General features: G+C 40.2%; 1 long non-coding RNA gene across 3 annotated transcripts; it reads left to right on the forward strand.

Moving 5' to 3' along the window:
• Window positions 1-1,250: 1,250 nt before the first annotated feature.
• On the forward strand, window positions 1,251-58,615 carry LOC107129766 (uncharacterized). Of its 3 annotated transcripts, XR_010586659.1 has the most exons (4): window positions 1,251-1,607; window positions 14,667-14,786; window positions 57,911-58,034; window positions 58,161-58,615. It is a non-coding gene; the product is annotated as an uncharacterized lncRNA (long non-coding RNA). The 3 variants fall into 3 exon arrangements; XR_001490860.3 differs by lacking the exon at window positions 14,667-14,786; XR_012435024.1 differs by lacking the exons at window positions 1,251-1,607; window positions 14,667-14,786 and adding an exon at window positions 45,973-46,087.
• The last annotated feature ends 13,474 nt before the right edge of the window (window positions 58,616-72,089 follow it).

Below are 72,089 nucleotides of genomic sequence, written 5' to 3' on the forward strand. Positions count from 1 at the left end.
CCCACCTGGCTAACATTTTATTTAAGAGTTTACTAGGTCAGGTGCAGTGACTCATGCCTGTAATCCCAGCACTTGGGAGGCTGAGATGGGAGGATTCTTTGAGGCCAGGAGTTCGAGACCAGCCTGGTCAACATAGTGAGACCTCATCTCTAAGAAAAAAAAAGTTTGCTAACTTGATTTCCAACAATTAAATATTTGGGCATATAGTAGGCATTCATCTATAACCTTGCCACAGGACCTGCAAAAGCTGGACTTGGGCCTGGCTTGGAACTCTGCTTTCAAATGTTGGCATGACTCATTCCCTCACTCCTTTGAGAAAGAGCTCAAATTTCTTTTTGTCAGTGAGAACCGAAACTGTATACACTCACATAGCTTACTGTGTATGTTTACAGGCCTTTGTTATTCTAGATTTCATTAACATAGCTTTACTATTCTAGGAAACTCTTGCTGAAGAAGATAAAAGTTGTGAATAATATTATCATTCATTTCAGCAATGTCCTAAAAGGCCATCAACTCTTCAAGAAAAGCATCAATTTGTTCCTCCAGTCTTGGGAGCCGTATCAAAACTACAGTTGAAACCCCAAGACTGCTTGAACCCAAGACTCTTTGAAAACCTTGTCTTTACATCTTCACTTTGCTGTGACCACAAATCTTAAACTATTAAGTCATAATCCTTACAGAGTCTTCATTAAGCACTGCTTTGGATAAGATCTGCCTTAAACTGACTCAGAGTCCCAATAAATAGCCCAACTTCGTTCTCCCTCTTCTGAGATGCTCTAAGATTCTGTGGAGGGAGTACTCCCTTACCAAGATCAGTATAAGCTCAGTGTCCTGCGCGTCCGTGTGAGGAGACCACCAAACAGGCTTTGTGTGAGCAACAAAACTTTTTAATCACCTTAAAGGAGGAGACCACCCCTCATATTGTCTTATGCCCAGTTTCTGCCTCCAAAGAAAGAAGAAGTAAAAACTAAAAGGCAGAAGTGAAATCCACAGGCAGACAGCCCGGCGCCGCACCCTGGGCCTGGTAGTTAAGCATTGACCTCTGACCTAATTGGTTCTGTTATCTATAGATTACAGACATTGTACAGAAATGCACTGTGAAAATTCCTATCTTGTTTTGTTCCGATCTAATTACCGGTGCCTGCAGCCCCCAGTCACGTACCCCCTGCTTGCTCAATCAGTCACAACCCTATCACATGCACCCCCTTAGAGCTGTGAGCCCTTAAAAGGGACAGGAATTGCTCACTCGGGGAGCTCGACTCTTGAGACAGAAATCTTGCTGATCCTCCCAGCCGAATAAACCCCTTCCTTCTTTAACTCCGTGTCCGAGGAGTTTTGTCTGCTGCTCGTCCTGCTACATTTCTTGGTTCCCTGACCGGGAAGCGAGGTGAATGGTGGATGGTGGAGGCAACTCCTTAGGCGGCTTAAGCCTGCCCTGTGGAACATCCCTGCTGGGGACTCCGACCAGCCCGACCGTTCCCGGGTAGGCATTTCCCCCGGTGGGACGCTTCACCAGAGCAGTGCGTGGCAGGCCCCCGTGGAGGATCAGCATGGTGGCTGAACACCGGGAAGGAACAGGCACTTGGAGTCTGGACATCTAAAACTTGGTAAGACTAGTCTTTGAAACTTGCCCACTCTGTTTGAGTGGAAGCCTGGCCTGATCACCCATGGTGTGCCTTTACCGGCACTTTGGTTTTGGTTTTGATTTGGTTTGAACTGCTTGACAGGACCAGTCTTGGGAACTTGTCCACTCCATTTGAGTGGAAGCGTGGCCTGATCACCCAGAGTGTGCCTGTACTGGCACTTTGGTTTTTGTTTTTGACTTGACTTGGATTGCTTGATACTTTGGTTTTGGTTTTGACCTGGCTTGGATTTCTGGATACTCTGATTTTGGTTTTGATTTTTGTTTGGTGTAAACTACAAAAGTGTGCATGTGCCCTTTTTACCCGTTCTTTGTTTTGTGGTGTGCATGTGGTGTGAGCGTGGTGTTTTGTCTAGAGGAAACATGGCTGAGGCACAAAGTCAGCCCACCCTACTAGGAACTATGTTGAAAATTTTCAAAAAAAGGATTTAAGGGAGACTATGGAGTACTGTGACACCAGGAAAACTTAAAACTTTGTGTAAGATAGACTGGCCAGCATTAGAGGTAGGTTGGCCATTAGAATGAAGCCTGGACAGGTCCCTTGTTTCAAAGATATGGCACAAGGTAACCTGTAAGCCAGGGAACCCAGACCAGCTTGTTTTAGATCCCCCGACCCCAACACACGGCGGTTGAGAGAACAGTAGCATAAGCAGCTGGCAGAGGCAAGGAAAGACCAGCAGAGAGAGAGAAAGGAAAGAGACAGAGAGGAAAAGAGGCAAAGAGAGAGAGAGGAAGAGACGGAGAGGAAGAGAAAGACAAAGAGGGAGTCAAGCAGAGAGAGAAAGACAGAGGCAGAGAGAGGAAGAGACAGAGGCAAAAGGAAAGTCAGAGAGAGACAAAGTCAAAGAGAGGAAGAAAGAAAGAGAGATATACAAGTAGTTAAGAAAAAAAAAAAAGGTTATAAAAAAAGTGTGTTAAAAAAAGAATTTATGCAAAAAATATTTTATAATTTAAAAGTAACTAGGTCTCCTGAATGTAAAACTATTGAAACAAAACAAAACAAAACAAAAAAAACCAGTTTATGCTGCACAAGGTGTATAAGGAAAGCAAAATATACCTTTGGTAAAAGGATTATAAGGAGGCGTAAGAATGTACATTTTTACCTACATTGAAAAGTTAAAAATTGCTGTTTTGAAGGTTTAAGCAAGGTTTAAAACATTAATTGTAAAGAACATTCTGTGTGTAAACATATTAGCTAAAGTTAAAGAAGTATCATCCAGTTTTTCTGTGAACTGGACATTAAAGTAAAAGCATAACAGGTTTTTCTTAAAGCACCAACCTGCTCTTTAGCAAAAATTATAAAAGATTAAAAAGAGTCTATAAAATCTTACCTTATGGTCAAGCATTGAAAATTAAATAAATATGTCCGCAAGGTTTTATTAAAATTAGGTTTAACATTAATAACACACTAATATGAAGATACAATTTAGCTTATCTGGTATAAAAATCATACAAGAAGCATTGTTAAATGTAAAATGGTATTTGACTTTCTTTGGTTTAAAAACTAGTAAAAATAGGTGCTAAAGGAAATTTCTCAATAAAAAGACACTAAGGACTATAAAGTCCACTGCCAAGGTCCCCACATTTAAAACAAAAGGTCAATTTCTTAAAAATTATGTACTTGGTTTATCTTCCACTTTCCTTTCTCGCAAAAGAAAAAAACAAAAAAACAAAAAACAAACTGAAAGTCTTTTAGCACATGTACCACCCTTAGAATTTCCGGTAAACCAACACCAGCCTGAAGACCACATTCTCATCGAAAGGTGGAAAGAAGAAAAACTCAAGCCAGCCTGGGAAGGACCCTACCCTGTGCTGCTAACCACCAAGACTGCTGTTTGTACAGCAAAAAAAAAAAAAAAAAAAAAAAAGACAAAAAACCCCCCCCCGCCCAAAAAAAAAAACAGGCTGGACTCATCACACCCGAGTCAAGAGAGTGCCACCCCCTCCAGAGTCGTGGGCCATAGTCCCAGGGGAAAACCCTACCAAACTAAAGCTAAGAAAAATTTAACTCTTTTAATCTATTCTATTACTCTTTCTTCTTTCCTCATTCTATTGCTGACCATCTAGTTATTAATATAACCAAGTCAATTTCACCTCAAATTATTGCATTTAATGCTTACTTTGTTACACCCTGTGAGGACTTGCCAAGTCAAAGACAGCTTTCTACTTCAGAAAAGTACTTCTGTCCCTCCTGACTCTCCTCAGACTAGGCATTAGTAAACTAGTACCATTTAATCCGGGGAGATTTTGATAAAGACCCCAGTGCCAACAAGGAGTGTTGTCCCCCGATGTACGGCTTTCATGCCATAGTTGGTCCAACGTTCTGTGGACCACTAAAGAGCAAGGATGGACTGCCCCAACTGGTTTTTGTAATTTCCCTAAAACCATACGTTCATTTTACTAGAGGATCATAGAAGTTAAAGACTTAAAACAAACTTTAGCAATTAAGACAGGATACCAAGATGCAAATGCCTGGTTAAAATGGATCAAATATTCCATCTGCACATTAAGCAAAAGCAATTGTTATGCTTGTGCACATGGCAGGCCAGAGGCCCAGATTGTCCCCCTTCCACTACGGTGGTCCCCCAGTCGACCAGGCGTAGGCTGCATGATAGCTCTTTTCCAGGATTCTACAGCCTGGAGTAATAAGTCATGCCAAGCTCTCTCTGCTACATCCCAAAGTCCCTGTGGGTCAGCCCCCGAGGGCCATCCAGCTTCTGTCTCCCAACACTAAGTTCACTTCGTGTCTCTCACAACAGAGAGGAAACTTAGCATTCCTTGGAGACTTGAAAGGATGCAGTGAGCTTAAGAATTTTCAAGAGTTTATCAATCAGTCAGCCCTTGTTCATCCCTGAGCAGATGTGTGGTGGTATTGTGATGGACCTTTACTAGGCACTCTGCTGAATAACTGGAGTGGCACCTGTACTTTAGTCCAATTGGCTATCCCTTTCACCCTGGCATTTCATCAACCAGAAGGAAAAATAATAATAATAATAAGACATCATAAAGCGAGAGAAGCCCCTTATGGGTCTTTCGACTCTCATGTCTATTTAGACGCAATTGGAGTCCCACGAGGAATATCAGATCAATTTAAAGCTTGAAATCAAATAGCTGCAGGATTTGAGTCAATATTTTGGTAGGTGACAGTTAATAAAAATGTAGATTAGATAAACTACATCTATTACAACCAACAGCAATGAACTTTTCATGAGTTAAAAGAAAAACTCATGTCGGCCCCAGCCCTGAGGCTACCTGACCCGACAAAACTCTTTACACTCTATGTGTCAGAAAGAGAAAAAATGGCAATTGGAGTTTTAACCCAGACTGGCGTCTGGCCAAGGCCAGTGGCCTATCTCTCAAAACAGCTAGACAGAGTTTCCAAAGGCTGGCCCCCAGGTCTAACGGCCCTGGCAGCAATGGCCCTATTAGCACAAGAAGCAGATAAACTAACCCTTAGGCAAAACCTGAATATAAAGGCCCCTCATGCTGTGGTAACTTTAATAAATACCAAAGGACATCACTGGTTAAAAAATGCTAGATTAACCAAGTACCAAAGCTTGCTATGTGAAACTCCCCACATAACCGTTGAAGTTTGCAACACCCTAAATCCCACCACCTTGTTTCCGGTATCAGAGAGCCCAGTTGAATATAACTGTGTAGAGGTGTTGGACTCAGTTTATTCTAGCAGGCCCAACCTCCGAGACCATCCTTAAACATCAGTAGACTGTAAGCAGTACATGGACGGGAGCAGCTTCGCCAACCCCTGCAAAGTGACTCTGAAAAAGACGACAAGCCCTGCTCCAGTCACACCCGGAAGCTGACTGGTCCACGCACGGCTGAAGCGTGAGGAAACTCATCACAGGACTCATTTTCCTTAAAATTTGGACTTGTATAGTAAGGACCTCAACTGACCTTCCTCAGACTGAGGGCTGTTCCCAGTGTATACAGCAAGTCACTGAGGTAGGACAAAAGGTTCCTATGGTCCTATTATTTTACGGTTATTATAAGTGTACTGGAACTCTTAAAAGAACTTGTTTGTATAATATTATTCTATACAAGGTATGTAGCCCAGGAAAAGACCAACCTGATGTGTGTTATGACCCATCTGAGCCTCCCATGACCACAGTTCTTAAAATAAGATTAAGAACTAAGGACTGGTGGGAGCTCATAAATGATATGAGTAAAGTGTTAGCCAAAAATAAAAAAATAAAAAAAAGGGTGCCCAAACAAGTCACCTTAAAATTTGACGTCTGTGCTGTCATTAATAGTAATAAGTTAGGAATAAGGTGTGGTTCTCTTAATTAGAAAAGAGGCTATATGGCAGAAAATAAATACATCGGTCATAAATTAGGACTGTGTGGAAATAAATGTAAATACTGGTCTTGTGTCATTTAGGCCACTTGGATAAAAGAAAAAAAAATGATGAAAAGGATCCAGTCCACCTTTAGAAAGGAAAAAATGGCCCTTTCTGTACTAAGGGACAATGTAACCCCTTAGAGCTAGTAATAACCAATCCCCTTGATCCTCGCTGGAAACAAAAGGGGAACGTGTAACCCTAAAAATTGATGGAGCTAGACTGGATCTTCAAGTAAATATCGTGGTTTGAAAAAAAGTTTATAAACGCTGTCCTGAGCCAGTATTTCAAACATTCTATGATAAACTAAATGTGCCAGTACCAGAAATCCTAGGAAAAACAAGAAATATGTTTTTGCAATTAGCTGAGCATGTAGCACAGGCTCTCAATGTCACTTCATGTTATATGTATGTGGAGGAACTGTAATAAGAGATCAATGGCCATCGGAAGCCCGAGAATTAGTCCTACAAACCCAGTTCCTCATGAATTCCCAGCTCAAAAGAATCACCCTGATAATTTCTGGGTCCTAAAAGCCTCAATTATTGGACAATATTGCGTAGCTAAAAAAGGAAAAGAATTCACTCACCCCATAGGATGACTTAGTTGTCTGAGACAGAAATTGTATAATGGTACCACAGAAACAGTAACTTGGTGGAGTTCAAATCACACAGAGAAATCCATTTAGCAAATTCCCAAAGTTGCAAACTGTGTGAACCCACCCGGAGTCCCACCGGCGCTGGACAGTCCCCACTGGATTATACTGGATATGTGGGCATAGAGCTTGTGCCAAATTACCTGACCAGTGGGCAGGTAGTTGTGTTATTGGCACTATTAAACCACCTTTCTTCCTACTGCCCATAAAAACAGGCGAACTCCTGGGCTTTCCTGTCTATGCTTCCCGCAAAAAGAGAAGCATAGCTATAAGAAATTGAAAAAATGATAAATGGCCCCCTGAGAGAATCATACAATATTATAGGCCTGCTACTTGGGCACAAGATGGCTCATGGGGATACCAGACCCCCATTTACATGATCAACTGAATCATACGGTTACAAGCTGTCTTAGAAATAATCACTAATAAAACTGGCAGAGCCTTGACTATTCTTGCCAGGCAAGAAACTCTGATGAGAAATGCTATCTATCAAAATAGATTAGTTCTCGACTACTTGCTAGCAGCTGAAGGAGAGATCTGCAGGAAATTTAACCTTGCTAATTGCTGCCTACACATAGATAATCAAGGGCAAGTCATTTAAGACATAGTTAGAGATATGACAAAACTGGCACATGTGCCCATGCAAGTGTGGCATGGATTTGATCCTGGGGCCATGTTTGGAAAATGGTTCCCAGTGCTAGGAGGATTTAAAACTCTTATAATAGAAGTTATAATAATAATAGGAACCTGCCTACTGCTCCCTTGTTTGCTACTTGTACTTCTTCAAATGATAAAAAGCTTCATTGCTACCTTAGTTCACCAAAATGCCTCAGCACAAATGTACTATATAAATCACTATCTATCTGTCTTGCAAGAAGACATGGATAGTAAAAATAAAAGTGAGAACTCCCACTAATAAAATGAATGAGAGTCTTAAAAGGGGAGAATAAGGGAGGAGACCACCCCTCATATTGTCTTATGCCCAATTTCTGCCTCCAAAGAAAGAAGTAAAAAATAAAAGGCAGAAATGAAATCCACAGGCAGACAGCCCAGTGCCGCACCCTGGGCCTGGTAGTTAAGCATCGACCTCTGACCTAATTGGTTCTGTTATCTATAGATTATAGACATTATATAGAAATGCACTGTGAAAATTCCTATCTTGTTTTGTTCCGATCTAATTACCGGTGCATGCAGCCCCCAGTCACGTACCCCCTGCTTGCTCAATCAGTCACGACCCTATCACATGTGCCCCCTTAGAGTTGTGAGACCTTAAAAGGGACAGGAATTGCTCACCTGGGGAGCTCGGCTCTTGAGACAGAAATCTTGCTGATGCTCCTGGCCGAATAAACCCCTTCCTTCTTTAACTCGATGTCTGAGGAGTTTTGTCTGCTGCTAGTCCTGCTACAACCTGGGGGCAGGCGGGCTGAGTCCGAAAGGAGAGTCAGTGAAGGGAGATAAGGGTGGGGCCGTTTTATAGGATTTGAGTAGGTAAAGGAAAATTACAGGTTGTTCTCTGGCGGGCAGGAGTAGGGGTCACAAGGTGCTCAGTAGGGGAGCTTTTTGAGCCAGGATGAGCCAGGAAAAGGACTTTCACAAGGTAATGTCATCACTTAAAGCAAGGACCGGCCATTTTCACTTCTTTTGTGGTGAATGTCCTCAGTTAAGGCGGGACAGGGCATTTTCACTTCTTTTGTGATTCTTCGGTTACTTTAGGCCATCTGGCTATATACGTGCAAGTCACAGGGGATGCGATGGCTTCGCTTGGGCTCAGAGACCTGACACTCAGCTTTGTCTTTTGATAGGTTGTCTTAGTGATGTTTTGGGAAGTCAGCATTCAGGATTGGTAAGTCTTTCTCTGAACATTCTTTTTTTTTTTTTTTTTTTGAGAGGGAAGTCTTGCTCTCTCACCTAGGCTGGAGTGCAGTGGTGCGATTTTGACTCACTGCAACCTCCCAGGTTCAAGAGTTCAAGCAATTCTCCTGCCTCAGTCTCCCAAGTAGCTGGGATTACAGGTGCCTGCTACCACGCCCAGCTAATTTTTGCATTTCGAGTAGAGATGGAGTTTCACCATGTTGGCCAGGCTGGTCTGGAACTCCTGACCTCAGGTAATCTACCCACCTTGGCCTCTCAAAGTGCTAGGATTACAGGCACGAGCCACCATGCCAGGCCTGGTCTTGAACTCCTGACCTCAAGTGATCCACCTGCCTTGGCCTCCCAAAGTGCTAGGATTACAGGCGTGAGCCACTGCGCCCAGCCTAGTCAAATTGTTTTATATAAGAGGATGTTAATCAAATTTTCTGATCAGGTGATTGTTCAAAAGCTAAAGCATTATATCAGAGCTTATATCAGTAAGAGTAGCCGGGGATATAGAGGATATTCTAAGTATAAATCTTTCTGATGATCTGGCTTGATCCTAGAGAAGTGAAATTAATAACACATCAGTGTATAAAGAGAATATTCTTTCCATACGAATATCATTTCTCATAAAGGAGTTTTTGCAGAAAGTTAACAACTTCTGGAACTAAAGAAACATCACTCTGTTACCCAGGCTGGAGTATAGTGGTGAGATCATAGCTCACTACAGCCTTGACCTCTCAGTCTTAAGCAATCCTCCTGTTTCAGCCTCCTGAGTAGCTGGTACTACAGATGTGCACCACCACACCCAACTAATTTTTAAATTTTTAATTTTTTTGTAGAGATGGGGTCCAACTATGTTGCCCAGGCTGGTCTCAAACTCCTGGGTTCAAGCAATTGTCCACAGGCTGCAGCTTTAATTCATACAGAATTGTCCTCAAAGAATGTCATAGTCTGGGCTACATTTTGGGCTTATTTTCCTTTCTTCTTTATGGGGGATGTTCAATCTGTGATTTTCTGAGTTCCTCAGATGAAAGGCTTCTGCAAGTCTGTCAAGGTTTTTTAAAGTCTTGAATTTAAGATGAAGAATTGTTGAAATTGGTCTGGGACATCTGCTTTGATGAAGAGTCTTGACAGCCAATCAAAAGATAGCAGGTTTTCAGCTTCTCTTTTTAGAACCAAGACTATCTTGAACTTACTCTCTTTGAGCAGGATTTTTCTGTTCATCATTTAACACGGAAAGACAAAAGGGATGGAACAGGGTGAATTGAAGCTCACAAGGACATGCTTGAAGACTTATGGGTGTACAAGCAAACCAGAGGGTAGGAGAAAAAAGAATTATAGGTGAATGCTTCCTTTAACATTTTACTAAGTGGGGTTCGGAACGCAAGAGAGAGGTGAGGAAAAGACCTGAATCAATAGAATGGATGTAGAGTATGTGTTACTCAGGATCCAATAAGGAAAGGAGAAACCATAACAATTATTTTAACAAGGAAGTTTAACATAGGGAATTGAGCCAGGTGTGGTGGCTATGCCTGTAGTCCTAGCACTTTGGAATGATGAGGCGGGCAGATCACTTGAGGTCAGGAGTTTGAAACTAGCCTGGCCAACATGGTGAAGCCCCATCTCTACTAAAAATACAAAAAAAAAAAAAAAAAAAAAAAAAGCCTGGCATGATGGCGGACGCCTGTAATCCCAGCTACTTGGGAGGCTGAGTCAGGAGAATTGCTTGAACCCAGAAGGTGGAGGTTGCAGTGAGCCAAGATCATGCCACTGCACTTCAGCGTGGGTGACAGAGTGAAACTACGTCTCAAAATAAAAAGGTTGGGGGGGGGCAGAATTGGTTAAAAGGGTATTGGAGGGAATTCAGATAACACAGAGAGTAACTGCAGGAAGCAGCTTACATCCCATAGTAGTGGTAGAACCAAGAGGAAATATTGGGGTTCTCAAAAGCTTATGGGCTTGGAGGACAGGCACTGTTAGAACCTCTTGGCTTGTGCTGGTATCTCTTGGCTTGTGAGGGGTATCATTATAAAGCTAGTTCTAATGGGTGGAAAAAAGCTTGAATCTGGAATCATTTGCTTCTGCAATCAACTGTGCTTCTAGGGTGAGGATGCATTTCTGTGGTGACCAGAGAATAATAGAAAGCAAATAGAAAATTGCGAATTCCTTCTTCCTCTTCCTGCTTTCTTGTCTCCCTCTAGTTTCTTCTACCAGCAGAACCTAACAGGAAAACAGATGGTAAAGGAGAAACACGTTTGCAGAATCCTAGTCCCAGCATCACAGAGCTAGAAGAGAAGGTTTGAAGCTGACAGACAATAGCTTAGTAACTAACACAGAGATGCCAGATGTGGATAAAAAAAGGAGAAGAAAAATCTGAAGACTGAATTATGAGAGAAAAACTGGGAGCTAGAGAGGAGATACATTTAAAGATGTGTTTAAGAAAACTAAATTAACTGATAATGCATTTTGGAGTAGGTTTGTGTTTTACTGGGTTACAATAAAGTTTTGTGATTTTATTTCACTCTGAGTATGGAGTAGAAGTTCAGCCCACCCAACAGGGTCAGGGTCAGTCTAGTCACAGTTGCCTTACTTGTGGATAAAATGAAGTAAGATAAGCCTTAGCTAAAATAAAGCAACCAAATAAAAAAACATAAAAACTATTAATACATTTAATAGATTCTCAAAGGGTCAGGGCTCTGTCTGCTTTTTTTTTTTTTTTTAAGGAAAAACAACCAAAAAAGTAGAAAATACTTCTATTGTTAAGACTAAGATGATAGTGAACAAGTGCACTCATACTAGAGAGTATTGATGGGAAATGTTTTTGTATGGAACCGAATAATTCAATAATAGCCACTATACCGACTGACCTCAAATAACATCTTTGGGTCTTTTTTTTTTCTTCTTTGTAATACATGAATTGAACTACATGTGTTTTACCCTCTCTTTTAGCTTTTGACTGTTTATGTATATTAAAATGACTGCTTTCCCCACAAAGAGCTATTATCTCAGGTATTTATAGTCTAAACCCAGAGAACAGGAGATTCTTTTTTAGTTTTGATTTTATCATTCTTAAGAAAAGTTTTTGTCAACACTTTGGAAAATATAACCACAGTGCGCGCAACTGAGCAATAGCAAGCTTCTACTTCATTCCCAAATCCTTGGATAACAGGATGAATGGCAATGGTACCAAAAATTATGAAAGTGATGAGTCAAGACAAGAACACATGGCACCCAAGGAAAGACTCAGTTTTAATTTCATGATATGACAAGTTCCGTGCCAATTTTCTCTATTAAGGTAATATATTCAGTGTTTTGAGAATTCCAGGCACTTGAAAATCTTTTCAATAAGAACACTATAAAAAAAGAACACAGAGCCATTTGAAAAACTAGGTTTTGACTACAAAAATCTTAACTATGTGAGGTAATAAATATGCTGATTGGCTAGATCTACTCATTCCACAATGTATATGTACTTCAAAACATTATGTTGTGCATGATACATATAATTTTATCTGTCAATTAAAAAAATAAGGTATTTATTAAATAAATACATGGAGAGACATACAATGTTCGTAGATTGAAATATCCAGAATAACAAAGATGGCTTTTCCTGTCTGCCTGGGATGGCCCTGCAGGTCTACATAGCTGGTGCCCTGGTGATTGTGGCACAGCTGCTATGCAGCTGCCTAAGGACGGGTGGTGCCTTCCTAGAGCCGGGTCCCCACAAGTGAGTGGAAGTTCAGCAGGCAGGGTCTCATGGAGAAGCAATGGAGAATAAAGACCTGGAACTCCCAGATAGACCTGAAGTTACAGGCCCACCCCTACACCCACGGCAAGATGTGGAAGTGTTGCAGCTTGAACACCAACACCAAGTCATGAGTCTTGCCATGGAATAAAATCTACTGCTGCATCTGCCTGACCCAGATCACTTATTATGAAACACCTCCAACCTGTCCTACCACCTGAAGGAGATGACCTCCAAGAGTTTCACAGTCACCCAGCAGATGTGGGAAGCCTTCACTCCCACCTCCTCCAAACCGAAGCCCAAGTAATCCTAGCAGCTGGCATAGGACCCGCTGGCCACAAAGGCTGGCCACAGTGATGAGAGCAAGCAGCAGTAGGAACTGATGTCCACTGTCCTTGCGCTCATCTGCAAGGGGCAAGGACATCCAGAGAGGATGAGCCCACTTCCAAGGTGCTGCTGAAGATGGCCGACCCCAGGTACCAGCTCCTGAGCAGAAAGTACATCTCCACCAAGGCCATCCCTGAGAAGCATGGAGGGTCAGTGAGGTGATCCTGAAGAAGCTGGCCAATGCCTTGTGGTGTGGCATCTCCAGGTACAAGTGGAGGAGTGAGAACCAGAATCAAGACTTGGTGATATTGGCTGTCCACTTCCTCAGTGTCAGCTCCCCTAACAGCCTGTATGTGGGTTCCAGGTGCCTGAAGACCTTTGAGATGCTCGAAAAGAACACAGCAGAAACCATCATGCTGGTGCTCTTCATCAAATGGGGCATCAGCACCAAGGAGTGCAGGGCCACCACCGACTATGGCAAGGACATCATGAAGGTGTGCTCCTTGCTCAACATTGCCGTTCAAATGCATTACTTGTGCAAACCTTCTATGCTGGCCTCCAGCAGGCTTTCCAGCTCCTTAATCTGGAGAGCCTGCTCTCTTGGTGCTGCCCACTGGTGGACTACTACCAGCAGCGCACCGTGGCCTTTGACATGCTCTCGCAGAGAAGCAGAAAGAGCAAAACATGGGTACCGCATGCTGGTGAGCAATCATCTCCTGGTAAGAAAGCACACTGGCCATGCTGCAGTCACTCAAGGAGCAGCAGTGTGTTATCCCTGGTGTATCTGAAGACAGCAACAACCACGACCTGATGTTGGAGGCTACCAAGTGGTCCACCATCCAGGGGCTGGTGGAATTCCTACAGTTCTGCAAGCAAGTGGCTGAGATATTGTCTGCCTTGAAGTATCCTACCATCAGCACGGTGAAGCTGCTGTTTCACATGCTGCTAAATATCACATTCAACAACAAGGAATCTGACTCCAAGGAGATCCTCATGGCCAAGAAGATGATTGCCAAGGAGCTCTCCAAGACCTGCCAGGAGACGCCTAAAATAGGCATGTTTCCAAATGTCACCATCTTCCTGGACCCACACTACAAGAGGCTGCCCTTCCTGTTTGCCTTCGAGAGGCAGCAGATGGAGAACTGTGTGGTCAGAGGCCAAGGCCTCCTGGACAAGGTCAAAGACAGCAACTACTGGCTGGCCAATGCAAGATCTACCTTTTGCCAGAAAAACATCCCGTGAAGAAGCTCTTGGGGACGTCAGTGCCTCAGCCCTCCTGCATGATCGATAGCATGCTGGCTGAGATCTGCTGCCAGACCAGCGGCCTGGAGGACCAGGAGGAATGACATGCCCGGGTGGTGGAGGAGCTGAGGAACTTCAAGTCTTAGGAGGAGTTTGGCCACCTGTGTTGTGCTGGAGTGTCTCTTTGATTCCGCAGCCAAATGGTCAACACCAAGAGGACCTGGCTGGCCTCCAACAAGCAGGTCTTTCTGTACCTGAATGACCTTAATTGGGTGGAGGCGGAGCCCGAGGCCCAGGACAAAAAGCAATGGGGCTTGGATAGAGAGCAGATGTTCCCTTGGGAAACAGTGTCAACCACGGCTTCTTTGGCATCTGGGACAGTGGCTTCCTGTAGGGAGGAAGACTTGTCTTATGAGTCATAGCCTCGAGGTAGTCTGTTGCATGTGTTGCTGTAAATACTGCAAATATAGCTTGGTTTCGAACCTCAAAGGCCAACCATGGCCTTTGAAATCTAAAGGGAAAGGTGGAGAACAGAAAGAGATGTAAGAAGAAAGAGACAAAGGCTTTGAGTTGATGGGTCCTCTTCTCCTCTGCCAATCAGGCAACTCCTGCTTGGAAATTGCCAAGCGGAAACTCCCCAAAGACAGCAGAACCTGGAGGAGGTTTTGGATCACAGATACTTAGGACACGGCACAGGCACACCATTTGCGATTTCTGATTGAAGTTCTTCCTGGGAGGGTTTAGAATAAATCCAAGAAAATTCTGGGTGGGATCATCTGAGGGATTTTGGAGATCTGTAGATGAATGAATTAATGTTTACCTTTTTTTTTTTTTTTTTTTTTTTGAGATGGAGTCTCATTCTGTAGCCCAGACTGGTATGCAGAGGTGATCTTGGCTCACTGCAACCTCTGCCTCCCAGGTTCAAGTGATTCTCATGCTTCAGACTCCTGAGTAGCTGGGATTACAGGTGCGTACCACCACATCTGGCTAATTTTTGTATTTTTAGTAGAGGCGGGGTTTCACCATATTGGCCAGGCTGATCTCGAACTCCTGACCTCAAGTGTTCCACCTGTCTCAGTCTCCCAAACTGCTGGGATTCTCATCTGGGACAGGTAGACACAGACATCAGCAGTGACCCTACAGACAGCACACCAGATCTTCCTCAACTTTCCCAAGTTGTATAAATACTAGGAGTCTTGTACAATATTAAGAGAACGGTAAGGGACCCAAAAGTGATCCATATTGGATTTCCTTCCAACAAGTGCTATTAACAACTAGGGAAATCAAGTTCTATGAACAACAAATTCATACCTTACAAATGGTACACACTTGCTGAAGGGCACAGAGCAGTGTTATAATCTAACTGTAGAAAAGTTTTCTTACTAATAATTTTAAATTTATAAATCTATCCATAATTATTTCTGAACCCATACCATGTGGCTAGTATGATTAGACACTTATGAAAAAGAAATTAATGACAACAATAATAATGAAAACAATAATTGAACTTTGTGGTTTGCAGCATACTTTCATAATTATCATCTCTTTTCATCTTCCAACAATTATATGAGGTGTCATTGTCTTTGCTTATAAGTAAAAAAGATGAAGGCCAAAAGGTTACTCAAGCTACTTCACATAGTTATAAAGTGAATAAATCTATGAGTCAGATATTGTCAACAAGGTATCTTTGAACTCAGTACTGTTAGGGTTCTTATTTGACAAAAGAGAAAACCAAGGCTCAGAAAAATGAAATACCTTTCTAGAGAGATTTCACAATCCCTTGCATGTGGCATAATTAGTATCTATGACTCTAAACTTTACCATGATGACAAACTCTGGACAAAGAGGGTGAAGGGAAAGTCTTCCAGGGGAAATAACAGCTTGCAGGAGGTACTGAAGGGAGAGAAGAGAGAGAATATATTCTGCCTCCCCTCACCAGCTTTTTATTTTGAAATGTTTTAATTTAGAGACAAGTTATGACTATTTCAATGAGCATCCTTCCCTTAGATTCAAAACTGTAATATTTTGCTAAATTTGAAAATAAGTTGAGAAGGTGTACAAAGATACAGTTAGACAGAAGGAATAAGTTCTAGTATTTGATAATACAGTAGGGAAATTATAGTTAACAATAACGCATATTTCAAAATAACTAAAAGAGAAGAATTGCAATGTTCCCAACACAAAGAAAAGATAAATGTTTGAGGTGATGAGTATCCAAATGATCTGAATTTGATCACTACACATTGTATACAGGTATGAAAATATCATATGTACCCCCAAACATGTAAAGCTGTTATATATCAATAAGAATTATAAAAAAGAAAATAAGTTGCAGTTGTAATTACATTTCACCTTTGAATACTTCCCCATGCCCTTTTAACAATATGGATATTTTTGTAAAAGAAAGTTGTGAGCTGAGTTTTAAAGAAGAAAAAGAATGTATTTTAATTAAAAAAAACTAGGGACACATTATTATACTACTGCTTTAATCACTGATATATGAAACAGAATAAGTCTGACTTTTTCAGGGTGTCAGTTAGCTTTTGGGAAATAATAACTATTTTACCTTAATTTTAATGTGTGTATGTGTATTTGCGAGTGTATGTGTGTGCATGCATATGTGTAATTTGCACACACCTTTGCTATTGATTTTCTTAGTAGGCTTTGGAGATAATTAAGGCTGATTTTTTTTTTTTTTAATCAAGTAAGAAATCTGAGGTGCTAGAAGCTTAAAAAAAATCCCAGGTTATTCACATATTTGGCAAATATGTGAGCAAGTTACGTCTTAGGTTGTTACAAACAAGGTTCCTCCAAATTTTTCCAGCTTCTGTAAATGTACAGCTTGTATCCAAAAAGCATTCTACAAACCGGGAGCTTTTGGCTTAGTTATGTCTCTAGATGCATACTTCTTGGTTGACTGCTTACTTTTTAAAACATTTTACTTAGCTTTCTGTTAACTCGAAACATTTTATTTGTTTATTTTATTTATTTATTTATTTATTTATTTATTTATTTATTTAGTTGTTATGGAGTCTCATTCTGTCACCCAGGCTGGAGTGCAGTGGCACGATTTCGGCTCACTGCAACCTCTGCCTCCCAGGTTCAAGTGATTCTCGTGCCTCAGCTTCCCGAGTAGCTGGGATTACAGGCGTCCACCACCACGCCCAGCTAATTTTTGTATTTTTAGTAGACATGGGGTTCCACTATGTTGGCCAGGCTGGTTTTGAACTCCTGACCTCAAGTGATTCACCTTGGCCTCCCAAAGTGCTGGGATTACAGACATGAGCCACCATGCCTGGCGGAAACATTGTATTTTAAACTGCAGTCTTTGAGCTGGTGTCACAGCTCTTGCATGCAAGCACAGCATTACCCTATAGCTGTCAATGCAATTGGTTCTTGAGGTGTTTAAAAATATTTTTATTATACTTTAAGTTCTAGGGTACGTGTGCACAATGTGCAGGTTTTTTACATATGTATACATATGCCATATTGGTGTGCTGCACCAGTTAACTCGTCATTTACATTAGGTATATCTCCTAATGCTATCCCTTCCCACTCCTCTCACCCCGCAACAGGCCCTGGTGTGTGATGTTCCCCACCCTGTGTCCAGGTGTTCTCATTGTTCATTTCCCACCTGTGAGTGAGAACGTGTGGTGTTTGGTTTTCTGTCCTTGTGATAGTTTGCTCAGAATGACGGTTTCTACCTTCATCTATGTCTCTGCAAAGGACATGAACTCATCCTTTTTATGGCTGCATAGTATTCCATGGTGTATATGTGCCACATTTTCTTAATCCAGTCTGTCACTGATGGACATTTGGGTTGGTTCCAAGTCTTTGCTATCATGAATAGTGCTGCCATAAACATACGTGTGCATGTGTCTTTACAGCAGCATGATTTATATTCCTTTAGGTATATGCCCAGTAATGCAATGGCTGGGTCAAATGGTATTTCTAGTTCTAGATCCTTGAGGAATTGCTACACTGTCTTCCACAATGGTTGAACTAGTTTACAGTCCCACCAACTCTACATCCTCTCCAGCACCTGTTGTTTCCTGACTTTTTAATGATCACCATTCTAACTGGTGTGAGATGGTATCTCATTATGGTTTTGATTTGCATTTCTCTGATGGCCAGTGATGATGAGCATTTTTTAATGTGTCTGTTGGCTGCATAAATGTCTTCTTTTGAGAAGTGTCTGATCATATCTTTTGCCCACTTTTTGTGGGGTTGTTTGATTTTTTCTTGTAAATTTGTTTAGGTTCTTTGTAGATTCTTGATATTAGCCCTTTGTCAGACAGGTAGATTGTAAAAATTTTCTCCCATTCTGTAGGTTGCCTGTTCACTCTGATGGTAGTTTCTTTTGCTGTGCAGAAGTTCTTTAGTTTAATTAGATCCCATTTGTCAATTTTGGCTTTTGTTGCCATTGCTTTTGGTGTTTTAGTCATGAAGTCCTTGCCCATTCCTATGGCCTGAATGGTATTGCCTAGGTTTTCTTCTAGGGTTTTTATGGTTTTAGGTCTAACATTTAAGTCTTTAATCCATCTTCAATTAATTTTTGTATAAGGTGTAAGGAAGGGATCCAGTTTCAACTTTCTACATATGGCTAGCCAGTTTTCCCCGTTTATTAAATAGGGAGTACTTTCCCCATTTCTTGTTTTTATCAAGTTTATCAAAGATCCGATGGTTGTAGATGTGTGGAATTATTTCCAAGGGTTCTATTCTGTTCCATTGCTCTATATTTCTGTTTTGGTACCAGTACCATGCTGTTTTGGTTACTGTAGACTTGTAGTATAGTTTGAAGTCAGGTAGTGTGATGCTTCCAGCTTTGTTCTTTTGGCTTAGGATAGTGTTGGTAATGTGGGCCCTTTTCTGGTTCCATATGAACTTTCAAGTAGTTTTTTTCCAATTCTGTGAAGAAAGTCATTGGTAGCTTGACGGGGATGGCATTGAATCTATAAATTACCTTGTGCAGTATGACCATTTTCACAATATTGAGTCTTCCTATCCATGAGCACGGTATGTTCTTCCATTTGTTTGTGTCCTCTTTTATTTCGTTGAACAGTGGTTTGTAGTTCTCCTTGAATAGGTCCTTCACATTCCTTGTAAACTGGATTCCTAAGTATTTTATTCTCTTTGTAGCAATTGTGAATGGGAGTTCACTCATGATTTGGCTCCCTGTTTGTCTGTTATTGGTGTACAGGAATGCTTGTGATTTTTGCACATTGATTTTGTATCCTGAGAGTTTGATGAAGTTGCTTATCAACTTAAGGAGATTTTGGGCTGAGACGATGGGGTTTTCTAAATATACAATCATGTCATCTGCAAACAGGGACAATTTGACTTCCTCTTTTCCTAATTGAATACACTTTATTTCTGTCTCTTGCCTGATTGCCCTGGCCAGAACTTCCAACACCATGTTGAATAGGAGTGGTGAGAGAGGGCATCCCCGTCTTCTGCCAGTTTTCAAAGGGAATTTTTCCAGTTTTTGCCCATTCAGTATGATATTGGCTGTCGGTTTGTCTTAAATAGCTCTTATTATTTGGAGATACGTCCCATCAATACCTAGTTTATTGAGAGTTTTTAGCATGAAGGACTGTTGCATTTTGTCGAAGGCCTTTTCTGCATCTATTGAGATAATCATGTGGTTTTTGTCTTTGGTTCTGTGTATATGATGGATTACATTTATTGATTTGTGTATGTTGAACCAGCCTTGCATCCCAGGGATGAAGCCAACTTGATGGTGGTGGATAAGCTTTTTAATGTGCTGCTGGATTCGGTCTGCCAGTGTTTTATTGAGGATTTTTGCATTGATGTTCATCAGGGATATTGGTGTAAAATTCTCTTTTTTTTTGTTGTGTCTCTGCCAGGCTTTGGTATCAGGATGATGTTGCTCTCATAAAATGAATTAGGGAGGATTTTCTCTTTTTCTATTGATTGGAATAGTTTCAGAAGGAATGGTACCAGCTCCTCTTTGTACCTCTGGTAGAATTAGGCTGTGAATCCGTCTAGTCCTGGACTTTTTTTGGTTGGTAGGCTATTAATTATTAGATTCTTGAAGTCTTTATAGTAAACACAATACACATGCTATGCCAGCTTGGGGTTTTAACAGCTCTGGGTAGCTCTTTGCATATAGATGTAGAAAGGTGAAAGAAAAGTGGAAGCATATCTACATTCTTGGGTAAATATTTAGAGATGAACAATGAATCAACTGTTCAACGGACACTTTGCATATGTGATAAAAATATTTCAATAGAAATAGGATGGCTAGACACTTGCCAGATAATCTGATGGCCTGGGTTCTCTTAAAGGCTTGTAATTGACACCTAGTTTTTCTTCAGTTTTGCCATTTGTCTCCAAATAAGGAAACAACCAACATAACATTTTCTAATTGCTATAGACATGTGGAGAGATATCTTATTTTTTGCACGGAGTTTTTGAGGTCCTGATAAAGGTGTTAAGAAAGGTGGCATTCTCCTCACATTTTTTTCTTTCCTGAGTTAGGTATAGAGAAATAGAGTATTGAATCTTTTTCTTTCATTTTTGGATAATTCAGTGAAACTGAATAATCAGTCCTGGTCGTGAGGGACAATGAGCTATGAGTAAAGAGAGAAAAAGAGCAGCTGAAATGACCCAGTCTTCTGGTCTTCTGGATTTCTCAGAGGCACAGCTTTTCTGACTGGTTGTAAACTCTGCCAACTAACCATAGTCCAAAAAAAAAAAAAAAAAAAAGAGAGAGCGAGAAAGAGGAAGGAGGAAGAAGAAGAGAGGAGGAGAGGAGAGGGGAGGGGAGGAGAGACAGAGAGAAAGAGTACACAACAAGGAGGATATTTTCTTCCATGGACCGAAGAGGATGGCCTTGTAGGCGAGCCTGAGGCCAGAGAGCCTGAGGCAGAGGGCAATGATGAGTTGGATAACAGAGAGGAGCCATTGTGGAACTACCAGTCTGAGCCATAGAATATATAGATGAAGAATACGATCTAAACCTGAGGTCAAGGACTTTCGGTGCTTTAGAGCAGCACGTGTTCATGCCTGCTATGGACTAACTGTGAGATTGTTCCTATTGGATTTTTACAATTTCTTTCTTTCACAAATATACTGAGGCAAGTAATAGACCTATGCTCACAATATAGTACGTGTCTAATAGGGGGAAACATTCACTTCATCCTGTGGGTTTGAGGATGGGAAGAAAAAGATCATGGGCATCTAAAATCAAGCATAAGAAATGGCAAGAAGGAGTCTAGGGAGGTAGGAAGAGGCCTGGTAATACAAGATCTCACATGCCATGCTCAGGAGCTCACACTGTTTTCTATAGGTGATAAGGAGATACTCAAGAGTTAAAGAGAGAAGTAGCAGGGTCAGAGTTTTGTTTTAGGTACTCAGCTGGGGGGAAGCATGTGGGAAAGTGGACTGGAGTCTGGTGGCTAATGCAACAGTCCAGATGAGAAATAAGGCCTGTGGCTGGGTGTGGTGGCTCACACCTGTAATCCTAGCAATTTGGGAGGCCAAGGTGGGTGGATCACTCGTGGCCAGGAGTTCAATACCAGCCTGGCCAACATGATGAAACCCATCTGTACCCAAAAAAAAAAAAAAAAAAAAAAAAGAGTAGCTGGGCATGGTGCTCCCTTGTAGTCCCAGCTATAGGGGTTGCTGAGGAAGGGGGGTCGCTTGATCCCAGGAGGCAGAGGTTGTTGTGCTCCGAGATCACACCACTGCACTCCAGCCTAGGAGACAGAGTCTTGCTCTGTCTCAAAAAAAAAAAAAAAAAAAAAAAAAAACGAAAGAAAAAAAGAAATAAGGGCCTGAATTGGGGGAAGTATACTAGGTTTACAAAAGAGGAAGAGAATAATAGAAATAATTATGGGGTAAAATTACAGACCTTTATGATAAAATTATTTTAATTTTACTAATAGGGAATTAATTATATTATAATTATAACATCAGTGAATAGAGAAGAGGGAATTGTTTATTTATTTATTTATTTAATTTTTTGAGACGGAGTCTCGCTCTGTCGCCCGGGCTGGAGGGCAGTGGCCGGATCTCAGCTCACTGCAAGCTCCGCCTCCCAGGTTTACGCCATTCTCCTGCCTCAGCCTCCTGAGTAGCTGGGACTACAGGCGCCCGCCAACTCACCCGGCTAGTTTTTTGTATTTTTTTTTTTAGTAGAGACGGGGTTTCACCGTGTTAGCCACGATGGTCTCGATCTCCCGACCTCGTGATCCACCAGTCTCGGCCTCCCAAAGTGCTGGGATTACAGGCTTGAGCCACCGCGCCTGGCCGAGGGAATTGTTTAAAATGGCCCCACCTTATTGGGTAAAGGAAGTTGTCATTTACTGAGACAAGACAGAAAGACTAGCTGTGCTCACCAGGATAAGGAGGTGGGAGCGCAGTGGAGGGAGTGGGTAGAGATGATGTATTCAGTTTTGGACTTGTTGAATTGAATGTATTAAATAGTCACATAGAAATGTCCATCAGGAAGTTGGGGATGAGTCTAAAACTTAGAGAAGAGGTCAGAATTGTAAATAAGAATTAGAAGTCATTTGCACTATGGGTGCTGGTTGAAATGAGTATGGATAAGATCAGGTAGGGAGATTATTTTTAGCAAGAAGCATTATATAGACTGAGGAATAAAACCTGGTATAAGATTATTCCAACTATGTTTTAAGACTGACTAGAGGATAATGAAGTCAATATAGTGACTCTGGAGAGCGGTCATTTTTCTTTTTTACTTTAAACACTTTTTTTGAGGTATAGTTTATATATAGTAAAATGCAGCCATTTTAAGTGTTGAATGCAGTGAGTTGCAAGACTTGTATAAACCTGTGTAACTATCACCCAAACAAGTTATAGTACATGGCCATTGTACCCACCCTGAGTGATCTGCCGCCCCTTTCTAGCCAATCCTCCCACAAAAGGAAGCCATGTCCTGATTTGCATCACCATAGATTGATTTGGCCTGTGCTATAATTTCATACCAATGGAATACAGTTTGTCCTCCCTCATTTCTGGCTCTTTTTGCTCAACATAAAGTTTTGAGATTTGTTTTCCTTGCTCTCATGTCTCAGCAGTCTTTTATATTGCTGAATAGTAATCTTTGACTTAACACACCACAAAATGTTTTGTCGTTTGAGTTTGGAAGTCTGGCACATTTTTCATTATATTTATTCCAATGTGTTTCAGGTTTTTTGATGCATATGGCAATTATCTTTTTAAAAATTTTGTTCTCTAGTTGCTATTGCTGCTATGCAGAAATAGGATAGATTTTAGAGGAAACAGTTTTGTGAGATATAATTCATATTCCATACAATTGACTAATTTAAAGTGTATAATTCAATGATCTTCAGTATATTTACAGAGTTGTGCAACCATCCCCACAATTGATTCTAGAATATTTTCATTGCCTCAAAAAGAAAGCCTGGTCAGGGCATGGTGGCTCACGTCTGTAATCCCAGCACTTTGGGAGGCCAAGGCAGTCAGATCACTTGAGGCCAGGAGTTGGAGACCATCCTGGCCAACATGGTGAAACCCTATCTCTACTAAAAATACAAAAATTAGCTGGGCATGGTGGCGGGCACCTGTAATCCCAGCTACTTGGCAGGCTGAGGCAGGAGAATCACTTGAATCCAGGAGGCGGAGGTTGCAGTGAGCTGAGATCGTGCCATTGCACTCCAGCCTGGGTGACAAGAGTGAAACTGCACTCTCAAAAAAAAAAAAAAAAGAAAGAAAGAAAGAAAGAAAGAAAGAAAGAAAGAAAGAAAACGTGTACACATCATTAGCTCTTACCTCCCCATCTCCTCCTTGCCTCCAGCCCTAAGAAACTGTGAATCTACTTTCTTTCTGCCTATTTTGGACATTTCATGGAAGTGGAACTGTATGCCAGGTAGTCTTTTGTGACTGGTTTCCTTTACTTAGCATAATGTTTCATCCATGTTGCAATATGTGTCAGTACTTCATTACTTTTTATAGCCAAATATTCTATTGTACATATACATCACACTTTGTTTATCCATTTATTAGTTGATAGACACCTCGGGTTGTGTCTACATTTTGACTATTATGAAGAGTGTTACTGTAAACATTGGTGTACAAGATTTGGGATGGACATATGTCTTCATTTCTCATGGGAACATACCTAGGTATACATAAGGATTCTCATGAGTGTACATCTAGAAGTGCTGGGTCAAATTGTAACTCTATAAACTTTTGGAAGAACTGCTGGACTCTTTTTTTAAAGTGGTTGCAGTTTTATATTTCTATTTTATACTTCTACTAGTAGTTTATGAATATTCCAACTTCTCTACATCCTTAGCAACACTTGTTATTTATTTTTTGTAGAGCAGAGTCTCCCTATGTTGCCTAAGTTGTTCTCCAACTCCTAGCCTCAAGTGATCCTCCTACCTCAGCGTCCCAAAGTGTTGGGATTACAGGCATGAACGAGTGCACCCAGCCAACACTTGTTATTTATTTATTTTTGGGACAGGTAGATTTCACAGATGCCAAACTTGAGTGAGATCTGCAGAGGCTTCTTGATGAGCATTTGAAAACCACTTTCACTGCTTTTGTGGCAGGAAAGTAGGATCTGGAGGCAGGGAATATAAGACAGATTCACACTTCAGCTATGACAGGAAATATTCTCCTCGTAGGGTGTACGCCCAGTAAAAGACTTTGTACCTTTACTTCATCCTTTCAAATTACATAGGGTGTACACTAAGTAACCAGTGGAATCCTCTAGAGGGTATTAAAACTCCCCAAAATTCTGTAACAGCGCCCTTGAGCCCCTATGCTCTGGCCTGCTCCCACACACCATGAAGTGTACTTTCTTTTTTTTTTTTTTTTTTTTGAGACACAGTCTCGCTCTGTCACACAGGCTGGAGTGCAATGGCGTGATCTTGGCTCATTGCAACCTCCGCCACTCAGGTTCAAGTGATTCTCCTGCTGCAACCTCCTGGGTAGCAGGGATTACAGGCATGTGCCACCACGCCAGGCTAATTTTTGTATTTTTTAGTAGAGACAGGGTTTCACCATGGATGTCAGGCTGGTCTTGAACTCCTGACCTTGTGATCCGCCTGCCTCGGCCTCCCAAAGTGCTGGGATTACAGGCATGAGCCGCCGTGTCCGGCCTGTACTTTCATTTTCAATAAGTCTCTTTCTTCTTTCCTTGCTTTGTGCATTTTGTCCAGTTCTTTGTTCAAGACACCAAGAACCTGGACACTCTCCACTGGTGACACTTTGAAGTGAATTCGCTGATGGAAACGTTTTCGACTTTAAAATTCCGCGTTTTGCCATGAACTTTAGATGGATAACCTGTTTCCTTAGAGCTTCAGGTTGTGGTCATGAGAGTTGGTTTCACCTTTCCTGACCTTTGGTGGTGAATTCCCTGAACGTGGCTCCCTCAGCACTTCTACATTTCCATTACATCCTAATTCTTATATTAAACCCTTTATTTCTGGAATTCTTGGAGTGGATTTGCTTTCTTAACCAAATAGACCGAAAAGGATTCAGTTCCCAGAGCAGATGTTTTGGTGGTTGTTGTTCAGCCGAGAGAGCCTAAATACCAAGAAGAAAGTTGGAGGTATTAGAAATAAGAATGGGAGGGCGTTGAGGTCCTGGAGAAGAAAATACAGGCAAAGTCAAGAGGATTGTTGAAGGGGCTATCCTTGAGCAGGAGGAGGGAAGGAAATAACCTTCAGATGAGAAAGAAGCTCAGAATGGATGTTGTGTTACTTTGGCTCCTTTGGGGAGCAGACATCAGGGCGAAATTAAATGTCCTAGATATTCATTAGGGAAAATGCTTATTAGAGAAAATAGGAAGGAAGGGAGAGGAGGCTGGAGAACTTTGATTTGGGTATGACTCCTGTGAAGGAGAGATGGGGAAAGAAAGTTTGAATAGAAGGTGTCTTGGAAGCAGTACAGTTCTCAGAAAGTTTTGACAAGGGAAGTCCTTCGGTCAAAGTCAGAGCAATCCTGCTTTCTTATCTCTGCCATTTCCGTCATGGGCTGCCACGTGGGAATCAATGCCACACCTCAAACTCTGTGGTAGATTTGGAGTACAGCAGTTGAGACCATCAGCCAGTTATGCTCCCTGCAGTCAGGAAGCCAAGAGGCACATTTTCATGTTCACTACAGGTGGAAATATCAATGTTGGTGTAGGTTTTGGAGTGAGGAACAAGAGGTTGAGGTGGTCTATGCCTCAGTTTTTTTTCATTTATGAAATGAGGTAACTGGAATAATAATCTGAAAAGTTGCTTACACTTCTAAATCCTAGTATTTCCAAGTAAGTCTTTTTAAATTTTTTTTGAGATGGAGTTTCACTCTTTTTGCCCAGGCTGGAGCGCAGTGGTGTGATCTCAGCTCACTGCAACCTCTGCCTCCCGGGTTCAAGCGATTCTCCTACCTCAGCCTCCCAAATAGCTGGGAGTACAGGTGCCTGCCACCATGCCCAGCTAATTTTTTGTATTTTTAGTAGAGACGGGGTTTCACCACGTTGGCCAGGATGGTCTTGATCTCTTGACCTCGTGATCCGCTCGCCTCAGCCTCCCAAAGTGCTGGGATTACAGGTGTGAGCCACCATGCCTAGCCTAGTCTTTTTTGTTTTGCTTTGTTTTTTGTTTTGTTTTGTTTTGTTTTTAATAAAGAAAGTAAACCAAAGTAATTAATCTATGGTTTAAATGATATCAAATACATAGACAAGCCTATAATGTTAATAATGTTACTAACAATAATGATGGTGATAATAATGATGTCTAACTTGTCCCGAGTGCTTTCTAAGTAGTTTTTATGAAATTACTCAATCTAGGCCCTACTCTTTTCACACCTGATTTTGCTTTCTAGGGCAATTTCTTTTAGCCATTTCTATTTTGAGTTCTCCTAAGGGTGACTTCCATATCCTTAAAACAATATGTTTAGATTGCTATTTCTTGGTTTATCAACTTTGTCTATTATTATATGATAGGTGATCACTTTTGAAAGCTGATGGTTCCAAGCATTAGGTGCTATAAAAAGGTAGCTTACACTGAAGGAATATGGTTGAAAAGGATTTGGTGTGTGCAAATAAGAAATATGTAGTAGATTTAGGGCTATAGATGAATACATATCAAATACATCTAAAACAGTCACATGCAGACATAGCCAAATACAATGAGCTAATCCTATTAGGTAAGATGCACCAAAGTATAGATTTTCCTTATTGCCTTGAGGAAATAAAAGATTGCACAGAGCTGCCATTCCAAACCTTAGCCATGATATGCTATAAAGGGTCTGGGATTAATTAAATACAGGATTGATGTGTGCCATGTGTCACAAGGGGCACACATTGAGCATTTGTAAAATAATGAGTGTTTCTTTGTAAATTAGTTTTAACTATGTGTTCATATTTAACCTAATTCCTGAGTAATACATTTATAAAAGTGTTCATTTATTTTTTGAATTATAAATATTAAGAGTTACTCATGATATAATTTGTGTATATATGGAACTATTTTTTTTCTTTCTAATAAAGGTAAAGGATTCATTAAAAAACAAAAAAATCAAAGAAAATGTGAAATAATTATTTAAAATTTTAAATTATTTATATTTAAACTTCTCTCACACAATAAAAAATGGTATAAATAATTTTCCTCCACTGGAAGTACAGCTTCTAAAAGAGAGGAGAAAAACCTTTCTATATATTTCTAGTCAAATTCCTGGCAGTCGAAGCATTATTTTGGTAATTTAATTTTTTTTAGTTTTGTTCTTTTTTAAGTTTATTAAGAAAGTGAAGGAATAAAAGAATGGCTATTCCATAGGCAGAGCAGCCTGGTCATTTAAAAACTGTAATTTAAACTGATTTATGCAGGGAACAGTTTGAACAATTATGCTGGCCATTTAAAGTAGGCTCTGTCAACACTGAACTGAATTATTTCAATAGTTTATTTTATCTCTGTGTGACTTTCTTTGGGCAGCTAGCCAAATTGGAGGGGATAAGATGGGTTCAACATTTACATTGAAATTATTCCAATTAGGACTTTGGCAGCAGAACTACAATCTCTCCAGCCATGGGTGAAGTGTTTCAGAGATATTTGCATGTGGTCAAGGCATGCACATGGAATGCCTTTGGCAATGGGTAGAGGCCATCCAGAGCATGATAAATTGGCCAGTGATCTTTATTCACTCCGGGTTCATGGACTAAAAATACCTTTGTCACCTAGAGGATTTTACCATGTTCACTGGAGAACTGATGATACCAAAGTTATATTATGCCCTTTTCCATTTATGCCAATGCCATGCTTTTATCCATATTGATGTAAAGGACTCTGGATTGTTAATCCTTAGAATAGCAAAAAAAGTCTTAGATCCTGATTTCTGGCGAATACATTCACTACTCTTTGTAGTGGCTTAGAGCTCCTGATTTTACGTGCACATAACTGAATTTTATTTGATTTAATATATAATAACGGTACATTATGAAGATCTTGTCAACAACAGATACTGCTACTGGAATAACTCCTGAATAGGTAACACAATTGTGGGCAAATTATAATGTTTGTTAACAGTTCATTGTTTTTTTCTTGTTCCAAGTTGGTGTTTTTCAAAAAGTTTTCTTAAGACTAATAAAGGAGAGTATATTTCAAACTTAACACTATTCCATATGATAGCCACTAGCCACATGTAACTGTTAAGCATTGAAATGTAGCTGGTTTGGATTGAGATGTTCCTTAAGTGTAAAATACACCCTGGATTTTAATTTAAAAGTATAATATGTTTTATTTTTTATTGATTACATACCAAATTGGTAACATTTTAGCTATATTAAATATTATACACAAGTTAATTTTTTTTTTTTTTGAGGCAAGATTTCACCTGTTGACCAGGTTGGAGGGCAGTGGTGTAATCACAGCTCACTAGCCTCCATCTCCTAGGTCCTGGTGATTCTCCCACTTCAGCCTCCTGGGTAACTGGGACTACAGGTGCACATCACCACACCTGGCTAAGTTTTTGTATTTTTTTTTTTACAGACAGTGTTTCATCATGTTGCCCAGGCTGGTCTCAAACTCCTGGGTTTGAGCAACCCATCCGCCTCGGCTTACAAATTAATTTTAACCCTTTTTTACTTTAACTTGAGGCTTACTTTTTACTTTAACTTTAGAGATATTTAGGTGAGGGAAATGTGCTCATGAAAGAAAGAATATCTTTTTCCATTTTGCAAGCTCTTCTGTGTTTTGGATGTTGGCATGTTGTATTTAGTCTCCTCTCCTTATGCTGGAGTCACTGACATACTATTCTGGAGTGGGGCAGGTGGAGAAAAATTTTAGAACTAGACTGGGGAGGAAAATATAGACTTCATTTAAAATCATATTTTATTGTGAGAGACAAGGAACTATATAATAGCTAATCATTTCACTAGTATTATCGCTCTGAGTAGTGTATTACTACACTACCAATTTCAAAGCCTTTTCTATTTAATTTCTGAGATTCTATTCCTAGAAGACTAACTTGCAGACTAGCATTCTGAAAATATGCAAGGAATTGTATGAATAATTGTTCGGTTGAATAGGAGAAAGGGTTATATATAATCGTGTTTATGTAGTATGTTCTAAGTTAAACATGCTCATCTGTAGCAGGCCATTGGTAGCTAGCGACCTTAGACTGTTTACACTGTCAGTTTTGACCAGAATCATCTAACATCTGGCATCTTTGTAAAACTAGACAGAGTTATAATTTGCAGCAGTAATAGAACTGATGATTTATTAGCTCAGTAAAATTTTCATTTGGATTTAAAGGGGGGAGAATGTCTGAATATCACAAAAAGGACATTTATAACCATCAAACCCCTTATAATCTAATGAAGAAGTGGTGTTTCTGGCGCAAACATGACTTGTAAACAAGTCAAAATATGTAGTTGAAATGTCAAGACTAGTTATGGTAAAGAAAGGCTTTGACAGAGGAATTGTTTTTGGATAATTTCTTGCTTATATAGTAAATTAATTTTGAATTCAATATTATAAAATAGTAAAACTGTTTACTCCAAATAACTTACTTTAAACCTTGTCATCATTTACTTTATGCAGAGAATAATACCATATAATGCCATTTATATTACATTTTTATTCATTTCTTCAGTATTTGTCTACCACAAAATATCACATGTACCCCATAAATATGTGCACCTATTACGTATCAATAAAAAATTTACATATTATGTGCCCATAACTTAATACTGTTCTGTGTTAAAAATTCAGAACAGCAGAAGACATGTTCCCTGATGTCACATTGCTGTGAATCTGGTGGAGGAAATAGCTGGATACGTTGAGAAGTCAAATCCAATTAGGGAACGGGTGAAAGAGGGAGCTGAGCCAAGCGTAGTGGCCACAGAGAAGAGCAAGTAGCCTGCCCGGTGTGGAGGAGGGAGGGGCCTCACAGAAGAGGAGCCATTCGAAGCAGGTCTGGAAGGATGAGTAGGAGCTGATGATTCTTGCCAGGAGAGGAGTATATCAAAGCAAGGAGACATGAAAGAACTTAGCGTTGTGGGGAAAGGAGGGATGAGAGAGTGGCGAGTTTAGACTTTGTATTTCACAGATGAATTTAGGAGCTATCAACAATTTTGTAAAAGACAGAAAACTTCATTTTCCTAAAAAAAAATCTGACTGGGTGCAGTGGTTCATACCTGTAGTGCCAGCACTTTGGAAGGCTGAAGCAGGAGGGTCGCCTGAGGCCAGGAGTTCAAGACCAGCTTAGGCAACAAAGGGAGACCCACTCACGACAAAATATTTAAAAAGTAGCTTGGTGTGGTGGTATGCACCTGTAATCCCAGGTACTAGGGAGGCTGAAGTGGGAGGATCACTTGAGCCCAGGAGTTCGAGGCTGGGAGACTGAGGTGAGCGGATCACCTAAGGTCAGGAGTCCGAGACCAGCCTGGCCAACATGGCAAAACCCCATCTCTACTAAAAATACAAAAATTAGCCAGATGTGGTGGTGCATGCCTTTAGTCCCAGCTACTCAGGAGGTTGAGGAAGGAGAATCCCTTGAACCCGGGAGGCGGAGGTTGCAGTGAGCCGAGATTGCACCACTGCACTCCAGCCTGGGCGATAGCACAAGACTCCGTTTCAAAAACAAACAAACAAACAAACAAGATTTCTAATTAGATGCTATAGGTGGGCCTATATTTGTGAATAGAGAATTTCATTTCCTTCTATGATGTACGTTATAGATTAAGAACACATATAAAACAGAAGGAAAATCCCTGTGTATCAGGAGGAAAATAATTTCATAGAGAGCACACCATGCTGAAGCTGAGCTTCCTGTTGCCAAGTAGCAAAGAAATGGTTACAAAGAAAAGGACTGTGGTCAGATGGCTTATACAAGTGGCAACCAGCCATCATCTGTTTTCATTTATGTTTACATAGTAGTGAAGACCATAGAGTTTGGTGCCAATCAAGCCTGGGTTAATGTGTTCTGGTTTAGCCATTCACTAATTGTGAACACTTGGGAAAATCAATCAATTTCTTGAAACTGTTGTTTCCTTAAATGAAAAATGAAAATATTAATAATACTTCATAAGGTTGTTGTGAAGATTAAATGAAATGATTTCAGTATGACTCTTAGTACAGAACTTGGGACATAGAATGTGTTTAATAAGTGGTAGATATTACTATGAATTTGCTTTGTCAAGTTATTTTTAAAATCTTCACATTAGTTATTGATCATCTGGCACTATATATAGGACTTTTCCTCTTTGAGGCTAGAAGGCAATCAAAAAAGGGGAGGAATTGTGGAGAGCTGGCTTCAGATCTAATAGAAATGACCACCTATATCATTGGCTTTCTCTGATTTTCACTTTATCTACACGGTGTTAGATTAAATAATCTCTAGCTTGAATTCTGGATTGTATTAGTTAGAATTAGTGTGGCTATTATCAAAACAGAGAAATAAACAACACAAAAGTTTATTTCTCTCTCAACAAAAAAGCTTAGGGCATTGCCATTAAGGATGGTATGTCAGGTCTGTTCTGCAGAAACCTCCAAGAACTAAATGTCTTTCAGGGATCCCCAAGGAATAGCCCCATTCTCTTCATTCAAGACAGTGGCTGGAGTGCCAGAGCTCCAGCCAGATGTGACATCTACACACTAGGCATCAGGGACAGAGTGACAAAGAATAATGGTCAGTGGGCTCACTGGCCATCTCATGAGGAAGGTGCCCCATGACATTTCTATGCGTTGGCCAGAATTACTCATAATACTGCTCCTGGCTCCAGAGGCAGTTGGAGAAATTTAGTCTTTATCCTGGAGAGTCACGTACTAGCAAAAACATATTAGCATTGTTAAAGAAAAACTTCAGCCCAATTAAGTGTAAAGGAGTTTAATTGAGCAATGAAAGATTCACAAATTGGGCAGTCCCCAGAATCACAGCAGATTCAGCGAGACTCCAGAACAAATTTGTAGACAAAACAAAAGGGAAATGACCTACAGAAATCAGAAGTGAGGTACAGAAACAACTGGATTGGTTACAGCTCCACACTTGCCTTATTTGCACACAGTTTGAACACTTATCAGTGTATGAGTAGTTGAAGTATGGCTCTAGGATTGGCCAAGACTTAGCTGTTGTCACAGGCTCATACTCCCAAGTTAGGTTTTCAATCTTGTCTACCTACTAAGTTAGGTTGCGGTTTATCCACAAGAACTCAAATATAGAAGAGTGGAGTCCTTCTCAGACCACATTTAGTTTGCTTTGACACCATGGAAAAAGTAGAGAAGAGTTATTGGGAGATAATTAACACTTTCTGTCACATAAAATATAGGACCAGTTATTGATTCTGCTTTCAACAGGCCATGATGTAGTCACTGAACTCTGCATTGCTTTGGTACCTTTGGGCTGAACAGATCGGCTCTTCCTATGCAGTTGAGAAGTTTCACTATTGCATAACGAATAAGGATCCTAAGTGGAAATCACTTCAAATTTAGTGCCAACATCCTTTTGATCCAGACATTTTTGTTTGAGAAACTTATTGAGCTCCTGTCCTCATTTTCCGCCCACCTAAAGCTGCTTCTCTACAGTGGTTCTCATCTTGGTTAAGGACAATTCCACTCTTCCAGTTGCTCAGCCCAGAAACCTTGGCATCAGCCTTGCATCCATCTCTCTTTTACCGCATCCAATTCACCAGCAAATCCTTCTCACTCCCTTCATTGCTATCACCTTGTCTCTTACCTGTGTGATGGCAAAAGTCACCTAAGTCCTTTCTCTGTTTTTACCTTTTCCCCCTTTTCTATCAATTCCCAGCATAGCTGCCAGAGTGATTCTGTAAATATGTAAGTCAAAAGGCTTATCTTTTAAGAAACACAATGAAGTATTTACAAGTAAAATTGTATGGTGCTTGGGATTTATTCTAAAACACTAGAGCAAAAAACATTGGTGTGGAAAGAGATAAGAAAAATTGGCAAAATATTGATGAATGTTGAAGGCAAGTTACGTATGCATAGGGCCTTATTGTTCCATCCTTTATAGTTCAAAGTTAAAAATGTCCATAATAAAAAGATTTTTTAAAATGTCAGTCACTTTTAAAACACATGCATATAGTTCTTTCTCTTCTCCATTCATTTATTGCTCATATAACATGTATTTCCTGAGTACCTACTATATGAATATGAACAAAACAATTCTTACCTCCTGTCCTCATAGAGCTTATACCTTCAAGTCTTTGCTAATATTTCACCTTCTCAGAGAGGACTTCCCTAGACACAGTTTTTTTTAAAAAATTGAGATAAAATTCACGTAACATAAAATTATTTTAAGGCTGGGCATGGTGGCTCACACCTGTAATCCTAGCACTTTAGGAGGCAGAGGTGGGTGGATCTCTTGAGCTCAGGAGTTCAAGACCAGCCTAGGCAACATACTGAGACCCTGTCTTTACAAAAAAATATAAATTAGCCTGGTGTGGTTAATTTTTGGTGGCGTGTGTGTGCCTGTAGTCCCAGCTACTTGGGAGGCTGAGGTGGGAGGATCACCTGAGCCCAGGAAGTGGAAGTTGCAGTGAGCTGAGATTGCACCACTGTACGCCAGCCTGGGTGACAGAGCCAGACCCTGTCTCAAAAAAAAAATATTTTAAAGTGTACAGCTTAGTGGTATGTAGGACATTGACAATGTTATACAACCATCACTTCTAACTAGTTCTAAAACGTTTTTTATCACCCCCAAAGAAAACACTCTGTCCCCATTAAGGCAGTTGCTCACTCCATTTTAAATCATAACTGCCACACTCTGTATCCTCCTTCCCTGCTTTAATTATTTCTGTGTAGAACTCATCTCCATTGTATTAGTTTCCTAGGACTGCCGTATCAAAGTACTAAAAACGAGGCGGCTTAGAACAACAGAAATATCTCATAGTTCTGCAGGCTCCCAGCATGAGATCAAAGCGTTAGCAGGGTTGGTTCCTTCTCAAGGTTTAAGGGAGAATCTGTCCATGCCTCTCTTTTAGCTTCTGGCTTTGTTGGCAGTGTTGGTGTTCCTGGTTTGTAGGCCCATCACCCTGATCTCTGCCCTCATATTCACATGGCATCTCCCTATGTGCGTGTATCAGTGTGCAAAGTTCCCCTTGTTATAAGGATACTAGTCATATTGGATTGGGGTCCACCCTACTCCATATGACCTCATCTTAACTGATGAAACCTGCAATGACCCTATTTCCGAATAAGGTCGCTTTATTAGGCTCTAAGGGATAAGACTTCTACATAGGAATTTTGAGAGGACACTACTCAATGCATAACACCATGCTATAGTTTTAATTAATTCATTATTTTATTTTATTTTTGGAAACGGAATCTCACTCTGTTGCCCAGGCTGGAGTGCAGAGATACAATCTCAGCTCACTGCAACCTATGCCTGCCAGGTTCAGACGATTCTCCTGCCTCAGCCTCCTGAGTAACTGGGATTGCAGGTGCCTACCATCACACCTGGCTAATTCTTGTATTTTTAGTAGAGATGGGGTTTCACCGTGTTGGCCAGGCTGGTCTCGAACTCCTGACCTCAAGTGATTTGCCTGCCTCAGCCTCCCAAAGTGCTGGGATTACAGGCGTGAGCCACTGCTTCCAGCCGACATACTATATGTTTAAATTATCATGCTTACTGTTTGTTTTCCCCCAGTTGACAAGAGGGCAGGGATTGTCAGTCTTCCCAACCGAGCTAAAAAAAGAAGGGAATGAATGAATAACCAACAACTGGAACATAAACTCCTTGAAGACAGGGAATTTGTCAGATTTGGATTCTGTTGAATCACCATCACCTACCACGGAGTGTGGCACACAGTAGGCACCCAATAAATATTTGTTGGATGAACCAATGACATTTAGAGTTAGATAGACTAACGTTGCCTTTATTGAATAGACTCTATGATAAGCAATGAACATAATAATCACTTATGGGGAAAAAAAGATGTCTATATTTCTAAAAATCAGGACATAAGCACATTTTTACTGCAGAAATATTCTATTATCTTTACTCGGGACCATTAACCATTATGTCAAATGACTAATATGCTAGAAAAACTGGAATTACTACCTTAACTCTTTCCTTAAGTTTCCAGAGATGAGATCTGAAATTTACTACATTTCCCTGGATAAATTATTTTCTTTTTTATTTAAGTTATAAAAGTTATTATATTATTATAAAACTCTGTATTTAAGTTAGACAAATTTTTGGGTGGTAATTACAAACTTACTTTGTATAGAATAAATACAGCCAGGTGAGGTGGCCCATGCCTGTAATCCCAGTGTTTTGGGACACTGAGACAGACAGATCACTTGAGCACTGGGGTTCTAGAACAGGTTGGGCAACATGGCAAAACCCCATCTCTACAAAAAATACAGATTAGCCAAGTGTGGTAGTGCATACCTGTAGTCCCAGCTACCTGGGAGGCTAAGGTGGGAGGATCATGTAAACTCAGGAGTCAGAGGTTGCGTGCAGTGAGCCAAGGTCATGCCACCACGCTCCAACCTGAGCCAGACCCTGTCTCTAAATAAATAAATAAATGAATAAATGGAGGTAAGGTAGTTTAGCTCACCTGAAGGATAATATGCCCAAGGAGACAAAATTTTGTCTACATTCACAAGGACATTTTCAAGAAAAATAAACCATTTGTGCTTGGCAACCTTGGGGGCCCTTTGATCTAATGTCTGTCTTGTTTAGTCATTCATAACTGGAATTATCTTGGAAAACTCCACTGACTAATGTGAACCTGCTAGGAGGTGCATTCCAGGCCAGAGAATTGTAATTCATGCCCAAGTATTTCCACTGCTCAACTGTGTCATTTCACTTCTCTAAAGCAGTTGAAAACAGAAGTGATTTAAACTATAAATCTTGAAATCACTGTAAAGGTGAGTGTAGTAATGTAATTTGCAAGAAGGATAAAGAGAAGAAGAAGAAAGAAGAAAGAGAAGAAGAAGAGGAAGAGGAAGAAAAAGAAGAGGAGGAGGAGGAGGAGGAGAGACAGAAAGACAAAATTTAGATTGCCAGATTGAAAAATTTTGTGTGCAGCTAGGCTCAGTGACTCACGCCTGTAATCCAGCACTTAGAGTGGCCCAGGTGGGAGAATTGTTTGAGGTTAGGTCTTCAAGACCACCCTGGGCAACATGGTAAGATCTCATCTCTACAAAAAAATAAAAATTGCCGAGTATGGTGATGGTGGTCTCAGCTACTTGGTAGGCTGAGGTGGGAGGATCCGGAGGAGGTCCAGGCTGCCATGAACCATGATTGCGCTGCTGCGACAGAGTGACACACTGGCTCAAAAAGAAAAAAGTAGGGCCAGGCGCGGTGGCTCACGCCTGTAATCCCAGCACTTTGGGAGGCCGAGGTGGGCAGATCACGAGGTCAGGAGATTGAGACAATCCTGGCTAACGCGGTGAAACCCCGTCTCTACTTAAACACAAAAAAACACAAAAAATTAGCCAGGCGTTGGGGCAGGCGCCTGTAGTCCCAGCTACTCTGGAGGCTGAGGCAGGAGAATCGCTCGAACCTGGGAGGCGGAGGTTGTAATGAGCCGAGATCGCGCCACTGCACTCCAGCCTGGGTGACAGAAAGAGACTCTGTCTTTAAAAAAAAAAAAAAAAAAAAAAAAAAAAAAAAAAAAAAAAGAAAGAAAGAAAAAGAAAAAAAAAGAGAAAAAAAAGAAAAAAATTGTATGATAACAAGGGAATTATAACAAAGTTCAAGAAGCTAACAACCCAAATAAGTAATTCCATTGAGATCAGCGGGCTGACAGCAGATGGCGCTATTCCATCTTGACTCAATTCATTGTTCAAGCAACACCTTGAAACGGCTGAAAGCCAACCGCATCAGCCTCCTTTTTTTTTAAGCATCGTAATTTGGACGAGTGACCCAGAGTTACAATTTTTAGATGAAGGAATATTTTATCCTAGTATTTTATTTTCATAGAAACGAACTAACACAGTGGCTCACGCCTGTAATCCCAGCACTTTGAGAGGCTGAGGGGGGCAGATCACTTGAGGTCAGGAATTCGAGACCAGCCTGGCCAACGTGGTGAAACCCCGTCTTTACTAAAAATAGAAAAATTAGCTGGGCGTGGTAGTGCGCGCCTGTAATTCCAGCTACGCGGGAGACTGAGGCACGAGAATAGCTTGAACTCGGGAGGCGGAAGTTTCAGTGAGCCGAGATCGCGCCACTGCACTCCAGCTTGAAGCATAGAAAAATTAAAGTACTGAAGTAGATTAAAATGGGAAAATGTGTTAGAGCTTATGTGTGGGTGTTTTCTTACCATGCCTGGAAAACTTATTCTTGTTTGGCATTTAATTAATTCAGTTCACTAAAAATCAATTGAGTGCTCACATGTATCCAGCACAGTTATGGTTGCTTGGTGTACATCCATGAACAAAAAAGACAACGATCCCTGTATTTGTGGAGCTTCTATTGCAGCAGGGAGAGAAAGACAATAAAAATAATAAATAAGAAAATAGTGCAGTGTGTTAGAAGGGGGTAAGTGACACTTTGGAAAAATAAAGGCCGAGCATGGTAAGGGGGCTCAGGCATCCTGGGCAGTGGGGAGGGTTTGATTTTGTATAAGGTGTTTTATTCATTGAGGAGATGACATTTAAACAAAAATATAAAGGATGTAAGGGAGTTAGCTAGGTGAATATCCAGGGAAAGAGGAGTTCCTGCAGAGGGACTAGGCTGTACAAAGACCTCAGTTTGGGAGCTTGTTTGGTTTGTTTAGAGAACTCAGCAAGATGGCCAGTGTGGCTACAGTGGAGTGAACCAGAGGGGGAGCAGGAGAAGATGAGGTCAGAGAGGTGAAATAGCGAGCAGATCCTGGAGGTCTTGCAAACTATTCTAAGAAATCGAGTGCCATTGTCAAGTCTTGAACAAAGGAGTAATGAAATCTGATTTATGTTTCTTTTTTTCTTTTTTTTTGAGGTGGAGTCTTACTCTGTTGCCTAGGCTGGAGTGCGATGACATGATCTTGGTTGACTACAACCTCTGCCTCTCGGGTTCAAGTGATTCTCCTGCCTCGGCCTCCTGAGTAGCTGGGATTACAGGCACCCGCCACCATGCCAAGCTAATTTTTATATTTTTAGTAGAGATGGGGTTTCACCAGGTTGGCCAGGCTGGTCTCGAATTTCTGACCTCAGGTGGTCCACCCGCCTCGGCCTCCCAAAGTGCTGGGATTACAGGCATGAGCCACCGTGCCTGGCCTGATTTATGTTTTTAAAAGATCATGCAGTCCTGTGATAAGAATAGCAGACTTTAGAGGGTCAAGCATAGAAGTTGGGAAGCTAGAGGAGGGGCTATTACAGCAGTCCAGGCAAAAGCCCAGAGTGACTCAAACCACGTATTAATGAAAATAACAATGGAGATATCAGGAAGTAGCTGGATTCTGGCTATTTATTTTGACATTAGAGTTGACAGATTTTTTTTTTTTTTTTTCTGATGGATTGGATATTAGATGTGGGGATAAGAGAGGTGTCAAGAAAGATTTGAAGGCTTTTGCCCCCAATTAACTGGAATGACTGGGAAGACTGTGGGAGGAGTGAGATCTGAAACATAAACTGGGTGTTGTGGGCAGGGTGTGGTGGCTCACACCTCCCAGCACTTTGGGAGGTCGAGGCAGGTGGATCATGAGGTCAGGAGTTTGAGACCAGTCTGACCAATATGGTGAAATCTCGTCTCTACTAAAAATAAAAAAATTTAGCTGGGCCTGGTGGCCCACACCTGTAATCCCAGCTACTTGGGAGGCTGAGGCAGGAGAATCACTTGAACCTGGGAGGTGGAGGTTGTAGTGAGTTGAGATCACGCCATTGCACTCCAGCCTGGGCAACAAAGTGAGACTCCATCTCAAATAAATAAATAAATAAATAAATAAATAGGGTGTTGCAAGTTGAACACATTGATTTTGAGATGTCTACCATCGACTGCAATAGAAAGGTTATGGAAAATAAGAGTTTGGAAGGAAAGGCCAGGGCCATAGTTTTGGACATACTGAGTTTGGATGACTATTAGCCATCAAAGAGGCAAGAAAGACCTGAAATTTTTGAATGTGAAATTGATAATCCATTTCCGTCAGTGCAGGACACCTCAAAACAGGAAAGACTGGACTAGAGTAAATGGCCTAGATGCTATTATAACCTGGGCTGGATAGATAGGAAAAGCCTGAACTTGAACTGGCAGTAGACGTGGAAATGGGCAGAAGGACAGTGACTATCCTGCGGGCAGAATGTCCAGGACTCAGTGACTGGTTTGATCTGTGGGGTGAGAAAGAGGTAAAATGCCTGATTTGTGGCACAGTGGCTAATGACATTAGTAAAAGAGAAGAGATGAATATCAGAGGACGTCTTTTTCTCTGTGTTTTCATTTTTATATTTCTTCCTAAATTCTCTTGTATCCTGGAAATTAAAACAGAAAATTCTCATTGTATTGTTTCTATAAAATCTCAAGGTCAAGGGAGGAAACTGGGAAATACACCCTATCAGATTTAAGAGAAAAAGACCTCTGATACTGCCTTTCCTCCAGTGATTCTTTAAAAAAATTAATTTTAAAAATTGATAAAGAAAAATTGTATGTATTTACAGTACAACATGATGTTTTGAAATATGTATACATTGTGGAATGGCCAAATGGAGCTAATTAACATATACATTACCTTATATAATTATCAATTTTTGTGGTGAGAACACTTAAAATCTACTTTCAGCAATTATCAAGAATACAATACATTGTTATTAACTGTGGTCACCATGTTTTTCAATAGGTCTTTTGAACTTGTTTCTCCTAACTGAAATTTTGTTACCATTTGACCAATGTCTCCCCAACCTCCTACTCCTTCAAACCCCCAACCCCTGGTAACCGTCATTCTACTCTCTGCTTCTATGAGTTTGATTTTCTTAGATTCCATGCATAAGTGAGACCATGCAGTATTTGTCTTTCTGTACCTGGCTTATTTCCTGTAACATCACATCCTCCAGGTTCATCCATGTGGTTGCAAATGACAAGATTTCTTTCTTTTAAAAGGCTGAATAGTATTTCATTGTGTCTATGTATCATATTTCCTTCATCTACTCGTTCATTGATGGACGACACTTAGATTGGTTTTATATCTTGGCTATTGTGAATAAAGTTACAGTGAACATGAGGGTGCAGATAACTCTTTAACATACTGATTTCATTTCCTTTGGATATATACTCAGTAGTGGGATTGCTGGATTGTATGGTACTTCTATTTTTACTTTTTTGAGGGAGCCTCATAATGTTTTTTTATGATGGTTATACTACATGATTTTTTAAAAATTGTACTTGAGCCATGTATATTTTATTATCACAAGAAATTCACGTTGCTTTTTTAAGACAAAGTAACTCATGCTGCTTTTGGAAATGAGTAACATAGGGAATGCATCTTCTACCAAGAAAGCAGGAAATAGCTCAAGATCAACTCTGTTGAGAAGAAATGGCAACAGAAAGTATTCCACAATGGCAGTGAGGTATTTGCCCCTTCAATGCATATATTTGCAAAATACCATCTGCCTTTCTAATTTGCACCTTTCCTGCAATAATTGGTAATGCCAATGTCAGAATATAAGACAGAACAAGGGTGACATTCTGCTGACATTTATAGACATTACCAGAGGAAGGGAGCTCTTGTCTTTTAGACACATTTCCAATTTACAAGGTATTTTAAATTGTAAATCGTAACCAAAGGTTATCATATTAGTTATTATTCAACACGTATTCACATCTACTCTGTGACAGGCACTATTCCAGGATGTAACCAGGCACAATTTTAATATGCATATTTCACTAAGCCCAAGACACTTGGCTGTTGGTGCTTGCTTGATCTTAGTAAATGGTGTCAAGGAAAGGCATTTAAACAATTACATCAGCACTGCCTCTGGCTGAAAGATATTGTAAGATACCATGGATTACAGGATGCATCCTGATTCTGTAAGTTAAAAGGTGAGCAAAGCAGGTACATCTTAAAAATTGATGAAATAAGTAGTAGGTAACATTTATTGAGTGTTAACTCTGTGCCTGGCACTGTGCTAAATGCTCAGCATGCACTGATTTTAGTCTAGAGCATTTGCATTCAGAATAAGATTTTGTCCAAGTAACAGTTTTCCCTAAGAATATGAGAGATGCCTGCTTTACAGTTTTGTAATGAAATTACCTAACATTACAGTTTGCCTACTTGAAGCTTAGAAATGTAAGGTTTATTTTCTTTCATAACTTTACTTATTGAGAACCCTTAAATTCTAGGGCCTGAGTTTTCAGCAAGAAATTTATTAAATAATTGCGTAAATTAAATTTAACCAATGTTTCTTTATGCTTATTTTATAAGAACTATAGTAGATACTTTAAGATTTTGCCAACAAAATCTTAAAATTCAGTGGAAGCACAGATACATCACTAGAATCCATGACACCTATAGGTTGTAAGTATAAGTCACATGTGGACATAGAAAAGAAAAACAATGGGCATGCGGTTGGGGAGGGACATCAGAGAAATCTTGAAGGAGACAATGGCAGTTGAGCTGGGCATCATGAATAAGCAAGTGGAAAACTTGTGTGATCAAATACCTTTTAAATCCAATCAAATATTAGATGGCCAAAAGCCAAGGGCTATATGTATGACATTGGGTACACTTTCTTGAATTGAGAAGAAAACACCAAGGAGCATTCTGCATACAGAAATTAAAGAAGCAACTAGCAGCTAACATTGTAGACAGCTACATTGTTCTTGCCAGCCTGTGTGAACTAGCCTGAACTTTAATGATCAGGAGTGGACACTTTGCGGATTTCTTTCAACTCGGAAGAAGAAAGAGAAGAGGCAATTGCTCAGACTACCAGACAAAAGCCAAATTGGCTCCTGAGTGGTCCTGAATGAGGTCAGACTTCAACTTTTTCAGAAGCCATAGAACAATATTTTAGACTTGATTTTTGATTAAAATCTATGCAACTCTAGACTCCACTGAAAATTCCATACTATTCTGTAAAGTATAAATATGTTTTAATAACATCAATTCTGTTTGTGTAAGTTCCTCTGATCAGAAAAAGTGGAAGATAATTTTTTTTCTAAGGTCCAGAGACCCTCAGTACGGTTTAAAAATCTTAAATTGAAAAAAAAAATTAAAATAAGTATAGATTCACAGAAAGTTGCAAAAATAGTACAGATGGATCTTATGTACCCTTCACTCATTTCTCCCAATGGTTCTATCTTACATGATTATAGTATAATATCAAAACCAGAAATGTGGTGTTGGTACCAATGTGTTATGTAGCTCCATGTCATTTTATCACATGTGAGGATTTGTATAACCAACATCAAAGTCAAATTCCATCCCACACAGGTGTCCCATGTGCCTTTATAGTGAATCTCATCCCACTATCCCCCAGCATCCCTGACACCTGGAAATCACTAATCTATTTTTCATCCCTACAATTTCGTCATATAGAGAATGTTATATGAATGGAATCATAAAGCATATGACCTTTTAAGATGGGGCTTTCCACTCAGCACAATGTCCTCTTGATCCATTCAAGTTATTGCGTGTATCAGTCAATAGTTTGTATCTTTTTATTGTTGAGTAGTTTTCCATAGTATGGATGTGCCAGTATTTGTTTTACCATTCATCTGTTGAGGGGCTTTTTGTTGTTTTCCGTTTTTAAGTGTTACAAATAAAGCTGCTATGAACAATTACTTACAGTTTTTCTTGTGTGGGCATCACTTTTTATTTCTCTGGGGTAAATGCCCAAGAATGCAATTGCTGGGTTGTATGATAAGTGCACGTTTAGCTTTTAAGAAACTGACAAATGATCTTCCAGAGTATCTATCTCATTTTATGAGAAATATATGAGGAAAGACTGTTTTTAAAAAGGTCAACTCTACTTAACTTTCCCTTGTAAGCTGGAAAGGACTGTAATACCATGTTCCTGAAACAACTGATTGTCTTTTTACCCTAGTTGGTTGCCAAATCATTCTCCTTCCTGTTTTGTTTTCCTCCCTAGTGCAGTTGGGCTTATTCCTAATGCATGGTGGAAACAAAACAAAACAAAAAAAAGACCAATTCACTTCCAGAAGCAATGTTCTTAGCTTTATGTTCGTCAGGCAAAGGTGAGTAAGTTGTCTTAAGCAAAAAGACATTGCTCTGATAAAACCAGCCCAGAGGGCTTCCAAATCTCAGCCTCCTAGACTCCACCTTCTCAGTGTCTTCCCACAGTACATCTCTCCACATCTAAGACACACAGGTTTGTTATTTGGTACTTCTATTTGTGTCAGGTTGTGTTTAAACACTATCTCAAATGATGGAGATTCTCCAACCCATTTGCTTTAACACGTATTCCCAGCTCCTGATTTCTGCCAAGTACCATCATCTCACTGAGATCGGCTCATGGCTTACTTCACTTTGTCCAAGTCTCAGTACAAATGGTACCTCATCTGATAGGACTTCTCTGACTGCCCCACCCCAAAATCATTCTCTGTGCTCTTACTGGTTTTATTTTTCCTCAAAATGTTGATGGCTGTTGTGAAAGCTGGGTCCTTTTCTGATATGGTTTGGCTCTGTGTTCCCACCCAAATCCCATGTTGAATTGCAATTCCCATTGTTGAGGGAGAGACCTTGTGGGAGATAACTGGGTCATGGGGGCAGATTCCCCCTTGCTGTTCTCATGATAGTGAGTGAGTTCACATGAGATCTGATGGTTTAAAAGTGTCTTGCACTTCCCCCTTCTCTCTGTCTCCTGCTCTGGCCATGTAAGATATGCCGGCTTCCCCTTCACCTTTCACCATGATTGTAATTTTCCTGAGGCCTCCTAGCCATGCTTCCTGTACAGCCTGTGGAACTGTGACTCAATTCAACTTCTTTTCTTCACAAATTACCCAGTCTCATGTAGTTCTTTATGGCAATGCGAGAATGGACTAATACAGAAAATTGGTACCAGGAAAGTGGGACATTGCTATAAAGATACTTGAAATGTGGAAGTGACTTTGGAGTTGGGTAAGGGACAGAGGTTGGAAGAGTTTGGAGGGTTCAGAAGAAGATAGGAAGATGAGGGCAAGTTTGGAAGTTCCTAGAGACTTGTTGAATGGTCTTGACCAAAATTCTGATGGTGATATGGACAATGAAGTTGAGGCTGAGGTCTCAGAAATGAGGAACTTATTGGGAACTGGAGTAAAGGTCACTCTTACTATGCTTTAGCAAAGAGATTGGTGGCATTTTGCCCCTACCCTAGAGATCTGTGGAAATTTGAACTTGAAAGAGATGAGTTAGGTTATCTGGCAGAAGAAATTTCTAAGCAGCAAAGCATTCAAGATGCAACCTGGCTGTTTCTAAAAGTGTATGCTCATATGTGTGAACCAAGATTATCTGAAACTGGAACTTATATTTGAAAGGGAAACGGAGTTTAAAGTTTGGAAAATTTGCAGCCTGGCCACGTAGTAGAAATGAAAAATGCCTTTTTTGGGGGAGAAATTCAAGCCTGCTGCAGAAATTTGCACAAGTAACAAGGAACTGAATGTTAATAGCCAAGACAATGGGGAAAATGTCTCCAGGGCATTTCGGAGATTTTTGTGGTAGCCCCTCCCATCACAGGCCTTCTGGAGGCCTAGGAGGAAAAAATGGTTTGGGGCCCCGTGCCTTATGCAGCCCCAGGACATAGTGTGCTATGTCCCAGCTGCTCTAGCTCCAGTCTTGCCTAAAAGGGGCCAAGGTACAGCTTGGGCCATTGCTTCAGAGGGTGCAAGCCCTAAGTTTTGGTGGCTTCTACATGGTGTTGGGCCTGCAGGTATGCAGACAGAAAGAGTTGAGGCTTGGGAACCTTTGTCTAGATTTCAGAGGATGTAGGGAAATGCCCAGATGTTCAGTCAGAAGTCTACAGTAGGGCAGAGCCCTCAAAAAGAACCTCTACTAGGGCAGTGCAAAGGGAAAATATGAGGTTGGAGCCCTCAGACAGAGTCCCTACTTGGGCACTGCCTAGTGGAGCTGTGGGAAGAGGGCCACTGTCCTTCAGACCTCAGAATGGTAGATCAACTGACTGCTTGCACTGCACACCTGGAAAAGCTAAAGGCACTCAATGATAGCCTGTGAAAACAGCTGCAGGGGCTAAGCTGCCCTAGATCTTAGGAGACCATCCATTACATCAGCGTGGCCTGGATGTGAGACATGGAGTCAAAGAAGATCATTTTGAAGCTTTAAGAATTGATGACAGCCCTGCTGGGGTTCAGATTTGCATGGGGCCTGTAGCCCCTTTGTTTTGACTGATTTCTCCCTCTTGGAATGGGTCTATTTATGCAATGCGTGTACCCCCACTGTATCTTGAGAGTAGCTTAACTTGTGTTTTATTTTACAGGCTCATAGGTAGAAACAACTTGCCTTGTCTCAGATGAGACTTTGGACTTGGACTTTTGAATTAATACTGAAATGAGTTAACAGCCTAGGGGACTGTTGGGAAGGCATGATTGTGTTTTGAAATTTGAGAAGGACATGAGATTTGGGAGGGGCCAGGGTGGAATGATATGGTTTGGCTCTGTGTTTCCACACAAATTTCATGTTGAATTGTAATCCCCAATGTTGAGGGAGAGACTTGGTGGAAGGTGATTGGATCATGGGGGCAGGATTTCCCCCTTGCTGTTCTCATGAGTGAGTTCTCATGAGATTTGATGGTTTAAAAGTGTGTGACACTTCCCCCTTCTCCCTCTTTCTCTCCTGCTCTGCCATGGTAAGATGTGCTTGCTTCCTCTTAAACTTCCACCATGATTGTAAGTTTCCTGAGGTCTCCTAGCCATGCTTCCTGTTCAGCCTGCAGAACTGTGAGTCAATTAAATCTCTTTTCTTCATAAATTACCCAGTTTCAGGTAGTTCTTTATAGCAGTGTGAGAATGGACTAATACATTGTCTTCTTAGTTTAAAAGAAGTTAAATAGGGGACACACAGCAAAAGAGATGCAGCATAAAGCAATTTATTGCAAAGGAGAAAGAATACTCCAAAAGTTATTTGTAGAATAGACATCATGCTCTGAGAGAGAGGATTCCAGGCAGGTTGCTCGTGAGGATGACAGCATTGACTGTTACTGGGTAGATACTCTTTATGGGAATATTGCATGATTATTCCTAAGAGGGTGGGAGGAAGTGAAACTAGTAAGCATGTTGTGGGTAGCCCTCTGGGTGCACGTTCGCAGTAGCTGTACATGCTTGTTCTAACGACCAAAGGGTCAATTTGAGGACAGGCAAAATCAAAACGCACTTGCTCTCTATGGAAGAAATTCCCTACTGGAGATAGCTATACTTGAAGGAGTTTGGCTACGATGCAAATACTGGGGCTTATTGTGTTGACAGTGCAGTGGCCACACTTCTCATATCCTGAGAACCTGGTTACTTCCTTGACTACCTATCTTGCCTCAAGAGTGCATATCATCACCTGGCACAGCATATGTCAGTTTGTTGTATTAGTTATCTCGCCTTGTTAGAATATAATCTACCTGAGGGCAGGGATTCTGTGTGATTCACTGTTATTTCCACAAACCTGAGACAGTTCCTGGCACATCATAGAAACTCAATAAATAGGTGATGAATAAATAAATCAACAGAAATTTTTCCATAGTTTTTTTCTTTTAAACTGATCTAGTTTATCACTCTCTTTCCTCTACAATTTATCTTTCACTCAAAGAACTAAAGTTATCTTCCAAAAACACAGAATGACTCAGCTCACTCTCCTCAACACTCTTAAATGGTCCTTCATTACTTGTTGAGAAAAGCCCAGACTTGTTTAGTGGAGCAATTAAACTCCCTATAATTTATCTGCCAGAAGACTTTCTGGAATCATGTATGATTTTTTTGCCCTCCAACTTACAGTCTTATTGGTCCACTTATTTTTTTCTCATCATGCCACACACTTTTGTGTCAAGTAATTTTAGTCTTTTGGCCTTGTTCTTACTATCAGCCAACTTCACAGTTGAAGTCCAGAGTTGCTTTTTTTTTTTTTTTTGTCTATTTATGTAGGAGTTATAATTTTTATTTGCTTTGTGGCAGCATTATTTTCTGACATGTTTTCTTCATATTCTTTTGAAGAGTTTCTTTTTAAAACCCATGTTATTCAAGGTTAAAAAAATAAAGAGTTTCTTTGTTTGGGTGTTATGCTTACACTTACTTGAATATGTTTTTTTTTCCACACTAGCCATTAGCAAGATTCCTGTGGAGTAAGGGAGTGCCCAGGGTGGTTCTCCAGATTCTTCTGCTCAAGTTCTTCCTCTTCTGATGCTGCAGTGATGAATTATTTCTTCAAAACTATGACCCCACTGTGTAGCTCCACCTTTCCTTGTTCTCACAAGAGTGTACAAAAGCATTGAGTCTTCTGAGCCATGGCTAACAAGAATCCTAGCTACTGCCGTCCACTATATCTTTCCCTTTTTTAAAGGAGCGTTTTCTGAGTTTAGTCATCTTAGGCCTTCCTCGAGCTCTCCCCATGGTTTTTCCCTTTGCCTTCTCCAGTTATCGCTCCCTATTCCATCTTGGCCTGGTATTTCCCATCATGGCAAGACTGCATGGTTTTAGGAGAAAATGATTGCTGTCAGTCTCTGAGATTGACCACTACCAGACCCCTCTTTCTCTCATTCTTCCCAATGCTGGGACTGCACCCATGCTGCTTCTTGGATCTGCTTTTCAGGTCTTTGATGTTTTGACCACACCTCAATGTCGTTTGGAACTTTGGCATTGTCATTTTGCTGAGGATGTAGTTTGTATTTTTTATTGTGGTTGATAGTGTTGTTATCCTCATCGCTCTATCTGATTTCCAGAAGTGAGAAGATTCAAAACTATGCTGTTGCCATTTTGCTATTCAATTTATCCAATTGAAAGGACAATGCTGAAAATTCATGTCCTTCTTACTAATTTGGGGTTAATATGTCCTTTCTCATGTCAAGCGAAGATGGATAGGAAGACTGTTTTGTGGTGTTTTTAATGCTCTGATTTAGACAAACAAAACCTAACAACTTTGTACTTGTCTCCAAATTTTTTTGAAATGTTATTGGTCTATGAAACAATAAAGTCCAGAAACGACTGATATGTATTTGTTTATCTATCATCTATCTCTCTATCTGTATCTATGTATCTCATCTTCTATCTCCATCATCTACTGACCTATGTGTCTATCTATCTATCTATCAATCAATCTATCTATCTTATGTATTTCAACAAATATATACTATGGTCTAGGCACTCATCCAAGATGCAAAAAGAACATAGAAATTAAAAAGAGCCATGGCTGCTAAGGAACTCAAAACTAGGGAGAACATAGAAATGCAAATGATAAACTAGCCTATAAGAGAGGGACCAGATGTATGCAATATGCTGCAGCAAAAGAGACAGGAGCTATGCTCACTAGATAAATTCGAAATTTGAGAAAGCTGCATGGGGGCAATACTAATAATTTGGACTTTGGCTATTTGGTGGCTGAAATGGCAAAAGACAAAACCACTTTAATATAAAAGTATGTGGCATGGTTAGAAAAAGTAAATGACCAGAGAGCCTGGACAGGAAGGTGGAGGAAAAAAAAATCACACACAGTGCCAGAAAGATAAATTTTGGACAGTTTAATTGCATTCTAAACAAGTCTGGGAAGGCCAGGCGTGGCGACTCACACCTGAAATCCTAGCACTTTGGGAGGCTGAGGCAGGCAGATCACTTGAGGTCAGGAGTTTGAGACCAGCCTGGCTAACATGGTGAAACCCCATCTTCACTAAAAATTCAAAAATTAACCAGGCATGGTGGCATGCACCTGTAACCCCAGCTACTCGGGAGACTGAGGCACAAGAATAGCTTGAACCCAGGAGGCAGAGGTTGCAGTGAGCCAAAATCATGCCATTGCAAATTGCATGGCTCATTGATGAGAACCTTCCGTCTCCTATCTGAATAAAATGATCATGAGTAAAGACTGTATTTTGAGGTTTGTGTATACTTGTCTCTTACTCTTTTTCTGTCCCTCTCTTTCTCATTTTCTGGCACTTCTTAGCTTACTTTTGAGGAGAAATCAGTTTTAGGTAAATAAACTCATCTATTGTTGGTGGAAATTATAATTACTTTGACCTTTATGTGCATTGACTGTGTTTGTAATTCTAACACTTACGTTGATAACATGCTTTATGACACTTCCAAAAACCTAAGAAGCGCCCTCCAATATGTCAACTTTCTTAAATCAACTTTCGTAAATGGATTTTTGTTTTTCCACATTACCACCTCTTCTAAAGATCTCTGATACCATGTGGTTAGGAAAAAATTTTCATATAATAGAATTGTTTCTGACCTTTTATCTTACTGTACCTTCAAAATTATGCCAGGCTTTATATGCTATGGTGTGTGATATAAATTTATTTATAGATGGAAGAGCTTACAGTCATTTTTTCAGAAAATAATTCAGAGTTATTATCATTTTTCACAAATGAAGAAGTTAACATTCAATGAAATAAATTATAGACATGGTAATAAAAAAGTATAGCTCTTTCTTCAAATGGAAAACTATAGACATTAAAAGTGTTATGAATTAAAAGAGACTTAAAAGGCAAAAACTAGATGTAATAGGTGGACTTTTAATACTAATTTGAACAAATCCAACTGTAAATAGATAGATATTTTGAGGACCTAAGGTAATTTTGGATATGAACTGGATACTAAATTATTATTGAAAATAAATTATTATTGAGTTAGGTACAGTAATAGTATTACAGTTAGGTAGAAAAATGCCCATATCTTTTAAGGGGGCACCCTGATACATTAAGGTTTAAAATGTCAGTAAAAATAGAAACAAATGTTAAAAATATTAATAATTGTTACATCTGGGTGATAGGTATATTTTGACTTGTTTTTATAATAAAGTTAAAAAATGTCAATTAAAGTGTATGTATTTAGTAAAGAGGGAAAATATTTTTGGTGAGATTTTTACTGAAAGCCTTTATTTTTTCTTTTAACATTAGAGAAGATTTATATTTAGAATTCAGGAGCTATTTCCAGTGAGAGATCACTTTAGCTTTTTCTGTCATTCAATTAGAAGCTAGTGACATTTCAATCTGAATGAAACATACTCTGAAATTCAAGGACCACCAAAGCACTCCTGAATCTAACATATTTCAAATGCAAAAGATTTCTGAAATTAAAGTAATTGATGGCAAAATCAGGTGAGGATGCTGTCTTATTTTTTGTTTGTTCTTGCAAGGCAATGATGGAATATTCAGCAATGGCTATGTTAGCAGTCTCTCTTTTATGGTTATTGACTCTGTCTTCCACAACTTGCTGCAGTACTAGTGATAGTGACAGGAGACAGACAAATTCCTAGGCAGACAGGGATGGGACCCTGATGGAACCAGACCTTCAAGCCAAAGCCAGTTTAAACTTTGAAAACCAAAAGGCTGGTTCAGGATAGAGCCTCTCCATTGATTGCTTCTGGATAACGCCTTTTAACCAACCAAATTGTACTTTTTCCAAGTTTGCCCATGGACCAATCAGCACACACTCCCTCATTCTCAGCCCATAAAAACCCCAGACTAAGCCTCACAGGCAGCTGCATCTGCTTTCTGGGTTCCCTCTTGCAGCTGTGAGCTTTTCTTCTGTCACTCAATAAAATACTTCTCTGTCTTACTCACTTTCTGGTGTCCATGCACATCGTTCCTCTTGGTTGTGGGACAAGAGCCCAGAAGTTGCTGAGCTGCAGACAATGGGAATAAAAGAGCTGTAACATGCTCCTGCTCATGGGACCACAGGAGAAAGAGAGTTGTAACACCCTCACCTCACCAAGCTGCAGGAACAAAGAGCTGTGACATTTCTGGAGGCTCAGACGTTGGGACTCCTTGAGCAAGAGCTGTAACACCCTTTGGGGCTCCACAGTTGCTGTCATCTCTGAGTTTTTGGGTGCCACCATGTTCCCTTCATCTAGATGCTGGCACCCAGCATGGAAGCCGTTCACAGCATGCCCAGTCCAGCAGTGGGCTGAATGTGGAGCTGTGGCAGGAATGGGATCTAAGTGGGCATGAGCCAAGCACACCCTGCAAGGCTGAGCAGGTGGAGTGAGCCCAGTGGGCTCAAGCAAGACCTGGATAGAGGCAGTGGTGGCTGCAGAGATTTCCAGCTGGCAAAGCAGCACCGAAGAAATCCTGTAACACTAGAGCCACATCCAAGTATAGAGCAATATCAGGGTGGTAATTCTTCAAGATTAATATTCTGTTACAGGAATCACCAAGTCAAGTGGTACAGTCTACTGGCAAACAATCAAGTGCAGAATTTCCTTGGTTTGGTCATCCCAAAGAATTAAGTCTAAATGCTGGAAGCCCAGGAGTACAGCTTGGTGGATGGAATTAGGGCAAGTCAAGAGAACCTATTAAAAAAGAGTTGAATTGAAGTAATAATTAAATAAAATTGTTTGCAACAGTCCTGCTTTTTTCCCTGCAATGTTACAGGATGTTTAGTTCTTTCCCTGAATAAATTATTCAAGACCATGTTCACCTTGAGCCCTCTTGCCTTTCTTTTCAAAGTCTCCATATCCTACTATAGTTCCAACAGATGGAAGCTAGTATTATATTTTACATATTTTTAAGAGTTACTATGGCAGATTGAAATGAGCACAAGCTTTTGAGTTGGAGTTGGGCATGTTAAGTTTGTGTGGAAAGTTATACATGCAGGTGGAGTTATCCAGAAAGAAGTTAAAAATGTGGGACTGGAGATGGCGGTAGAAGTTAGGATTGAAAATCTTAGAGGCAGGGGTTGAAACTGTAAAAATGAAAGAGGCCTGGTGGTGGGGGTAGAGTGTAGAATATAGAATAGTATGGAACATACATGTTTGAACCTAGATGAAAAGATCCATTTAAAAATAGCTAGAGAAATGAAGCATAAAAATCAGTCTCTGAAGAGATAGGAAAGGCAGGAGAAAAACAACATAACCCAGAATACTCCAGCAGTACCAGAAGTAAATGGTTTCAAAAAATATTGCATTATGGAGATGTGAGCTTTAGAGAGACTACTGAGGAGGTTGGAGAAACTACTACTGAATCTGACATTTAGGAGATTATTGGTGACTCTCAAGGGAGGAAGATTTAAGATATGACTAATTAGTAATTAGAAATTCCACCCCTGCCCAAGAACAGTAAATAGAGTTTTGTTTTGTTTTTAAATTTGAGATGTTTGAGTACAGTTATAGGTCAAGGAGGATTCACAGAAAGGGGAAGAATGATGATGCAAGAAAATAAAAAATAGATGATGGATTCAAGAATTCAGAACAAGAAATTTTCTAGCAAGGGAGAAGGAGGAATATCCAAAGAAAATTTTAGTTTGCAAACTGAGGTGTTTATTTTGATATGACCTTTTTCTTCCTAGTGAAAATAAGAAGCTAGGAAGTTCTAATGAGGAGAAGGGGAGGTCATCTCAACAGCTATTAACAATTTTAAAATCTGGTTCATTTTCCTTTAAGATTGGTGGAAGGAGTTTTAAGCTCTCATTTATTAAATGACTGGCCAAGATCACAAAGCTGGTATTAGAGCTGGTGCTAAGCAGTGTGGGACTAGGGCTGGGAGTGATCATGGTATAGCAGTGAGTTTTTCTCTTCTTTTTATTTTCTTTTGTCTTTCTCATGTCTTTTTTCCTTCTTTCCTTTCTTCCGCCTTTCCTTCCCTCCTTATTTTCTTTTTTGAGTGACTTTATTGAGGTACAATTATGAAATCACTCACTGTTTGTATCATTAGATGATTTCTAGTAAGCTCATATAGCTGTGCAACCATCATTGCAATCTGGGTTTAGGTCATTCCTATTACTCCAAAAAGTTGCTGTGTGCCATTTGCAATCAGTTGCACTCCCACCCTTAGGCCCAGACAACCACAGATCAGCTTTCTATCTCTATGAATTTGCTTTGTCTAAGAATTTCATTTAATGAAATCATAAAATATCTGATCTTTTGTGTACTTCTTTCTTTGCATTGTTTTTCAGGTTCATCATATAGCATGTATCGGTAGCTTCTTCCTTTTTCTTGCTGAATGATATTATTTTGTATGAATCGACATTTTGTTTTCCCATTTCTTCCAGCAACCTGAGTGTGTTCATTTTACAGGAGCTGGCATCCTCTTCAAAAATAAATTAATAGATGATTCAATTGTGAAATATTTTCATAATTTCTGCTTTAGTTGACCTATAATTTGTTCCTTACACAGTAGCCAATATATTCTCATTTATGTTGTGAGGAACGTATTATAAACATTTTTTTCTAAACCCATGCAATTCTTGAACACAAACTTTACAAACCCACTATTAAAGAGCCCTTCTAGTTTTTGTTGGAGAATAAAAGATAATGAGTTTCTCTGACATGCTTAATACTTCCTTCTGGAAATGAAGATTAGTTGATATTAACTGAAGCAAGTAAACCAATTAAGACAATGATGATACGATTAAAACCCTTAACTATATTTTACTGTTTATAAAACTTTTATATTATTTCAGTCAATTCTTTTAACAGCCCTGTTGTGGTATGCAGGAGTGGTATTTTAATCCTCATTACAGGTAATGAAACAGATTAAGAGAAGTTAAGAGCTAAAATCTTATAGGGCTGAAACTCAAACCTAAGTGCGCCGATGCTCTTTATATTCCACCTACACACTATTCCATTCCCCACGTGTCTTGTTTTATTCTAGGTGTCTGTGTGTGTGTGTTAGTGTGTGTGTGTGTACACATGTACCTGTGGAGCCCAGTGCAAAATGAATATATGGGGCACCTTGTTAAAAATTATTGAGTATTTCAAGATGGTGACAGCAGAGTCTTAAAACAAATACAGGGCCCTTGTGGGCACGGGATCCTCTTGGGCCACACAGGTTGTGTGCCCATGAAGCTGGCCACGACCTTGTGAAAGAATGTCCTATTCAGGCAACTACCAGTAAGATTGGAGTGTCAGATATGGAGGTAGAGAAGCAAGGCAGAGTTACTGCTGCCATTTATTTACTCTGAGATGGGAGTAGTAATATATAGAGAAGCCAGGCCACTAAAATTTTATGTTCCATGCTAGTATTTTTAATGTATTCCAAAGGCAGAGAAAATCACCTAATAATTTTAAGTGAAAGAATTGCAATTACATTTATATTTTAGAAAAAAATCAATCTGATCTATATTTCAAGGACGGATTTTTACGTGTGAAAATGAAAGGAGGAAGATAAACTTGGGAAGAAATATCAGTAATCCAGGTTAGAGGAGAAGAGGGCTTTAAGGCAGTGGGATTTGAAATGCTGAAGAGGGGGTGAGGTGGGGGATCCTGCTCCTTGCCTTTGAATTCCATGACAGTCAGAAGCGCTCTGGCACCTCATTGTGTCTCAGTCTGCAAAGTCCCTCCAGAGAGCAAGATGGGGGTTGATGGTCAGGCTGACCGCATTTGCGTCCCCTCCATTAGGAAGCATGGTGGTGGGCTGCCAATGTCTGAAAATGATCACTTCATATATTTTTCCCAGTTTGATTTTCTTTTAGTTGTCAAAGGGCAAGCCCAGTAACAGTTTGTTCATTATGGTTGAGTGGAAAACTGTGGTTTATTTTTAAACTTAGTAATTCAGTAGCTTCATTTGAGATAGTATTGCCCCCGGGGGGTTAGTTCTCTAACATCCTGGGAGTCATTTCTGGAGGGTGGTGAAATAAGAAAGCATTTTAAAAATATTAAATTAGGTATCAACTACCTTTCTCTCTCTCTTTCACACACACACACACACACACGCACACACACATACACATTCTCGAATGCTTTATAGAATGGGAGAAAAAGGCTCAGAACTACAGATTCATTCACATAATGTGAGGCTTATTTTAGTATACTCATGAATGTGTCACACATTTGAACTTCATCTTTTATGTGTAGCAACAGCAGATGTTGAAAGCATAACCCCCACGCAGGTAGACATTATGGTAAAGCTTTCAATGGGATAGGGAGTAGAGATTTATTGTCAGCACTAAACATGCAAATGATTTCACCATTCATGTGAAGTGCTAAATGAGATTAATTTGTTGATCAACTGGAGCCCTGTGTGAACTTTAGTATATGTCAGTAGTCTCTTGTGAAAGGATGTTCCTCCTTATGATTAGGAGGAGAAGACTCAGGTTAGGTTTAGGGGATCAGGAATCGTGGGTGGGAAGAGAGCATGATCTATCTCTGAGATCATGGCTCACTCCTCTGGTAATTCCGAAGGAGCAAGCTGCAAACAAAGGCCATGTAAGGCTAAGAGAGAATTACAGATCAGTTGTATTTGCCAGAGAGGTGGTCTCTGCTATGCTATCTGTTTATACTTGGGATTAGTGAGAACTCCCAACTTCTTGCAGTTATCTGATGAAACAAATGACATTTGCTATACTACAAAGTCATTTTCTCATGAGTATCATGTACAACTTCTAGGGAAACCATGTAGTTTTGCAATGGTAGTGAAGTAAATGTTTATTTGGGCTTGGCATAGAACTAGATACTAAATTTCCTGTTCCTCAAGAGTGTTTTCCTTTGAGAGAACTCTCCCCTTCTTTCCTTTTTTTAATGTGACACTTTGTCCTTTGGCCTCTGGTCCCACAAAGGCATCCGTCTCCACTTCAATAACTTCTATCCTATAATTTAAGAAAGCTGACATTATTTGGAATTCTGAAATCAATACCTGCCCATTCAGCATTGCCCCTTATAGAGAAAACGGTCTGTATGATTCACACAGCAGAGAACACATAAGCTTTAAATCAACCATCCTGCACTTGTTCAGCAATTCTATATCCTTGCACTAGTATTTAATTAGTTTATGGGAGCAAATCTATCATGTATGTATGTTAACATAATCAGGTATAGCATGAAGGAAAGTGTTGTTCTTAATAAATCTCTTTGCATTGCCTTGTATTGTGAAACATTGATTTTTCAGAAGAAAATTATCTTCCAGGAAGAGAAAAAGGGTGGCAAAACTCCAGATCTCCAATTTCCAAATTCCACTACTTCTCTACACCACACAGTATTTTGGCTATGACTTTTACTTTAGCTCTTCAGGCTAAGCTTTCCAGGAGTGGCTTTTTTTGTTTGTTTGATTTTAGCAGTTAGAATATGATGCCATTAGATAACTTTAGATACTTTAAATTGTGTTGTCTAAAAATATTTACCAAATATTTACTGGTGCTTACCATGTATCAACTGCCAGGTGCAGGGGTTAGCTGTAGTTTTTACAAATCAAAGCAAACTGTTGCTTTAAAAACAAATTATCTTTTTCTGTGGAGCCTAATGTGGTAAACAGACAATCTGGAGCAACCTACACCCCACAGGGCTCCAATGCCTATGATTGTGTCTGATGCTGGCTTAGGTACCGTACTAGTCAGAGTTCTCTAGATAAACAGAACTAACAGAGGATCTGTTTCTATGTGTATATGTGTATGTATGTATATCTAGATCTAGTTACCTAGAATTATCTATCTATATAGATTATCTATTGAAAGAAATTTATTTTAAGAAATTGGCTCACAGAATTATGGAAGTTGGTGAGTCCAAAATCTGTAGAGTAGGCTGGCAGCCCAATGACCCAGGGAAGAGCAAATATTGCAGTTCAATTCCAAAGGCTGTCTGCTGGCAGAATTCATTCTTGTCTGGGGAAGGCCAGTCTTTGCTCTGTGAAGGCCTGCAATTGGTTAGATGAGGCCCACCCACATTATAGAGGGCAATCTGTTTTACTCAAAGTCTATCAATTTAAATGTTGATCTCATCCAAAAAATGCCCTCACAGAAACATCCAAGATAATGTTTGACCAAATATCTGGGCACTGTGGCCCAGTCAAGTTGACACATAAAATTACCCATCTCAGGTAGCATATTTTACATAAAGATAATAACGACAAATACTATATAGTACTTATTAACATGATAGGCCCTGTTTTAAACACTTCATATGTTAACTGATTTATTTATTTACTGTTTTGTTTTTTTAATTCTTTAAACTTTTATTTTGGCTTCAGGGGTACATATGCAGGTTTGTTATATAGGTAAGCTTGTGTCACGGGCGTTTGTTGTACAGATTATTTTGTCACTCGGGTATTAAGCCTAGTACCCAAGAGTTATCTTTTCTCCTCCTCTCCCTCTTTCCACCCTCCACCCTCAAGCAGACACCAGTGTGTGTTCTTCTTTATGTGTCCATGTGTTCTCATTACTTAGTTCCCACTTATAAGTGAGAACATGCGGTCTTTGGTTTTCTGTCCCTGCGTTACTTTGCTAAGGATAACGGCCTCTAGCTCCATCCATGTTCCCACAAAGGACATGATCTCATTCTCTTTTATGGCTGCATCATATTCCATGGTGTATATGTAACAAATTTTCATTATCCAATCTGCCATTGATGAGTGTTTAGGTTGGTTCCATGCCTTTGCCTTTCTGAATAGTGTTGCAGTGAACAAATGCATGCATATGTCTTTATGATAGAATGATTTATATTCCTTTGGGTGTATACCTAATAATGGGATTTCTGGGTTGAATGGTAACTCTGTTTTTGGCTCTTTGAGGAATCGCCACATTGCTTTCCACAATGGCTGAATTAATTTACACTCCCACCAACAGTGTATAAGCATCTCCTTTTCTCTGCAACCTTGCCAGCATCTCCTTCCACTCCTTATTTTTCCTTTTCCTGTGCAGGGATGGAAGCTTCCTTGTGCTTGGTGGCTGATGGCCAAGGCCAAGCCCAAAGACCACTGCAGCCCAGTCCTCAGGAAATGAAGTCCATCTCTGCAGCACCGGAGGAGGGCAAGAGAAGCAGTTGGTGGGTGCCGTTTATTCTGGCCTCAGTCCTCTTGGCTGCTCCAGGTAGCAGGCACAGCCCCCTATGTAAACTAATTTAATTTTCACTATAATCCTTTAAGAGACTATTATTATTCTCATTTCACAGGTGAGAACACTGACGCAGGAAGAGATTAATAACTCATCTATGGTCCATCCGTAGCTAGGATGTGGCAGAACAAGGCAGTTGTGTTTATAACCATTACGCTATATTGCAGGGTTAAAAAAAAAAGGGTTAATAAAAAGATTGTGTGGAGTCTGTTTTTTTATTTTTTAATTACAGAAGACTTCTCCATTCAAGCAATGAGATGGCATACGTTGCATCCTTCTCTGCTCAGAGAACATGCTGTTAGGTCTACTCATTAAACATTTCCTACCAATGACTTAGCTGATATGAAATATCAATTTCAAACTTCCTCTGACACACATACTACTATCCCTGAAACTATTTTCACAAAGAAAAATTATTTCACATCCTCAACTGAAATTTTATCAATTTTCATTTTTATTATTTTATCACAATCTGTATTAAGCCTAATATAAATAAATAATATTTGGATAATATTTATTCATTCTTCCATTCTAGACTTCAGTGAAAATTTACTGAATCTCTCTTATGTGTCAGACACATTAACCTATGGTCAAGTGCTTTATTTAAGCAGTTTGGGAGGCCAAGGCAGGAGGATTGCTTGAGCCCAGGAGTTGGAGACCAGCCTGGGCAGCAAAGTGAGATCTCATCTCCAAAAACAAACAAACAAACAAACAAACAAACAAAAAAATTAGCCAGGTGTGTTGGCATGTGCCTGTGGTCCCAGCTACATGAAGCTGAGGCAAGAGGATCGCTTGAGCCTGGGAGGTTGAGGCTGCAGTGAGTGAGCCATGATCGCACCACTGCACTCCAGTCAGGGGGACAGAGAGAGACCTTGTCTCAAATAAATAAACAAATAAAAAGTAAATGAATGAATGAATAAAGAAATACATAAATAATCTCATTGATTTCTTGACACCAGTTCTATGAGATAGGTTGTTTTTAAGTAAACTATCAGTCGGGGCAGTTAGAAACCACACTAGGTTTTTAAATAGAGGGGGTTTAATATAGGGAATTAGTTAAGCAGACATTGAAGTCTGAAAAGCAAATAAAAAGATGACTGAGGTAACCCAGAGAAGGGATTACCATAACCTAAAAGCTTAGAGGAGGAGCTCTACAGAGGCAGGACTCAGACCTCTAGGGACTGAAGAAGCTAGAAGCTTGAATCAAGGCTGCTGTTGGGGAGAGCTGTTTTCAGAGTGACCTGACAGGAACAGCATGCAAACACAAAGGCCTAAGTCACTTTTACCTCCAGCCTTCCAGTCTTCTTTTGTGCTCTCATTATTGGATCCTAATAAGAAATAGCAATTTGCCAACAAATAGGAGGGAGGGACCGGCTGTGGTGGCTCACGCCTGCAATACTAGCACCTTGGGAGGCCGAAGGGGGCGGATCACTTGAGTCCTGTTCAAGACCAGCTTGGGCAACATAATGAAACCTTGTCTCTACAAAAAGTACAAAAATTAGATCAGCTTTGTAGTGCGCACCTGTAGTCCCAACTACTTGGGGAGCTAAGGCAGGAGGATCTCCTGAGCCCAGGAGGTCAAGGCTGCCAGGAGCCATGATCGAGCCACTGCACACCAGCCTGGGTGACAAAGTAAGATCCTGTCTCAAAAATACAAAAACAAAAAAGCCACACACAAAAAAATCCCCACCAAAAACAAAGGAAAAAAAAAAAAAAGAAGAAGAATAGGAGGGAGGGTTTGGAGCTGAGAGACAACTTAATTATTGGCACACACATATTTTATAAGTGCTCGCAAGAATACACTTTCCTGACATGTAGAACTATGATAAAAATATATTTAAAATAAGCCTTCAGAAATATTCTGTGATGAGTATGTAGAATTACTCAACGCTAATTTATTTAATAGAAATATTTCCCACCACTCTTTTTTATAACTAGACCGTATGATGTTGAAACAGCTATTTACTTTTGCAGAACATAATTTTCCTGTATCAATGTTTGGTTTGGATTTAAAACTTAGTCAAGTAGTTTAGTATCCAGGACGTTTTCATACATTTAAAAGGCACTTTAGCTGATCTTAATGCCAAACTGGAGTAGGGCCATCTTCTTAAAGCTTGGTAAATGAGATAGATTAAGCAGTTTAAGCTGGTGAGAGTTCAAACAGAGAGAAAGAGAGAAAGGGAAATAGTTTTTCTTTGTGTTTTCCCAAAGCATTCTATTCAGTTTTGCTACTTTCATTGTGGTTTTCTTTCTCACTGTTACATGAACACCAGACTTGCACATGATGCTGATGTTCAAGTGGAGCATATACGTGAGTGGGTTGACATTGCTTCTCACTAAATTGTGATCTTATCCAGCTCACCTAACCTATTTAATTGTTAGTTTTCTCATCAGTAAGATGGAAATAATCATATTCTTTACTTAATAAAACAAGTGCTACATGTGAAGTTCTCTGACTCAAATCAAATGCTCAATGAATATTAGCTCTCATATTATTATTATTATTATTATTATTATTATTATTATTATTATTATTTTGAGTCAGAGTCTCACTCTTTCACCCAGGCTGGAGTGCAGTGGTACCATTTTGGCTCACTGCAACCTCCACTTCCCTGTCTCAGCCTTCTGAGTAGCTGGGACTACAGGCACACGCCACTATGCCCGGCTATTTTTTGTATTTGTTTGTAGAGATGTGCTTTTGTCATGTTGCCCAGGCTGGCCTCGAACTGGGCTAAACTGATCCTCCAGCCTCGGCTTCCCAAAGTGCTGGGATTACAGATGTAAGCTACCGCACCTGGCCTTATGTTAGTTCTTATGGCTATAATTCCCCTACTCAGTTCTTGGAATTTGATGGCAAGCTGAAAGAGACTGAGATAACAGGCTACTAGGAAAGGACAGGACACCATTTGTCCCAGTCTGTCTCAGGATAGGCTGCTAGGGACAGATGGTGAGGCTTCTGCTGGCAACCAGGATGTGGTAACTGCTGTCCCTGAAACAAGGACAGCAACCAGGAAGTGATAACTGCTCTTCTAAAACCCAAGACACCTGGCTCAGAAGAACAAATATGCATACTGTTATGAGGTAGGATATTCAAAGAACATCAGGAAAGCCAATGTAACCTTAGTGGTGTGAGCAAGGAGGAGAGAGGTAGGAGATGAAGTTGGGGAGGTAGCCAGAGGCTTACTGTGTGAGTCCATGTGGATCACAGCAAAGACTTACAATTTTGTTCAAAGTAGAAAGGAAAGCCATTGGATGGTTTTGAGCAGAATTCTGTTGTGATCCAATTTACATGTTTAAAGAGATAATTTTGATTCCTCTGTGGAGAATGGATTATAGAGGGAAATGTAGGAGCATAAAGACTAGTGAGGAGGCCATAACAGTGATCTGGGAAGAAAATTGTAAGGGCTCGTACTGATGTGGAAGTGGGGTGTGAAAAGTACTTATGTTCATGGTATTCATTGAAGGTAGAGCTTATAGGACTTCCTGTAAGATTAAATTAGCCTTTGAGAGAAAGTGAGAAATCAACGATGATGTTTTATTTCTTTGTCTAAGCAACTGGGTTTATAGAGGTGTCATTAACTGAGATGGGATAGAATATGTGAGGAGCAGATTTGTGTGGAGGAATGTTAGGAATTATGTTTTGGCCATGACATGTTTGACACAGCTGTTAGACATTTACTTAAATAAGATGGAATTTCATTTTTCTCTATTACAAAAGTCTGAAGGTTGACAATTCAAGCCTGGAGAAGCAGCTCTGATCCATTAAGTTGCTAGGGATTTAGGCTGTTTTCAACCAGCTGTTCTGTCATTCCTTGGATATGGTCCTCATGAGCTAAGCTTGAATTCTGATAATTACATCTGTTTCAGGCAACAGGGTACAAGAACTGGGGAGAGGTGGCAAAAGGCATGTGCCAGCTGGTTCTTAAGGAATGTTCTTGGCAGCTGAATATGACACTTAAACTGATATCCTAGTGGCCTTAAGTCAATCACATGGTCACTCCTAGCTGCAAGGGAGGCTGGGAAATGGAGCTTTCATGCTGGGTGTCATGTGCCCATCTAAAAACCCTACTACCAAAGAGCAAGGGAGGAACAGATACTAGAAGACAATCAACATATTTCTGCCACACTTGGTTTGCCCACTCCTCATTTCTCAGGACCTCCATATCTCAAAATGTACTGGGCAGTTTAAGGCTTTGTCTTCTTTGGCTTCTCAGCACATTCGATACTGCTGATAGCTTCTTCCTGAGAACACACCCTTCCTGTGGCTTCTGTGTCACAGCATTTCTGGTTTTGTTTGTTATTGTTTTCTTCATGTTGTTTTTGTACTCCAGGTTGCCCTTTTATCTCCAAAGACTAGTGGAGACTAGTGGAGATAAAAGGGCAACCTGGAGAACAAAAATAACACAGAAGGCAAGCCAATCATAATCCTGAAAGACACAGTCCCAAATGTTGAAATCTTGAAATATCAAAATCCTGAAAATATCATTCTGGAAAAATAATTTTTAAAAGGTAAAGATATTTATTTACATTTTTATTTTTTTAAATTTTTTTTAAGCCAGGGTCTCACTCTATCACCCAGGCTGGAGTACGGTGATCGGATCATGGCTTTCTGCAGCCCTGGCCTCCTGGGCTCAAGTGATCCTCCTGCCTCAACCTCCTGAGTAGCTGGGATTACAGGCAGGCATTACCATGCCCACCATGCCCAACATACCATGTTCATGGTATTCATTGAAGGTAGAGCTTATAGGACTTCCTGTAAGATTAAATTAGCCTTTGAGAGAAAGTGAGAAATCAACGATGATGTTTTATTTATTAAATTAGCTGGCCTCGAACTCCTCACCACTCTTTTTTATAACTAGATCGTATAATGTTGAAACAGCTATTTACTTTTGCAGAACATAATTTTCCTGTATCAATGTTTGGTTTGGATTTAAAACTTAGTCAAGTAGTTTAGTATCCAGGATGCTTTCATATATTTAAAAGGCACTTTAGCTGATCTTAATGCCAAACTGGAGTAGGGCCATCTTCTTAAAGCTTCACAAATGAAATAGATTAAGCAGTTTAAGCTGGTGAGAGTTCAAACTGAGAGAGAGATTAATTTTTTTAATTTTTGGTAGTGGAAAGGTCTCCCTATATTGCTCAGGCTTATTTACATTTAAAAAGGTAGTTTACTTGAGAAACACGTAAAAACATGACAGAATACTTCATAGGCCACTTTACACAGTAAAATAAGCAATGATAACATACCTATTTTTGCAAGCATAAATACTCATACATACTAAAAACAGTTGTGTGGGTGTAACAGTATGAGTAGATGAAACATTTATGAAGAAACAGGTCAAAAAGGGAAATGAATAAAAGCATGTCACTATGGTTGGTAATTGTGTGCACTCCACTTTATAACTGTGGTCATCTGAAATACGGTGCTAAGCAACCGGAACCTTTGACGGGATCTACCAAAAACTGTAATGGGTCACCACTGCATATAACGTCACCCAGAGAGAGCTGAGAAATTTTGTCTTTCACAAATGTAGATGATAAAAAAGGACATCTCTTCATTTATTGAGGGAGTTTCAACATTTATATGTACACACACAAGTCAACATTGTGTGTACTTTTGTCAAATCAAATTTGCATAAAATAAATTAGAACTCTCTAAAAATCTCTACACAATTTATACCTCCAACATTGGAAATGATGCCAAGAAAAAATACAGAGCACAGTGAATTGTCAAAAATAATGCTGACAATTTAAAATAGCATGAAAAGCTAAAAAAAAAAAAAAAAGAAAACAACAACAATAAAAGAACTAAAAAACAACATATGAAAAAGTATATTACAGGGATAAGTTATGGGCAATTGCACAGAGATACTCTATAAGAGCTGGCCAGCTTTCACAATCATTAACTGTGTTTCGAAGCCTTGTACCACAATGAATAGCTGCTTTTTCTTTCTTTTAGGACATGGCTTTTCTTGGAGAATATGTTCATATTCATTTTCTATGTGATGATGCTCTTTGTAAAATTTATCTATGATTCCTGTGATTGTGATTTTGGGGATTTTAGACTTTAGGGATTTTGATCTTTTGGGATTTCAACATTTGGGATTGTGGTGTTTGGGACCGTGTCTTTTGAGATTATGATCCAAATCTCATGAAAGGAATGCCCCTCCAGGTGTCAGCCTCCTTTGTGGGTACTTCTCCAGCTCCAGTGCTAGTTTATCTTCTTCTGGCCCCAACATCTGCCCATTTGGTCCCAGTTCAAGACTAGTTCTTAAGGATCTCACAGACTCTCCTAATTAGAAAGAAGATCTTTGTGCTTCTCTCAAGTCCTAACTGGGTTTATCCATGGCTAAATTTTGATCTAGCAGGGACCAGAGAGTCGACACTAATGATTATAATCCTAGAACAGCCCTCCACACAGGTCAGTGGTGTGGTGTGAGGGGCACTGAAATATGCCCCCTCTGAGGGTCCCTCCTCAATTTGCTTATCACTGAGCTGTAGTTCACGCCTGACTGACCTCTAATTCCCTATTCAAATTTGGCATCGGGGTTAAATGATAAAGATGTAGATATTGTTTGTAAATAGTCCTTGTAAAAATGTATGTTGCCTGAGAAGGGACAGAGACTTCAGGGTTACTTACAAGCCAAAAACTGTGGTTCAATAATGTTCCTTTTGAGTCCCTGACACTGTATGAAATAACGACTTAGGGCAGGATTAGCCCAAGGTAATTTTGTCGCAATAAAGGAACATCATTGGAACCTGCTTTTTTCTTATCGATATTATCAGGACTCATTACGAAATGTCTTCTAATGCCAATAAGAATCCCTTTAAAAGCAGAAAGCTGGATGGCTGCAGGCAAGGCAAATCAACTTTTAAGATCAACAGTCAATTCAAGACAAGTACTGGTGCTTGAAAATAACTACCTTAGAACATAGTGATGTTTGGTACTTGAGATTATTGAGTTATGAACTACTTTTCTTGATTCCCTTGTGGGTTACATTTTTTCCCCTCTAAGCTTTGCTTCTCTGGGACTAATGTCTTCCATCACTATTAAAAGCAGTAGCTCTTCTGCCAGTGGCTACCAAGGCCATGACCTCTAATGCCACCCACTACTTTTGCTCATGGCTGTGCCATGTCTGAAGCCAAGAACATTGATGTTGGTGTAAGGGTGCAACCTTCCGAAGGTGCCAGCCCTCTCTCTGGCCACTGTTCAGACTTCTGTCAGCAGTTTAGCAGCTGTGTTGTGCCTTCAGAATTTGCCAAACAGGACTATGCTTTCGTTTTTGTAACTCCCTCATACGACCATTCAGAGAAATCTGTGCAATTCATTCAGTTATTCAACACATACTTACTGAGCTCCTGCAATGTACACACATTGTTCTAGGTTTAGGGCCACATCAGTGAACAAAATAGATGAAGTCCTTGCTCTCATAAAACCTACATTCTTCTCTGTGGTGGGGGAAATGATTGTAAACATATGACAAATATAGTGCTCAATTTCAATTCCCTTCTCCCTTCAGAAACTTCCTCATTGTTCTTGAATGAAACTTGTGAGTCTTGACGCTTTTTCCTCTAAAGAAAAAATGAGTTTTTCTCAGGATGCTCCTGGACCACTGATATAAATAGACTACTCATGATAGTTTACCCACTCTGAATCCTGGGGTAAACATGATATAAATTAAATTGTGACCCTGGCTATATAACAGACAAAATGAGGGTTTGAAAGAAAAGAAACTTGTTGATAATCTTTTAATTTGTAGAACACATAAACATCACCCAAGGTACAAATACCAGATAAACTTGACAACTTAAAGGTGAAACAACTTTAATTTCTCAAATATAATCTATAACTTAGAGAAGACATTGCTGGTTGTTGCTCCAACAACCTCAACTGTATGGTGTTAGAGCCTTGTTGGGGACATGTGGCAGAATTGCCTTATATTTAGAGTTTGAAACGGAGTCTTTCAAAGATATTTCCTGATAGAATACAACTACTGTATTTAAAAGCCCTAGTTGATGAGACAGCCTCACTTCTTAGAAGATGTAAAAGAACATCTTCTAAAACAGAATTGTCTGAAGTAGAGCACACTTGTTGACAAGGTCAGCAGAACACAGGAAATAGTCTCTATGAGGTATCTTCAGGCCATCATACTAACCTTTACCAATACTTGCTTAGCTGCCAAATACTTACTCTACTTGCCCTTGTGAGGGTTCAGACTGAGATGTCTACAACAGAGAAGGGTGTCTTGTAGGAATGGGCCGTTTGGTACCTGTTGACAGGAACAGGAGGCAGGGGAATTCTGGGCGGAAGAGGGCAGGTCCCTGGCTAGGACCCCACCCTCAAGCTGGACCCTCAGCACAAAGTGAGAACTTCACATCCCGGTTTCCCCACTTGAATGTTGCCTTTCCCAAAACCACCCATGGCCCACCCTGCCCCCGATTCTGTGCCCATAAAAACCCCAGGCTCTGCTGGCAGAGGGAGAAGAAGAGAAGCAGCTGGATGCCGGAGACTACAGTTGGACATCAAGGAGACGCACTTGACTTCAAAGGAGCAGTTTGACACGATTGCTTTGGAGAGGAGTCTGGCTAAGGACAGCTGGACTTTGGGGGAAGATTACCTTCCCACTCTGTTCCACTCTGTCCCATTTTCAGCTCCCTTTCCCACTGAGAGCCACTTTCATTGGCAATAAAATCCCCCTCATTTACTATCTCTAATTTGTTCGTGTGACCTCATTTCTCCTGGGCGCTGGACATGAACTCGGGTGCAGGTTCAAAAGGCTGTCACACTGACCCCCCACTGAGCTGTTAACACTTAAGCCATCCAAGGATGGCAAAGCTAAAAGAGTACTGACTATAACACTCCTTCTGGGGCTTCAGGGGTCGTGGGCACCCTCCTAGATGCTGCTGCAGATCAAGCACGGAGTTAATTCCTGCTGGTGCCCAAAGCACTTGCCCCGGCTCCTGCACCCACTCACCTGCATGCTCTCTCCTGTGGAGAGGTTGAGTGCAGTGAGTTCGAGTGAACGGAGTTTGCCTCTGCTGGTGCCTGTGCACTCCAGTTCCTGCCTGCAAAGGGATCAGGGAAAATTTCCTGCTTCACCGTTACAAAAGTCCAGGGAATACCACTGTCTCACATCACCTGGTTCAAATTGATCCTTCTGCCTTGGCCTCCCAAAGTGTTCTTAGGAGTGAGCCACCATGCCCAGCCTCCTTTGCCAAACACTTTTAATTTCCATTTCTTGATTTGTTTCTTTCTCTAACACACTATACAGACAATCCCCAAATCTAGCAATAGTTAGTTACACATGATTTTTTGAATTTACAATGATGCAAAAGTCACGTGCATTCAGTATGCTCCTCAATTTATGACGGGTTTACATCCAGATAAACCCATCTTTAAATTGAAAATGTCATAATTCAACTTATCTTATTTTCCATTTACAATGGGTTTATTGGGATGTAGCCCCATCATAAGTCAAGGAACATCTGTATATTTTACTTTAAATCTTGTTTATTGTGTGTCTCTCCCAGGACTTCATGTGACTTTCATGGGCCTTAGGCATGTTGCTTCTGTGGGACCCTTCCTCTATGGAAAAATACTAGAATTTTTATTTGAAGACTGTATTAGTATAAAAACAATTCTAGTCCAGGCTGGATTCATTATTTTATATTCTTTTTTTTCTTCTAATTTTAAATGAAGTTAAAATTAAAACAATTATGTGGGCCCCTGAAAGTATTATAGGTCCTATACATTGTAATTACTCTGCCTAATGAGTAAATCAGCTCCTGAGAGTTCACCACCTGCCTGGGCAACACAGCAAGACCCCCTCTCTGCAAAAAAAAAGTTTTAAAAAAATTATCCAGGTGTGGTGGTGCATGCCTGTAGTCTCAGCTACTCAGGGGACTGAGAGGGATGGATTGCTTGAGCCTGGAGTGTCAAGCCTGCGGTGAGCTGTGATCATGCCACTACACTGCAATCTGAGTGACAGAGCGAGAACCTGTCTCAAAAATAAAAAAAGTGTTAGGAGAAGGACAGTTGAAGTTTCAGATAGGACACCCCAGGAGCAAGGTTTCCTGAGCAGGGGACTTCTGAGTAAAGAGCTGGAAGAGGCAGGGATATGACGTGTTTGAAATGCAGACAGAGATTGTTCCTGTAAGAAGGATCAGCAGGTGCTTAGGCCCTGAGGCAAGAAGGCACTTGCCATGTGAATGACAGTGAGGAGGCCAGTGTGAACAAAGGGAACAGAAGTAAGAGATGAGGTCAGAGAGTTGACTGGAGGCCAGACCACATGGAATTGTGTAAGGTTACAGGAAGAATTCTGACTTATATTTTGACCTGATTTATATTTTAAAGAGATCTCTCTAGGTGTTGCATTTATTGTGAAGAGAATAAATTGAAGGAGGCACAAGCACAAGGTGAAAGAGCAGTTAAGAGACCACAGTAACAATCCAAGTGAGTAACAATGGTGACTTGAACCAGTGCAGTTTTAGTGGGAGTGGTGAGAAGTGGATGGATTCTGTAACTATTTTCAATGTAGTGGTAACAGACTTTGCTGATGGGTTGAATGTGTGTTGTGAGAGAAAAGGAAGGGTCAAAGATGAATACAAGTGTTTTGGCCTGAGCAAAAGAATGGGTAGAGTTACCATTGATTGAGCTGGGGAAGACTGAGGGAGGGAGAGAGGGAGGAGTAAGATAGGTTGGATGAGAAGAGCAAGTTCTCAATTAAAAATGCAGATGACCATGCTGTAAAAGCAATTGAAGATATCTTCACTAGAAATATACTTCTGGGAGTCATCAGTTTGATCTCATTCAGTCATCAATTGAATATCATCAGGGGATGGTATTCAGTGCCTTGGGATGGGAAGAGATCACTGAGAGAGTAAGTCCAGAGAGTTGCAATGTCTTTTAAATTTTTGTATGTTCAACAACTAACTCAGTACTTGACTTTCAATACATATTACTAATTGAATGAAGATGTTTGTACTTGTCCCCCTAGGAGAAAGCTATGCACCATACTTGCCAAACTAGTTACTGAGGAAATATTAAGACCTCCTTGTTATATACACGTAGCTCCCTGATACTATTCTTAGGACATTTATTTCACTTTGCACTTCTGTGTTTATCTGGGTGATTATTGAAGTTCTGGCTCTCCACCTAAGCCTTCTGAGGTTAAAGACCACACCTGCTATTCTCCTTCCCCCGGCATCCAGCACGGTGTCTAAAATGTAATGGCTAATTTGTTGAGCAAAAAAAAAAAAAGGAAAATACTTTGTTATATTAAAGTCATTTTATTTGGACTTATCTATTGAATAAACTTGCTTGGACTCTTAAAGTCTATTAAAAAAAAAATCTAATGGGGAAAAACACAATAACCTAAATCTTCATTTTCAACTAGTAGCATTAAGTTGATACTCCTTCCTTATCTGCTCATCTGCCCATCCCAATCATCAATAGATAGAGAGTTCACCACATACTCTCCTTACAAAGTCTGTGTATAACCTCACACCCTCCCCAGACACTGTTTCGGTTGCCCACTACCGCATCATCTGATTGGTACTCATGACAAAACTCATCTGCTATCCTTTAACTAAATCACATCAGGTGACCTCAAATCAGCTGTATGCCTCCACTGGGCTAAATCCATAAAAATAATATCATATTTATGGATATTATATCTGCAAAATCAACATGGCTAATTAGCACCCACATCCAGCAACTTCTTGTTGTTCTTGCCGAAAGGCAAGAACATTGCTTTGCTATCATTGGGCCAGCTGTCACTTAGTAATAGTTGGTCTATGATGCTACTGCAGCATGTGCTTCCCAGCTCTCCCTCCCCACAAATAAAACCCACTACTTAGTGAAGCGTTCTTTGGTGTCTAACTTTTATAGTTCAGAATTTCTCTTGAGTCCTAGAATGTTATTACATTTCAAAAAAAGAAACCATTCTTTCTGAGATGTCTGTATATTTCTCTGCTATCACGATTTAATATAGTGTTAGCTCTCAGAAGTTTTTAACCCAAACTAGCAAGGGTATTGGTGGTCCATTGCAACCCCTAAACTATAGGATCCCTTGTAGCCTCCATTCAATTCAAACGATTCTAGCCCTGAGAAATCAAATAAGGAGACTAGAATTTGGATGAGTTTGAGTGCTCCACAGTGCAAGGCTTCACAGGTTGGGAGAATCTGATTTGAAAAGCATGTATCGGTGGAGGATGCTAGTGGTGCTTTTGAGGTCTGGTCAAGCAAAAGATGGTGTGAGGCCCCAGGTTCTGGAGCAACGTGTGCTTGTTGTTTTCGTTATTTTAATTACTACTGATTGTGCATTTTCTTTGTGCTTAATAACTGTATAGATTTTATCATTCAATTCCCTCACAGATCCTACAATGCAGGTATTATCATTGTTTCCCATTTTACGGATGAGGAAACTGGGCACTAAGTTATATACTTCAAAAAGTCTCATAGCTAGCAGATGGTAAAACCAATATTTGAACCCGTATATCAGAATTTGTCTACTTAACTGTTTCCTTATTTTTACCTCTTGTAGTACCAAAGAGACTTGTTACTGAAGCCATACCTTAGGGCATAAGGATTGGAAAAGACTTGAAAGGTACGCAATTCCGGTTTTCCTATTTTTATCTGAGGCTAGTCTTACAATCCCAGATAAAAGGAAAGAACTGAACTATCTTGATTACTGCTGTTTCCAATGCCTAGGCAATATTTGGTGCACAGGTGCTAGACAAATATTAGTGGAGGGAATACATGATTTGGAATCAGAAGTTCAAAGTCATCATCACATAGTCCTTTTTCCTAGCACCCATATTTCCATAGGATTTTAAATAAAGACTTTCATGAGGTTTTTAAAAAGAAATGGCATTCAGTGGTTATCTGTGGTTCTTTTATGTCATGGTGCTCACAGTGGATCTTTGCAGAGCACACTGTCAGAGGACCCCTGTTTATCAATTTTTTTTTTTTTTTTTTTTGAGACTGAGTCTCGCTCTGTCGCCCAGGCTGGAGTGCAGTGGCCGGATCTCCGCTCACTGCAAGCTCCGCCTCCAGGGTTCACGCCATTCTCCTGCCTCAGCCTCCCGAGTAGCTGGGACTACAGGCGCCCGCCACCACGCCCAGCTAATTTTCTTTTTTTGTATTTTTACTAGATACGGAATTTCACCGTGTTAGCCAGGATGGTCTCGATCTCATGACCTCGTGATCCACCCGCCTCGGCCTCCCAAAGTGCTGGGATTACAGGTGTGAGCCACCGCGCCCGGCCTCAACTTTTTTTTTTTTAGAGTCTTGCTCCTGTCACCCAGACTGGAATGCAGTTGCATGATCATAGATCACTACACACTCAAAACTCCTGGGCTCAAGTGATCCTTCCGCCTAAGCCTCCCAAGTAGCTAGGACTAGAGTTATATGCCACCACATGTGGCTTGTTTATTAACTTCTTGAGTGATCCGTGTGATTTTAATTGGAAAAGTTCCCTTTGCTTTCTATTCTAAACTTCAGCGCAGTACACCGATGATGTTTAAACAGCTGCTAGTTTCCACTCTAGAGGAGTCTACTTTTCAAGGATGAGCAGGAGAGTGCCAGTAAGTAGGGCTGAGGCAGGGTTCCTGGAGCAAGGTGTGAGCCTCAGCTTATTCTTATGAGATGTGTCAGGTGAATCACAGGGCTGTCATGGAACTCGTTGCTCATCTATGCTCCTGAGAGTTTAGAAGATGTCCTCCATATCGTTAGTTACAGGACCTATCTGTATATAATTACTTCCTGGTTTTGACTTAGATGACCCAAATGACCAAAATCTTCTGTCATGATCAGGCTTTCTTCCAGTGTTTCAGTCAGTTTTGCTGATAGGCGATATTTAGATAAGCCTTTTAAAAACAGTCATCTTACCTAACTTTTAAGCTCTGTGCTACCTGAATATACATCTAGCCCATCCCTTGTATTAGTTTACTACTGGGCAAATATTCATAAAAGAATGAAAAACAG

Source organism: Macaca fascicularis, chromosome 5, assembly GCF_037993035.2.
Source record: "Macaca fascicularis isolate 582-1 chromosome 5, T2T-MFA8v1.1".
NCBI lineage: Eukaryota > Metazoa > Chordata > Mammalia > Primates > Cercopithecidae > Macaca > Macaca fascicularis.